This window comes from Arachis hypogaea, chromosome 11 (assembly GCF_003086295.3).
Source record: "Arachis hypogaea cultivar Tifrunner chromosome 11, arahy.Tifrunner.gnm2.J5K5, whole genome shotgun sequence".
Lineage (NCBI taxonomy): Eukaryota > Viridiplantae > Streptophyta > Magnoliopsida > Fabales > Fabaceae > Arachis > Arachis hypogaea.
Window position 1 is genome coordinate 125,548,620 of NC_092046.1, and position 72,089 is coordinate 125,620,708.

The 72,089-nt window shown below is 34.9% G+C and overlaps 4 protein-coding genes and 1 long non-coding RNA gene across 6 annotated transcripts; 2 read left to right on the forward strand and 3 right to left on the reverse strand.

Annotated features, from left to right (window-relative positions):
• Window positions 1-4,036: 4,036 nt before the first annotated feature.
• Window positions 4,037-18,988, reverse strand: LOC112722531 (uncharacterized). The gene is made up of 3 exons (XM_025773590.3): window positions 18,849-18,988; window positions 6,309-6,409; window positions 4,037-4,538 (listed from the first exon to the last, which is right to left on the reverse strand). The coding sequence occupies exons 1-3, from the start codon at window positions 18,915-18,917 to the stop codon at window positions 4,364-4,366; spliced, it is 345 nt and encodes a 114-aa protein (XP_025629375.1). The 5' UTR covers window positions 18,918-18,988; the 3' UTR covers window positions 4,037-4,363.
• A 1,551-nt stretch (window positions 18,989-20,539) lies between these two features.
• Window positions 20,540-24,871, reverse strand: LOC112722530 (protein IMPAIRED IN BABA-INDUCED STERILITY 1). The gene is made up of 9 exons (XM_025773588.3): window positions 24,320-24,871; window positions 23,640-23,924; window positions 23,234-23,554; window positions 22,640-22,867; window positions 22,455-22,552; window positions 22,055-22,142; window positions 21,404-21,946; window positions 20,979-21,111; window positions 20,540-20,854 (listed from the first exon to the last, which is right to left on the reverse strand). The coding sequence occupies exons 1-9, from the start codon at window positions 24,590-24,592 to the stop codon at window positions 20,835-20,837; spliced, it is 1,989 nt and encodes a 662-aa protein (XP_025629373.1). The 5' UTR covers window positions 24,593-24,871; the 3' UTR covers window positions 20,540-20,834.
• Window positions 24,872-52,013: 27,142 nt separating this feature from the next.
• Window positions 52,014-54,438, forward strand: LOC112722533 (uncharacterized). Its single transcript, XM_025773591.3, has 2 exons — window positions 52,014-52,539; window positions 53,091-54,438. Exons 1-2 carry the CDS (start codon window positions 52,285-52,287, stop codon window positions 53,625-53,627), a joined length of 792 nt encoding a protein of 263 aa, XP_025629376.1. The 5' UTR covers window positions 52,014-52,284; the 3' UTR covers window positions 53,628-54,438.
• Window positions 54,439-54,761: 323 nt separating this feature from the next.
• Window positions 54,762-56,855, reverse strand: LOC112722534 (uncharacterized). Of its 2 annotated transcripts, XM_025773592.3 has the most exons (4): window positions 56,501-56,835; window positions 56,042-56,164; window positions 55,441-55,500; window positions 54,762-55,184 (listed from the first exon to the last, which is right to left on the reverse strand). In XM_025773592.3, the coding sequence occupies exons 1-4, from the start codon at window positions 56,739-56,741 to the stop codon at window positions 55,045-55,047; spliced, it is 564 nt and encodes a 187-aa protein (XP_025629377.1). In that variant the 5' UTR covers window positions 56,742-56,835; the 3' UTR covers window positions 54,762-55,044. The 2 variants fall into 2 exon arrangements, with proteins under 2 accessions (XP_025629377.1, XP_025629378.1); XM_025773593.2 differs by lacking the exon at window positions 55,441-55,500 and having other exon boundaries at window positions 56,501-56,855.
• Window positions 56,856-58,506: 1,651 nt separating this feature from the next.
• Window positions 58,507-61,191, forward strand: LOC140176392 (uncharacterized). The gene is made up of 2 exons (XR_011867714.1): window positions 58,507-59,030; window positions 59,778-61,191. It is a non-coding gene; the product is annotated as an uncharacterized lncRNA (long non-coding RNA).
• The last annotated feature ends 10,898 nt before the right edge of the window (window positions 61,192-72,089 follow it).

Consider the following 72,089-nt stretch of genomic DNA (forward strand, 5'->3'; position numbering starts at 1 on the left):
TTTTATTGCCATCACAACGTGGGACTAGAAATTCCTCCAGTGTATTACCTATTAGGAGTAGTTGTTTTATTAAAAAAAAATAATTACTTTTATTAAAAAAAAGAGAAAAGAAATAATAAAACTAACTTTTATGATAAGAATGAGTGTGAAAAAAAATTGTAATTACGAGTTGATTCGTCCGTTGGCTATAAAACTATAAATTAGAATGCGATTAAAACTAAATACACTCATACTATATTAGAAGTATAGAGAGTACATGTTTTACTCTCTTAACAAATTTATCCTATAAAATCAAATAACTACGTGCCAATCCAGATGGGTACAGGATCTCTCCGTAAATCTCTCTAAAGAAGAGCACTAAAGAGTAGTTATCACCCACTCAGTAATAGCTCCACAATATTAGACCAACTAAGTAACCGCCTGTAGCACAACAATTCTATAAATATATCCATTCCTGACATGAAGGAGGTACATTATTCATTTTGAATAACTCATATTTATCTTCTACTCTTACTAACTTGAGCGTTGGAGTCCATTTACAGGTGCCCAACGCCGCCGTCCTTACAAGAAGAAGATGTTCCTTCCTCTCACTCTCAAGGAAAGCAAGTTCAAGCACTAGCAGAACAAGCTATACCTCGGAGACCTCTTTTCACGCAGGAACATTTGGCGCCCACCGTGGGGCCAAAATTAAATAACCCCATGATAACTTTCTGTTATTATTTTTGCGGATCCATGTTGATGAATTGGTGGCAATGAACATCATTCTCCAAGTGGAGGCAACTGCTGGAGGAACAACTACCTAAGGCTGAAAATGACATAGAATAAGTGGAATCTCATGCACACTTTGAGGGAGGTGGTTAACCGGTGCTTAGAGAACTACCGGGAATGCCGATAGACCAAGGGAATGGGTACGTTGGTTACCCTGGGCAGAATAGTGGTAAAAGAAAATGGCCAATCTTCTGACTGATAGGACTACTGGGAGCAAAAACGAGAGAAATAAGAAATGGGCCGAATAAACTAATTTCTGCTCTACCGAAGTTCATAAAATTGGAATTATATTCGACTTTTTAACCAAATTTAACAATCTTTTACAATATTTTTGAATAATTTTTTACAAATTTATCATTTCTTCTATCCTTTTAGTAATAGTGAATCCTTTTTATATTCATTTTAAATTCACGTATTACTTGTGAACGAGTACTCGTTTTATTCCTTATTTTACATTGCTTTGCTAATCATAATATATGTTGTCGACTATAAAAAATTTTAAGCAACTTACCATAGTAATGACACTTTTTTATTGATTTTAGCAAAATAGCATAATACATAACTACTTATTCCTATTGACACGTTAATAAACTATATTTTTTCTTATTCTTTCTTAATTTTTTTCATGTATTATTGAAAACTTCTCTATTTGTTGTTTATATTACTATTATTAGCAATTACTGTTTGTTATTCAACTAATTACTCAATGTTTGTGTTGACTTATTAATGATTTTCAATTATTTGGAATGACGGAGCTTAATTTTAACTTTAGTCAATAAATTCAGAATATGTATTTAACAAAATTTCTTCTTAATGTATTGATGATTGGAACACGACATGTTTAATGTGTCTTCAATTTTTCACCTTCAACTTATGAGAATGGACCTCGATCATACGTGAGCAAATTTCACCTCCTTCTCAAACCGAGTTATAACTTATGAACCTTACCTATAAGTCGCGGTTGACATTTCTACTTCGATAAAATTATGTATATGTATAATCTAATTTGCTCATATAAATCTTTTATGTCAGCTTTCAATACATCATAACTACTTTATATATTCGAATTGCTTCGCATTATGTATGTATTTTATCATTTCATGTATCAAAATCAATCAATCAATTCATCGAAAAATAAAATTGGCTATTAATCAATCCAAAAAGAATGACTTTTACCAATAAAAAACAAACTCAATTAGCAATTATCTCAATTTATTTTTATATTTTACAATAATTTATGCATGTTTAGTTTCAATCCATTTTATTTATGTTACAAATCTTTGTTATTCACTCAATATTCAATAATCAATTGTTTTGGACAAGAAATTCGTCAATAAGTTGCTGTGGGTTGGAAAAATTCTCTCAAGACAATTGATCATTACATCCTCGAATCATACAACCGATTCAGTCAACGAATACATATTTTCGAACTTTTCAATTCGCGTCAATCAAATACTAAATGCAATGCATAAAAAATTGTTCTCAAGCAAAAAAGTATCCCCCATACAATTATATTGATTAAACAACTCTTACCATTCAATTATTTTTAAATAAATATCGACTAACTAGCTAAGTTTTGGGGCTTTATTACCAATTTTTTTTTATGTTTCTATTTTCAATTAAACAGGTTGAGTTTTTCACCTATAAATCGAAATTGTGATTATAGCAGCCATCAAACTCAACTTGCTAGATTGAAAATAGAAAAAAATAAAAAAGTGACAACCGATATTAATTTCATGTTAAGTAGTTAGTGACGAAGTTTATCATGCAGGCAACACGAACAAGTGAGCAACCGTTACATTGTGCCGACATGGCACGGAGAGAATTTTCGTACGTCAGTTGCGGGTCCCACTTCTATGACATTGCACACTCCCTTTAACTGAGAACGGAAGGAGAAGTGTGTGACCCTCTTCTACTCACTCGCCCGACGAGGCATTTCGACTGGAATTAGTGGCTAGTTATAATTTAAAGTCTTTCCCTAATTTCCAGGCTAGTCATACCACATTCTTATTTTGTTATTTGACTTATTTCCATTTAAGTACACTATAATATGGATTAATTGTACATTATTAATTATTTTAATTAAATAATTATATAAAATATTTTAAAAATTAAATAAAAGAATTAAATAACAATTATATTAATGTTTAATTTTAATATATTAATAATATAAATTATTTTACACAATAATTTAATTATAGAAAAAGTATATAGAGCCAACTCCAAATCAGTCAAGAATGGAATAATTTAATTAATTATAAATATAGTAATTAGTTTTATTTATTTATGATTTAAAATATCGGTTATTAAATGTTTCACCACAATCAAATTAGGAGGAGATACGTTCAGTATCATTGCAACGTGAATCACAGAAACTGATTCAATTAGCTTCCGTCTCTTCAGCCTCATTTCCTCTCCAAATGCCTAAAATATGATAAATAAAAAAATAGATTTAGAACCATCCAATTTATAAAGAAAAGAAACATCCTAATGCCTAACATAAACACCATCCACGTAGAGGTTTTGGTTTCACCTATATGTATTTGGCTAGTTTTTGGCTAAAACCATTTTAGTTCTTTAGCATTATTGTTAATTATATAATTATTTTTGTTGATATAATATTATGTAATAAAATGCATGTATTTTATATTGACTCTGCATCAAATTAAATTTATTATATTATATTATTATAAATATTTTTTACTAAAAGATTATAAATTTAATTTTGATGTATCGTCTCTATAAAATATATGCATTCAATTACATAATATTACACACTTATGCTAAAAAAAATAATTATCCTTTATAATAAATGTGGGAACAGTTATCAAAAAATAAATATAATTAAATAATTATGTAAAATTTTTTATAATATATCAAAATTAATAAAAATATTATGTGCATACAAAAATTAGCTATAATGTATTTTTATATTAATATATATATTATTTTATTTATTTTTAATATGTATTTTATTTTATTTTATTTTTTTACTAAAAATAAGAGATTCGAACCCGCAATCTCTTAATTGAGTATGGGGAGACTATGCCATTTGAGCTATTACTCATTGGCTTTAATATGTATTTTATATTTCATATAGAAATGACTAATTTAATAGTTAATTTTTAATATACCACTAACATAATTATAAAATTAAACTCATAAATCATTACATAGAAAAATCTATTCTATTTAATGTTCACAAACACTTTTTAATTATTCTAATTAATTACGGGTAATTTTATATGTAAAAAAATGTATAGGGGCATTTTGGGAATGTGGAAGTATTTTTATAAGGAGCGCACAGAGGCATAGACAGTTCCGTGTATCTAGGAAGTACGACAAAAAAAACACATAAACTCTCTCTTGCTCTCACTCTCTCACTCTCACTGACTGCTTATCTCTTTGCCTTTCTCCTTTCTCCAATGGCCACCAAAAACCACGCCGATGACCCCACCGACACCGAGAAGGCCGCCAACGGAGGAGACCCTCCGTACGAAAGATCCCCCATCGAGGAGGTGGCTCTTGTGTTGCCGGAGACCGACGACCCTTCTCTTCCGGCGACGACTTTCAAAGCCTGGTTTTTTGGATAACCTCATGCGTGCTCCTCATCTTCCTCAACACCTTCTTCACCTTCAGGACTCGGCCTCTCACCATCTCCGCCATCCTCATGCAAATTCTTGTTCTTCTCATAGGAAGGTTCATGGCTGCCACTCTCCCCACAGACCACTACAACTTTCTTGATTGACGCTTCTCCTTGAATCATTGCCCTTCAAAAAATAACATGCCCACGAGATATTTAGATCTGCCTAATATTAATCACCAAAAAAATTTTCAAATAATAAGACTTTTTATTTTGTGAAATAATGAAAAAAAAATTGTAAATTAATCATTCAATTATAAACACAAGCAAATTACAATAAGATTAATAGTTATAATTAAATTGTTAAAATAAAAATTTATTTTTTTATATTCATTTAAATAAAAAATCCTGATAAAAGATACACATAAGTAATTAAATGATATGAAATCATTAAAATAGAATGCAAAAATAGTTTTATTCGTCCAAATTACTAAATTATATTAGGTGTAATAGCTTTATTCTAAAATGCATATTTCTCTAGTTATTCACTAAAAAATTAAAAAAAATATGTTTTTACATTGGTATTAGTTTTTAGTTTTACTTTATGATTATGATATGGAAAAATATAGATAGACAATAAAAATACTAAACAATGTGAATAATGGATATATCGAATATTTATTTTACTAAGTGTACGGATAGTTATTCTAATATTAAAATTTAGGTGGATAATTTGACAATGTAGTGTATTTTAATTTAAATAGTAATTTTTTATGTTGTTAAAGAAAATTATTAGTTATCAAACATAACTTTATGATATTATGATTCTACTAATAATTTTTTTTTGTGAAAGTCATTCCAACCTAACAAAACCATTTAAAAATCTCACACTTGAAAACTCTTTATAATAATAATAGAAATGCATCTAATTTTTATTTTCAATTTTGAGGGCCTGAAATAACAGTTGTTTTTTTTTGCTAGAATCATTGTTTATAATGGTTGGTCTTTTTTTAAGTAACAATAATGATGTGGTCCTTATTTTCTGCTGTTTAGCCCCAAATTTCATTCTTCCAAAAACCCATCCCATGAAAAACAAATTTTAGCATAAATAATTTGGATAAATATAAATTGTACCCCAAACATGGGTACAGTAACCATTTCACTAGAAACGCAGACTCTCCTTTAACGGTGAACTCTTACATCACTTATTGACGGGTATTATTGGTTATTGGCACACATGGGGTGCTACTACAATTCCATTGTATCTTACTCCTAAACGTGAGTATTGATATTTCTTATGTTGCATCTAATGCGTTTTGTTTTTTTTTTTTTTTTTAATTCACTTTCCATAAATGTAGTTACCCACAATATCTTCTCTTTTTTTTCGTTTATCTAAAAGTTTTATTTATTCATATTTTGTTCTAGAGACATAAATGTTTAAAAAAATATGGAAAGCTAATATAATTGGTGTACAATATGTATAATAGGAATATTTTTATAATTAAAATTAAATGATAATTAAATTAATTAATTATTATTTATTTTTAATTTTAAATTCAACTTAAATAAATAGTCCATTGTACATATTGTATAAATATTTTATTGGCTCTCTAACCGAATTTTAAACATTTATATACTTTTGTATATAAAAATTGACCAATGTTAGTTGAATCCAAAAAGTAACCGTTCATCTTTCTTTAAAAAATATCTGTTATACCAGTAATAAATAAATTAGTAACATCTACATAATGACCAAATAGACAAATAGTAGTAATAACAATAAATAGAAGAAATGCAAATTTCTGTGGAGTTTTTCCTCGATCAAAGGGTGGTCCATGGTTTTGTAAATTGGGGAATTCGTAGTGAATATTAAATAGAAAATATTAGCACACTACCAAGGTCCTTATGAAACCGTAACATGGAAGGAAGGAAAAAAGAAAGAGAGCAAGAAATGAACCTAAAGAGAGAGACTTGAGCAAAGTTTGATGGCCACCACATATCAACAGGATCAACCAGATACCTCCTCAAAATCCCAGCCCATCCATACCCCAACAATACCTGCAACCCAATTCAGAACATTTTTCACTTTTTAAAAAGAAAAACTTTCCACAGCAGATTGAGACAAATAAGACCAGAATATTTGCTTCAAAGATATAATAATAATAATAATAATAATAATAATAATAATAATAATAATAATAAATCCAAAAGAGAAGGACTTTTACTGTTGAAAATTCGACTAATCTGTCACACTTTTTGCATCTATTAAAAAAAACCAGCAATTTGAAGATAGGATTGTGTATATAAATAACGACAGATTTTGAAGACAGATTTCATTTATATAAGGGGAAAAGACAAAACAAAACAAAACAAAGAAAAAGAAGAAAAACAATTAGGATTACATCCTGGCATCTCCATTCAAACAAAAATGAGCAAGTAAGAGCTCCAGTGATTGACAATGAAGAACAAGGAAAAGATTAAAAACCTGGGTAGTTAAGACAATCTGAGGAGAGCACAGAGAAAGGTCAATGATTGTTTGTAATAAGCCTTTATAACAGTGATGGCACTAATGGAGTAAGCATCTCCACCACCAGTGGAAACACCACAGTTGGCGAAGATGGTGATGATAACGTATTCCTTCATGTTGAAAGGGCCAGGATTCAAGGAGAAGCGCCAGCCAAAAAAGTTGTAGTGGTCTGTGGGGAGAGTGGCAGCCATGAACCTTCCTATGGGAAGAACAAGGATTTGCATGAGGATGGCGGAGATGGTAAGAGGCTGAGTCCTGAAGGTGAAGAAGGTGTTGAGGAAGATGAGGAGCACGCATGAGGTTATCCAAAAAACCAGGCTCTGAAAGTCATCACCGGAAGAGAAGGGTCGTCGGTCTCCGGCATCACAAGAGCCACCTCCTCGATGGGGCATCTTTAGTACGGAGGGTCTCCTCAGTTGGTGGCCTTCTCGGTGTCCGTGGGGTCATCGGCGTGGTTATTGGTCGCCATTGGAGAGAGGAGGAAGGCAAAGAGATAAGCAGTCAGTGAGAGTCAGAGAGTGAGGGAGAGAATTGATGTGTTTTTTTTGTCGTACTTCCGAGATACATGGAAGTATGGAACTGTCTCTGCCTCTGCGCGCTCCTTATAAAAATACTTTCCCATTCTCAAAATGCATAATTCCCTTTTCCACACTCATTCTTATCACGAAAGTTACTTTTTATTATTCCTTTTCTTTTTCCGCTAAGAAAATCAACTACCTTTTTCCTTTAATAAAATAACTATCCTTAATAGGTAATACACTGATGGAATCTCTAGTTTCATGTTGTGATGGCAACAAAGACATTGATCAAAAAAACAAAAGTTGCAATGCTCTTTTAAATTCCATTTGAGAAACGGAAGAAGTGAATTCACAGATGTATGTTACTTACTATGCAAACAGGGTGGTATACATAGGAAGCCTTGTACTCCACGCTGCATTCTTACACCAAATAAATCATCTCACCATAAAAATAATTAATAACAACATCAAACTATGATAACCATACAAATTCTAAAAATATAGAAGATCTATAATTCTATATAGAAAACAAGATAAAAGTGAGAAATCATGAGAATTCTTACTTAATCTGCTCGTTAATAGCGGATTCAGATTCATCAGCGTAGTTCTGACGAGCCAAAGAAACATTTGATGTTACAGGAACAGCAAAAACATCCTTCTGACAGAGATGACATTGCTCTCAAAGAATTAGCAAAGTAAGTAACATACATCTGTGAATTCACTTCTTCCGTTTCTCAAATGAGATTTAAATTTGAGTGTATTGTATTTTGTTGAAAATTGCAAGTTCTTTAAGGAATCAAGTGAAGAAGAAAGAGAGCATGCTGAGAAGCTTATGAAGTATCAGGTTGGTGTTGGAACTCTTGGCTTTAAGGATGATTATGTTATGTGTGTTATGTTTTAAATACCTTAGTGGTCAAAATTTTATTGAAAGATCTTTAGGAAAAGGGAGAGAAATGATTATAGTAATTGATGTTGTATAGCCATATGTCCAAACCATTTTCCTAATGCTCAATTAATTAATTAAGATCACATACTTAGTGCCTTGAATGAATTGTTTGAGTTTGCTAGTGTTGTTGGTTACTACTTGGCTCTTATGATATATGTGTAATGAGATCTGTGATTCTGATTGGTTCAGAATATTCGCGGCGGTCCAGTGACACTGCATCCCATCACAGGTCCTCCCTCAGAATTTACACATGCTGAAAAGGGTGATGCACTCTATGGTAAGTTCTCAATAGTCATCTACCTTGATTTTTCTCTGTTTTCAGATTGATAAAAATAGTGCTATTAGTTGTGTTCTGCAATATAATTTAATCTTATTTTGTTCAATCCATTATCTTAGTTGGGTGTTAAGCAAAATCTTCCCTAACAAGAATAAACATCCCGGTTATATCTTTTGGCTTTTCAGGGATGCCACCCGCAACTGCCACCAACATTTCAAGCTGGCTAATCACAAACGATGGTGGCAAAAGTACAACTATGTTCTATCTGCAGCACTGGACGCAGGCACTGCTTTCATCTTCTTTGCCCTGCAGAATGCAGGCCATAACCTAAAATGGTGGGGATCTGAGCTTGACTATTGTTCATTGGCTACTTGCCCAACTGCACCAGGAATTGTAGTTGACGGTTGTCCAGTATTCTAATAGATAGGCACAAACAACAAATGGTTAAGCCTTTCCTTTTTATTGCTTCTGTTTGGGGTTGGGTGGGCTTGGGGCTGGGAAGAACCTTGCTAGTTAGGCTTTTAATGACAGGGTGAAGGGAATAACCAATTGCTTAGCAAATTATGTACATGCATGCATGTATAATTTGAATAATTTATGTTTATTATAATTTATAATAAATTAGAATATTATGTTTTTTCAAATAATAAAATCAGATACGTTCCTACCATTTAAGTGATTTAAAATCTTTATACACATTCTAACTTTAATAATATATAAATATTATTTTTTTCAGAATCATGTATTAATATTTATGTTTCTTCTGTAATATTTGTTACTAATATTATATAATATATTAATATATTAATGTATTATGTAAAACATATATTTAAAGTATTTTTTTATACACATTTAGCATTATTAACAAAGAAATACTATTATTATTTTAAAGAATTCATTTTTTAAGTATTGATAGCTTGAAAGTATATTAAAATTATGAATAATGTTACATGTACACTAAAACCAGCCACTAAAGTCAGCCACCAATATAAAATACATGTTGGAATATAAATACACATTGAAAATAAATTAAACTACACATATATTTATACACAAATACATTGGTGGCTGATTTTAGTGTACAAATAGTATTTTTATAAAATTATATGACATACTATCATATTAGCATTATTTTTTAACTTAATTACTTGGATATATTTGAACTTGATGAAAAAAACTCATAAATGGTAAAAAAATAAAATAAATTTTTTTAAAAAACTTAAATATTACATATCTAACTTAAATAGACATAATTTATCATATTCAAATATAATTAGCATCTGAGTTGACGAAAATAATTCGAGATGAAACATATGATGAATATAATGCATTGTAAATAATTGTGTAAAGATAATCCTAACTAGGACAAAAAAAATTGAATAAGAACACTTATTATATAATTAAAAAAAATAAAAGAAAGGTTGGATTCATAAAAGAATATCAAAATTATTATTTATATACCTTAAAAAGGATAAATTTCGATAAATTAAAAAATTTCATTAAATGAAATAATTAAGAAAAAAAAGAAAATTAAAAAACAAAAATAAAATACTTTTGACTCTAGAACTTACGCTTATCATCGGTAAATAAATTTAAAATATTAATACACATTCTAACTTTAATAATATATAAATATTATCTTTGTCATAATCATGTTTAATATTAACGTTTTTTTCATAAAATTTGTTACTAATATTATATAATATACTAATATATGTAAAGTATTACGTAAAACAAGTATTATAATGTCTCTTGTTGTTTATGGTTTTTCTTCTTCATTATAAATGAGAGAGAATTCATATGTTATGTTCTAATCATATGGTTGTTCTTATTCTAATTTGTTAACAATTGACAACATTCAAAGATGTCATGATATTAATGTTAGTACTTTTATAAGATTGAGCATTGCCTTGGTGTTGAATGCATGAAAGTGAGTTGAAGGAATGATATGGCGCCATAGAAAAGAAAGTGTTATGCAAGTGATGACATTTACTTCTATATAGTAATTATTATGTTCAACTTATTGCTTTTGTATAAGGCAGCTTCTAGTCTGGAATTTAATGCTCAAAGTTATTATGTTCAACCAATTAAAAGAGTATGTCAAAAGTTATTTATTTTCCAATTTTCACTTATTTATTTATTTATTTTATGTTGTATCTATGCAAATTCTTCCAGGTTTCTAGAATAACATCATGCTATGATTTTTTAATAGTTCTGTCTAGTTTATCCTTCCAAGTTATATGGAATTAATATTTGTGGTGAGGGAGGGAGGGGAATATGAAACGTTAACTCTTGATTGCCTGCCCCGTGTTCGTTGTAAGTTTAGGAAAGATTTCAACTGCACTGGGAGTACCGGTGTTCCAATAGTTTTAACCGTTAATTTGAATTATAAAAAATATATATAATATATATTATTTAAAATTAACGGTTAAAATAATTGGTGCACCGACACTCTCCGGTGCACTTAAAATGTTTCCGTAAGTTTATACGGTCTCTCTTTTAGAAATGTATTAGTTATTCGAAAATATGATTACATGACAAAGTACCTTCCTCTATCATAAATGCTATTTTAACTTTTAAAATTTACCCAAATTTTTTATCAACATATCATTAGATTTTGTTTTTGATATTGGAGTAGCAACGATGTTTTTTTTAAAATGTGGGTTGATAGGGTGTTATTCTTAAATATAGAACCGTTTAATTAGATAAATAAAAATCGGACCGTCCGATTTGTGAAAAGCACAGAAATCGAACGAAGAATTTGTGAGAATACAGAAATCGGACCGAAGGATTTCTTTTAAAAAAATTTTAAAAAATTTGAAGTATAGAAATCGAACCCTCTGATTTGTGTATCTTCCACACTTTTGAAAAATACCAAAAATTAACAAAATTATAATATTAAGATATATCACTACTCTTACTTCTATATACAAAAAAAAAAAAAGTCACATATCATAGGACATAGGAGACATTCAACTTGCTTGAGAAAATAAAAATATTCCCAATGAAAATAAAATGATGATTTGAGAAAAGAAAAAGGTTGCTTTTTTTTTTTCCTTTCTAGTCAGGGAGTGAATGTTTGCTCAGATTTTGCGCCACTTTTTTCTCAATAGAAAAAACTGAATTTCATTATCAAAGGTCCAAGTACTTTAGGATTTTTTTTAAAATAAAATAAAAAAATTAATTATTTTTTAAAACCTTACTTTTTAATTTTAATTTATCAGATATGATTTTTTTTAGATTTAAGATAAGTTCGCCGTACTTCAGCGGACTCAGACAAACTCCATTAATTTTATAGAGTTTGCTTACTTTTGATGAACTGCACCCGAATTTTTTTCAAAACCAACGAAACTCAAATTTTTAAGTCATTATCATGATTTCCAAAAATACATAGGAGTACAAAAAATACATAAACAACAAACATGACTTTTAGACAATGATAATAGTTGTTATTGTCCGTTGTGAAGTTTCAAAATTTGAGTTAGGTACGGCAAACTTGCCCTACATCCCAAAAAGATCATATTTAAAAAATTAAAGTTAAAAAAAATGAGATTTGGAGAATTAATTATTTTTTTATTTTTTTTCGGTGAAATTAAGGGGCCAAGGCCCAAAAGAACTAACACTAACTACTCTCTAAAGGATAGGAAACTAATTCCCTTTTTTTCTCACTATCTATGACCCTGACGAGATCACTTGGTGGAGAATCTAAGAAGATAAAAGCAGATTGCTTTCCTAGGCTCCTTTTGGCAAGCCAATCAGCACATTCATTGCCTTCACGGAGGGTGTGATTGAAAGCAAGCTCCCATGGTCTATTTATCATGTCCTGTATATTTCTTAAAAGGGCACTGGTCTTTTGCGATTGAAACTTCTGATTCAAAATGTCATAGGCTTAAGTTGAATCCACTTCCACTATAAGCCTTCTCATGCCTAATTCCCACGCCATTCTCATCCCATGGTAGGCTCCCCACAATTCTGCTTCCAAAATCGAACAACATCCGAGATTAGATTGAAATCCCGCCAGCCACTCTCCCTCATGAGTTCTGAGGAGACCTCCACACCTGCTTTTGTCCCGTTGTCTCCTACAGCTCCATCAGTATTCACCTTTACCCATCCCTTGGGAGGTATACTCCAATGAATATACTGTTGAGACTGTGATCTTCTCCCTTTCATCCCTTGCTGTTTTCTTTGATGAGCTTCCTTGAAATTTTGGACTGTGTTCCTAATCACTACATTGGTGTTCTTGGGCCTTATGAACGGTGGTGAGAATATCTCTTGATTTCTCCACTTCCAAATCAACCAGTTAGCTACAAAAAACTCATCCTTCCAATCCAACGGGGAGTGCTTCCCAAGATCATTTTTAAGATTGAAATTGATCCACCCTTCTAAGTCTAAACCAAAGAAGACCGCAACCGCAGCTGGGTTTAAGAGTTGAGTCCAAATTCTTGAGGCTCTCGGACAATCTCTCAAAACATGGAGTGTTGTTTCAGGGTGTCCAGTACAGCAATGGCAATTTGGATTTGTCCTTAGCATTCTGGCTCTTCTACTTGCTGTCAGAATTCTTCCATGAGAAACCTGCCACATGAAAATTTTTATTCTCTCTGGCCCTTCCACTTCCAAATTGACATCCATTTGGACGTGCACTCAATATTTGTTGTCTTGGTAAGTTCTTTATAAGCAGATGCAACAGTGTAACATCCATCAATAGTTAATCCCCAACAAATTGAATCTTGCAAATCTTTCTTTGGGGGAGGGATGGATTTAATGATGTTTATGATGTGCTCAGGCAGAAACTTCTGAATATCCACAATATTTCATTCACCCTTGTCATTCACATAGTCCACAACCAAATCATCTTTTCTAGAACTGGGAATTGGATTGATGGCAGCTCTATCAAGTCTATCATAATTCGGCACCCATTTATCCTTCCAAAAAAGTGCATTTCTCCCGTCTCCAATCACATACCTACAATACTTTTCTACCTGTGGCCATAATCTCACTAATTCTTTCCAGAGGGTGGAATCATTTGCCCTTCTACTCAGCCCTTCTGTTCCTTCCCTTCCTTCTATATACTTGCTAATGAAAACTCTTGCCCATAGTGAGTCTGATTCTGTGATAAGCCTCCAAATGATCTTCATAAGGAATGATTCATTAACAGCCTGAAGGTTCCTCATTCCTATTCCGCCCTGGATCTTCGGCTTGCAAAGTGTACTCCAGCCAATGTAATGGATTCTCTTCTGTCCTTCAGAATCACCCCAGATGAATTTTCTTTGGAATTTTTCTAGTTGGTTGCATATCCCCTTTGGTAGTTTCGAGTGTTGCATATCAAAATTTGCAAGCGGACTCAAAACTGTCTTGGCTAGAGTGATTCTCCCTGCAAGAGACAAGCACTGGGTCTTCCATCCCTTTAATTTGCTCTCCATTCTGTCGAAGACATTTTTAAATTTTTCTTTTCCCTTTCTATGGTTACTAATGAGGGCTCCTAAGTATCTCCCCAAGACCGGTTTCTCTTGAAAATGACAAACATTTAAGATGGCTTCTCTATCTTCCCTTCCCGTATTGTTAGAAAAGGTAACGATGGTTTTAATACTACTTATTTTCAAGCCAGAGACAAAGCAAAATCGATCCATACATCTCTTGATTTCCTCCATTTGGCCTATACAAGCTTCTCCAAAGACAAGCAAGTCGTTGGCAAATAAAAGGTGAGAGATTGATGGTCCCGTGCGCCCAACTTTCATCGGGGTCCATCTTCCTGCCTCCACACTATCCTCTATAATATGTGACAGTCTATCAATTGCTATGACGAAGAGGTATGGTGAGATGGGATCCCCTTATCTTAGCCCTCTGGTTGGATGGAAGTCCTCAGTTTTTCCCCCATTCCATAGAACATTATATTGTACAGAGGAGACACATGCCATGACAAGGTGAATAAATTGCTCTCCCAGGTTGAAATCTAGAAGACAATTTTTGAGGAAATCCCATCTGAGGCGATCGTATGCCTTTTCAAAATCAAACTTTATTGCCATTACTCCCTTTCTGCCTTTTATTTTCTTCATCGAATGAGCTAACTCTTTAGCTATAAGAATGTTATCATATATTTTCCTGCCCGGAACAAAACTAGATTGAAATGGAGCAATTCTATTCAACATAGCAGGCTTGAGTCTTTCTACAATGATCTTCGCGATGCACTTATAACTAACGTTGCATAAGGAGATAGGTCTAAACTGAGTAATAGAATCTGGAAATTTCACCTTGGGAATGAGCGTGATAAGGGTGGAGTTGATATCATTCATCAAGCTAGGATCCGCCCACTTTTGTTTCACCATACTGATAAAACTCTCTTCCACCATCTCCCAATGTTGTTTGAAAAATCTAGCAGGAAAACCGTCTGGGCCTGGAGCTTTCGTAGACCCAATCTTGAAAAGTGCTTCTTTGATCTCTCTTTCTGTAGGCATCTTCCTCAGATTCTTCTTGATGTTCTCGTCTAAAGAGGGATAAGGCCTTACATCATATAAGAAGAGTGGCCCTTCGTTATCATCTGCATACAAGATTTTGAAGAAGGATATAACATGGCTTGCCAACTCCTCGTGGTCCTCAATCCACCTCCCTTCAGAGCTCTTCAATTTTAAGATTTTGTTCCTCCTTCTACGAATGATGGTTCGAGCATGATAATACTTAGTATTTCGGTCACCTTCTATCACCCACTGGTCCCTAGCTTTTTGCATCCACATTATCTCCTCTTTATCAAGGATATCCTCCAGCTCCTTTCTCAAATTGATTTCAAGCTCCTCCAGAAAAGGATTGTTTCCATAGTTACCTGCTCTTTGTATTCCTTATATCCTTCTCATTAGAATTCTCTTCTTCTTTCCAATATGGCCGAATGTATCTCTATTCCACTTGATGATCTCTTTTCTAAATTGGTTCAGAGATTGATTCAGGTTGATGCTATTTTTCCAGTGTCCTCTGACAAAGTCATTGAATTCAAGATGTAATTCCCACATTGCTTCATATCTGAAGGGTTTGTTTTGAATTTTCTGAGTACATGGCAGCATAGTCACATATAAGGGATGATGATCAGAATTAATCCTTGCCAAGACTTCCACTCGAGTCTCTGGGAACCTGGTCCTCCAGGTCACATTCGGCATTGCTCTATCCAAACGCTTGAAAATTCTATCTAAATTCTCCCACTTTGGGCCTCTCCACGTGAAACGGTTTCCAACAGCTCCAAGGTCAAGAAGCGAGCAATCATCAATCCATTTTCTAAATCTTCGACAAGCTCCTATATCCACTCTTCCTCCACCTTTCTTTTCGGAAGGGTCAGCAATGTCATTGAAGTCTCCGATTACTAACCAACCTTGCCTTATGTTCTGTTGAAGATTCCTTAGATCATGCCATAACTCTCTTCTTCTACCTTCTTGTGGGCTTGCATACACTGCCGTAAGAAGCCACTCTTCCTGTATACCTCTTTTAATTCCCAAATGCACATGCTGAGCTTTAGACACTAACACAAAAATATTGATGTCCACATCATTCCACATAATCCATATCCCCCCACTGAAGCTGACAGCCTCCTCAATATGATAGTAATTAAAACCCAGCTTTCTAATCACATTTCTGGCCTTATCACCACTGCATCTAGTCTCCAGCAGAATCACAATGTCCGTTCTATACACCTTCAAATAATCAGTCAGGGTACGGCCAAAAGGCTTCCCAGCCGCCCCTCTACAATTCCAAGCCATAATATTCATAAAGACAAAATAAAACAGGGAGAAACTATTCCGCCATATTCATGGCCTCCTCTTCGTCATAGATGATTGTATCTGATTCATTTCTTTGTGGTATTCCATACCCTTCTCGCACCTGATTCTCTCCAGATTGGTTTTGATGGTGTCTCTGTTCCTCATATAGTTCCATGACTTCAACCATTGTCACTGTGTTGACCGGATTCAGGTCCGGTGACTCTGGTTCAGGCCCTTCAATGTCATCCATATGCTCATCTGACATTATAGTTTCTGGGACAAATTCTTCTACCAATGACCCATCTTGGCCTTTCTCTCCGATGGTAGTTGGGGGTTTGTTGCTCTGCTGGGTGTTTCTAGGTTTGCTACTGTTATTCTTATTTGTGGGGTTCATGTTTTGGTCACTGGGTGCTTCGTTGGATTTGGTCTGTTGGGATTCATTTTGTGTTTTGCTAGCCCCAATTTGGATTTCAGTCTTGTTCAAATTTGGTATCTTAGGGATTGGACTTGGGTTGGGCTGTGGAATACTTGTCTCTACCTGTTTTGGTTGCGGGTTAGTGGGCTGGGTTTTATTAGGCTGGGGAGAACTGGTTTTGTTCTTTGGATTAACCACATTAGTAGCATTTTTCTTTCTGCTTTGTTTTTTATCAATTGATGTGTTGGGCTATTTTCCTTTACTGAAGTTAGTGTCCTTCTCCATAGATTGCTGATGTAGTATAGAACCTTCTTCAATGATATGATTCTCTTCTTCTGCAACACTGAGAATAGCAAACCTAGTACCTTTTTCTTGATTCTGAATCTTCAAAATTGCATTTTGGGCACCTCCACTACCTTCTCCAGGCTGGACTTTTCCTGCTTTTTTGCCACGATTTGTCCTCTGAACCATCATCCATGGTCCGTACGCACTGTCTTCCTCTTCCATTACCTTTTTACCTTTATTATTATTGTTTTTTCCATTATTACCCTCTTCATTTTTGTCATTTTGTGGAACCTGCTTCTCTCCAACATCCGACTCCTTTTCCGCCATGGCTACTGCCCCTGAGGCTTCGTTCGCAACAACTTTCCGGAGCAGCTATTACTATCATGTCCTACTAATCCACATTGAAAACAGATGCTGTGGAGACCTTCATATTCAACCAAATATCTGATTCCATTAATAGAATATTGTAAGACAAGGGGTTCTGTCAGATGAAGTTCAACACAAAGTCTTGCAAATTTGCCTCTGCTCTTATCTGCTGTATTTGTGTCCACTCTCATAGTTTTTCCTAGAATGTTGCCAATTCTTTTCAGCATCTCCTCTTCATAATATTCAATAGCCAAACCTGGAAGCCTAACCCATGCAGCTATACTATCTATGGTTGCTTTCATTGGGTTAAAGTTTGGTTTCCAAAACCTAATGGCTAGATAATGATCAAAGATTTTCCATGGACCACCTGTCAGGGCAAAATCTAAATCCTCTTGTGAGAAGAATTTCATAATAAAAAATTCGTTGCCAAGATCCATCACCTCAATAGAGCCCTGTTTTCCCCACATAGCCTCTAATCGCCTGCTTAGTACTGGCAATGAAATTTTTCTTCCAAGCAATTTGACAATCAATGTATCCCACCATTGATGTCTCAGTGATTTAAGTCCAGCATCATTAATAATAAAATTATAAATACCATTTACCTTCTCTACTCGTATTTCAGGAGAGGGCTCATGGCTTTTCTTTCCATTGCTGCTATCGTTGGTTTGGTCTTTTTCCATCTCTTCTGTCTTCTCTCCAAGTTCTTCGTCTGAAGAGGAAAAGCTATCATCTTCAATCTCTCCCACTGGTCTTCTCCCCCCTTCACTGCATCTCTGAAGGATCTTGTTGTTGCTCGGCCTTCCACTCCACTCTCTAGCTCTCCAATCATCCAATCTTCCTCTCTCGGCACTAAGGATATCTCTCCTGAGAAAGCCTCACTTTCTCCAATCTTGCGGACCTTCTTTCCATATCTCTAACGGAGCTCTGCATCTCGCGGTTCCATATCTCGTGGGTCATGGGACCGTGAATGTCCTCCACGGACAAAGCCACCTCTCATGGTGGTGGAAGAAAGGTACTGGTTGCGAATGAAAGGATGTACGGAGAGGAAAAATAAAAACAAATTTTTGACAACAGTTAAATTATATTTATTTTTTTATTTTTACTTTAGAAAAAAATCCAAGTACTTTTAAGTAGTATGTTAATTACAACATATATTTTAAAAGATAGGATTCAGATTAAACTTCTTGAAATAATATAGAAAATATCCAACAAACTTTTGTTGGGCCAATAATGCCTAAAGTAAAATAATGTCCCTTATGTTTTGGACCGAACATAATATAAAGAGGGCTTAGAGGGGTGTGATGATCCAAGTCCAACTTTCAGGTGTATAATTGTTCAAAGCTAAAACCAGTTCACAATGCAACAACGGAATGCAGCACAGACAAAATACTAAGAGAAGGCAGGAATGGTGAGAGGAAGAGAATTACCTGGAGGCCTCCGTCACACAACAGGTTGAAGGTAAATACAGACGCTGCTTTCCATAGAAAAACAGGCATGGCAGTTTCAGCAATCGTTATTAGAAACTGTCAAGAAAAGATTATCACTGGGACAACATCAGCATTAGCAGCAGAAGCTCAAGTATACATAGAGGCACTCATTCTCATTAAAAATCTACAAATAGTGAATTGCATAATTGAAACAGACGCTTATCTCTGGTTCAAGCTATTAAGACTAGAATGCCAATAGCAGAAGTGGATGCAATCATCAGAGACATTCTCCAAATGCTGGACATTCTCCAAATGCTGGACGAGGCTCCGGACGTGGGAGTTACCTGGACTTCAAGAGAAGGCAACAAATTAGCTCACCAACTGGCAGGGATGGCAGCGGTGAATGGACTAAGGAGACAGTGGACGTTTGATCCTCCTAATCAAGTCAGGAATACAATCAGAATAGAAGCAGGTTTTGCAATACTTCAGCATGATCAATGGACGCCAAATCAAGTCAACGAGGTTTCAGTTTCAACCAACCAGTAAGGATTCCAATCAGATGACCTGGGAGGGTGGAAATGAAAACCCGTGACAGGCAACAAGCTGAAGGGGGAGAGCAGTCACGACCCATAGAGTTGCATCGGCCTACCGAAGACACCCGCAATCACGCTTTCGAAAATTGGAGAATGGAACGAGGTGGGGGCGCCGAGGGACTTAATGCTTCGCGACAGGCTTGGGGGCAAAGGAGCAACAAGGCCGAGAATCCGAACGCTGCTGCAGGAGCTTCAGGGCGGATCCAACACCAGGCGCTTCAAACATCCGGCGTTAGTGGCGAAGTGCGGCAACGGAAGAACCCAGAAGGAAATATTGCAGATTCGGACTGAGGACAACATCGAGGAAGAAGGCTTCAGGCTTCAGATCCATGCATCAAGTCTTTCGCCTGTTGATAGAACTTCCGGCGACAACGGCAAGCGCGGACAGAGTGCAATCGAAGAAGATGAACTTAGGTTCTATTAGGGTCGGGCACCAAGGGGTCGGGTTATGGGGGTGTTTCGGGTTCTGGTTGTTCGGCCGGGTCAGATCTCTGGCCCATGGCCATGTCAAAAAAAAAACCGCTAAAACCAGTTGTTTTTGAAATATATTGATAAAATAAAATAGCGAGAGAAAATCAATTGTGCCTCTGTCATAAATCCTATGAGATGTTTACAATTTTGTCACTTATAATTATAAATTTAGCTTGTATATTAAACTAAAAAGAAAGTAAGTAGTATTTAGAATTTAAAATTGCATGTATTAATTCAAAAAATCTCTAGGCTTATATTTAATGTTGGTTTTTTGAACATTAACTCAATACATAATAAGCTAAGAAAAGAAAACCGAGTTTTAAAAAGCCAACAGTTGTAGCACTCATGGCTTATTAAGTACCTACTGAGTTGGTTAACATTTTAGGTTGCTTAGGGTGCATGGATTGGATATATTGATTATTCAGTAAAAGACATTACCTGGATCTTTGAACTCTGGAACAACAAAAGAAACATTAGGCATTTGGAACCTGCTTAGTAGGAATGCATTTTTCCCTTTTCCGAAAAACTATATCTGATTCCTTTGAAGCCTAAAACACAGTGAAAAAATGACTATACTTACAAATAGACAAGGATTAGTAACTAGTGGAAGGGATGAAATTCAGATCATACATAAATAAATTTAATATATTATGGCCAAAAATAGATGATTCATGTGATAAAAAACTTCTCTCATTCTTTTTTTCACTGGCTTTCTGATTTCTGCACATACAAAGCTGAAAGGGCTACATTCTTCATATTGTTGAGTTTCGCGGTTTATAGGCAAAAACTCATGCTGCTGAATCTTGTAGCTCACAGCATTGTGCTTTAGAGAAAGGAGATGGCCCTCTTGGAAGAACTTCTATCATTTTTGAAGCACTCGAGGGTTTTATATTCTTCATGCATGAATATCGACGCAGTTTCTTTACTTCCCATTCTTCTTATCTGCAACACACTCAACCATTTTATCTTCATTTAATGATTTCAGCAAGTCTAAGCACAACTACACAAAACATACTGCAGTTTTGTATTGTAACTATCAGCTATCAGCTTGAAACTGCTGTAATACCTTTCTGAAACCACGATCGCCGGACAGTACGCCGTATGTGTCGCTCATGTCTTTCTAAGATCTCATCGACGGTGTGCATTTGAGATATTAAGGGTCCTGAAAAATCAACTGTGTCTCCTTGGTCCTGTGAACTCTGTAATGAAGGAAGTAAAATAAAGTCTCAGCAAGGATGCATAAATTGTATAAAGCTAAAACAAAACAATGCTTGATCCATTTATGCTCTTGAGAAAAACAAAATTTCTCTTTGAAGTCAAATAATTTCCTAGCGTCTAGCATTACAAGTTCCAAATTTCATATAGATCAGATAGTACAAATCACCTTATCAATGAAAACAGAACAAGATAATGTAATATCTCAGTCACATAATTCTATGCCTTAGATTGAATAATGTTATCAATGAAGCTGGAAAACTGAAAGTAACTTACCAGGTTACTTCTCTTGGATAATGAGTCTTCTCTGTGATAAAGTGTCATAGATAGTTCTTGTGAATGGTACTCATCAGAAGTATCAAATGAGTCGGGACGATCAAACTTATTCCACTGGTTCTGCATTACAAGCTTAGAAATTTCAAGTAGATCACGGCCCCTAGAGTTGGAGCGTCCTCCACAGAATTCCTTGTTTTCATAGTTTCTGGATTCAGAATTATTCCTTGAAGTTACTGTCGAAGTTTCTAAGGAATTATACAAGTGCCCTCTTGAAATTGATCGAGAATGTGCTCTAATTGAGGTGTCATCTTTACGCCTTTTCGCCCATGCAAAGCCACTTGATTTTGAAACTTGCAATGGTCCTGGAAAGGGAATATCTACTTTTGTTTCATCCTTCATATGGGAACCATCTTGTTCTAGTGGTTTATCACTAGATAGCTTTGGTGCCTCCTCATCTATGTCAATGTTCTCTTCTTTAAGGACTTGGCAAGAGCTATCATCAACTTTTTGTCTTTGGGAAGTTTGAATTTGACTTGTCAAATCCTATGGGAGAAGAATAAGAGCTAAAGTAAGATTCTGATTATGATAATTAAAAGATTGGCATATTCATAAGGAACAAAATGATGCAGAGGTTGAGGAAGCAGGAGAGACCTCAGCTGGGGCTAATTTACTGAGTGCTAGTGGCTTTCTTGATGGTTTTCGTGATTCTGGTCTACAAGCTCGGCCGCTAATCTTTTTCCTGGATGTTCAACACTAAATGAATCCATGAAAACGTTGCAACTAATATTTGAAAAATTGAAACTTAAAAGAATGAATTTGTTATGCTCAGTATTGTAAAAAAAGGTTCCAAATACTTTTTTATACTTCTACAGCCTTCGGAGTCAATTTGGTGTACCGTTAAAAGTTGGAGTGAAAAATCCAGGGATTAACATATCTTAACAACATTTCAAGACACACAAACCTATTTCTAGAGACACCAGATGATGTGTGATAATTTTAGCCTGCCTTTGCCAATAAATCTGCATAAATAGAAAGTTAAAATGATTTTCACCTTTTTGACTCCTCCTGGTGCTTTGCGTCAATCTCCTTGCTAGGTGGGTATATTGGCATGCTTGATGGATCACATGCATATGGTTTTGTTTTGAAGTACTGAAAGTGATACTTTGTTATCAGAAAAACTTGCATAGTCCAAAATCAATGCTTCAACAATGCATAGTGGCACAATAGAAAATTAACCTCTGATGAGAGAGCAGATGTGGCAGTCCCACGTTTGCTCGGTTCGACAGAAAGAAGCGTTTGTAGCACATTTATGCTGGTCGCAGGCAAATCTTTAAATGTCTCCCAGAGGCTACTATCGTATGGTTGTTGTGGCTTGAACAAAGTTGCATGAGGAAGTTTGGTCTTTTTCCAGTAATCATCAGGTGGAGAGCCGCAGAGCTTGAAGATTTTATGCAATTGTTCAACCTGCATAAACAAAAAAAGAAGAAATAGTTTACATGTGTTTCAGAAGCAGTGTCAAGCAAAAAATTTGGAGTTACCATTCCCGGTTAATTCAGTTTATTATTCATAACCTTGTTAAAACTCAACCTATTTCATTTGATTCCACTCACCGAGTACATGGAATTAATTTTGAAATTTAGAAAGCAAATTGGATATAGTAATTTATTCCTTTTGCCTAAACAATGAATAGAGCTCATGACATGTGTTTAGTTTTTCCCCCTTCATTCAACTTTCAGACTAATTCTAATACATCTCACAAAAGGCGAATCCTCAGGCAAAATATTAAACAAGGAAGGAAAAGAATTCCATACTTTTTGAAAAGGTTACTACCTCAGTTCTTCCCTGAAGTATAGGCTTTCCAATAAGTAGCTCTGCAAATACACAGCCAACACTCCAGAGATCCACAGATGGACTATAATCTGTCGAGCCGAGCAAGAGTTCTGGCGGACGGTACCACAAGGTGACAACACGACTTGTGAGGGGCTGCTTGTTGTTTCCTGAATTGCACCAGTTTGCCAATCCAAAATCTGCCACCTTCAATATGCCTTCATCATTCACCAAAAGATTCGATCCCTTGATGTCTCGGTGCATCACACCCTTCGAGTGACAATGCTCAAGACCAGATAACAACTGTTTCATGTAGCATTTAATCTGCACAACAACAAATTGTGTCCTTTCAATAAAGACAAGAAGCAAATTGGAACTCAGTTCCAGAAATTAGCACTAACACAAATACCTGTGATTCATTAAACTTGATTTCTGGTCTAGACAATAGCCCTGTGATGTCATGTTGCATGTACTCAAACACAAGGTAGATGCTACAAGACAACCTGGAAGTAATCAAGCCCTCCAATTTGATGATGTTGGGATGATCAAGCCTTCTTAGAATCATTATCTCCCGCGCCATAAACCGGACGCTCTCTGGCTCGAAATTGTCAAACCTGACCTTCTTCAGAGCCACTATCTTCCCAGTCTCAAGCTCCTTTGCTCTGAAAACACTACTATATGTACCCTGCCCAATCTATCATTACAAAAAGAAAGCCAATTTTCAGAATACTTACAGCATTGGCAGAAAAAGGAGCATTTTCCGAAACAACCCAGATATTCAAAGTTCAAGTGTTAAGATTTTCCCAATGTAATAAACTATTACTATGTGTTAGCTAATAAAATAATCCTATTGATAATTCATGTTTAAGATTTTATTTAAGCAACATAGATCAGATATAAATACTAAGTGCTTTAGTAATTTTCTCTTTCGAACAATAAATTATTTGACACATGAGATGAGAGATTGAATTATGGTTATGCTACTTGCTCCCAGCAATTAAGTCATAAATTCGACAATGCAGCCCAATTAAACAAGTAAAGAAATAAAAAGAATGATAGGCTGAGAGGGATGAAGAAGTAGGAAGGAACCTTCTCAAGCTTCTCAAATGCATCAGCACGGAGGGGAACCCAACCCTGAATGGCCTCAGCGGCGACGGAGCTAAGCCAAGCGGGCCAACCGGCGGCCGCCTGCTCACCTTCAACGTACTTTTGCAAATTGCCGACCAACCTGAAGCTGGAGGAGTCACTCAACTCGCTCTTCCGACTCGCTGAGTCAGTGTTGTTCCTCCTCTTGTCATCCTCCGCCGAGTGGTCCCCCGCCGGTGTGACGGACACCCCTTGCTTGACCACCACGCAGCCCATGAGGAGCTAAAGTTGCTTCATTTTGGAAGTAAAGAGCTTTGCAGCAGCAGTTCATATGCCATTCTTGTTTTTTGTTTGCGCCAATTGCGGCCTTCTTTAACGAGTCCTACATTGCCGAAATCAGCGGAAAATATATCATTGTTTTCTTGCTCTCTCTCTCTCTCTCTCTCTCTTTTAGTCTTCTTTCTTTTGACAAATGCAATGCACAATTCATTGATTTAGTTATAAATGTTATATACTGCTATTCTGGGTTTCCTTTGCTTTATGGTATTGCCTTCTGACTTCGTTTGATATATTTAACTAATTTAAATACATATTTATATTTTAATTATTATTATTTTTGTATACGAATATGTTCCTGTAAATAAATAAATTTTTAGCTTTTCTCATTGTTTATGAATGACTTTTATTATAAAAGTAAAGTGCATATCAATTTTTTTTCCTTCTTATTATTAGTTGGTTTGTGAGTGGCATTGTTGAAAAGTGCATGGAATTGGATTGGGATATGTATATGGAGATTTGTTTCGTTATTTAGTTTTGGTGACATGATCAATCATTATGGCTAAATGGTATTGGATCATTGTTTGTGTGTTGTGATGCTTTATAGTTAATAAGTCTGTCTATCTAGGTAGTATGTGTGTAATTGTGTATATAAAATCTCCACTTTCTTTGTATTTAAGATTTGTTGATAGGAGATATTCTTTCTTTTTCCATACTTCATGCAACACCTCTCCCTTGCGTGGGGACACCTCAATCAGTAGTGGAAGGACTAAGGAGAAAGATGAAATCAATTAAAAAAATAAGTGTTTAAACTTGAGATAAAAAAAAAAAAAAAAACAACAACAAATCTAACTAGAACCTTTTTGGCTATTGAATGTCTCGGTAAATTTTTAAGTTGTGTCAAAAGATCAAAGAATTTTAGCTAAGTTTATCATTCTCGCATGCATTAATAATTTTGTCATGTTTACTTTCATATCTTTTGTAGACTTATAGTCCAAGCATTATTAGCTTGACAGGTAGAGATAGTAATGGGGCAGGCACCTCCATGCTTATAAAATTCTTCATGGTTTGACACTATTTAAATAAAAAAAATCAGATATTATATTATTGGCTATCTTCATATCCTACATTTTGATATATTGACCACAGTTCTCATCTTTTGTGGAGATAATGTTATACAGTTATAGAATGTTGGATATAATATATTTCTGAGTAGATAGATAAGAGTCCCCATTTGAGACCATCATTGAAGACATTAGTTTTAATTTGATTAATCTTGTGAATGGGTATTTCATATTTGTTTGTGTTAGTTGATATAAGAATAAGAAAGGTTGATGTTTAATTAATTAATAATGGTTCTTTCCTGTATTAGTACATTGAAATTTTCTATCAAAGATAGTGCTTTTTTTATAAAAAAAAAAAAGCTTGATGTATTAATTTCTGAGTTGAGTGAAAGAAGCTTCATGATGATGTGTGTGATGCATTAACCCTATCTACCTTATTAATATTGTCTCTACCTTATTTTCGGAATGTTGTTTTCTCACTAACCTCTGAAAAAGGGAAAAGATAATGCAAGTTGCAACCCCACTATCTTGCTTTTTCTTTTCTTTTTTTCCTTTTTTTTGTGGGTTTTTTTGGTCTGTGGGAAAAGGAAATGATAGGGTCTAAAATGCGCCAAGCCTCTAGCAATTGTGCTAAGCATTATCATTGCAATTATGTAAAATATATGCTGTTTATAGGCTCCATGGAATCCTAGAGATAACAAGTTATGATGTTAATTGTTAACATAATAAATTTGTATTTGTTAAGTGTCCCAAAATAAATAAAAATAAAATAAAATAATATTTGTGTTTCTATATATAAAGTATGGTATCTTTTATGTCTCATAGTGTCCTAATAAAAAATAAAAAATTTTTTTCTCGACACACTTAAATACTATTATGTGTCTGTTTGTCTAACTTTAATATATATGTATTGTTGAAATAAGTTTAGAAATAATATATATTATTATTTATTAAAATAAAAAATTATTTTAAATACTTTATATAATTAAAAATATTAAAAACAGTTAAAAAATTAATTAATATTTTAGTACTAATAAATTATTAAAATATCATTACAACTTATCAAAAAAAACTTATATTTTATATATATATTATGTTCTCGTGTCTTATAAAAAATTAAAATTTGTGTATCTATATGTTTTCGTATCGTGTTGTGTTCCGTATTTAAGTCGGTGTCTATAAATCATAGATTTCTATGTTTGTTGTTCTTAGATTTTGGGTTGAATTTTTCTCATCTAAAATTTTAAATATTTTATATGTCATTTTCTCAAAACTCACTATTTTTATGTATTCTTGTCCTAAGTTGATAAACAGTGGTAATGGGAACAAATTTTGAATCTTCCCTGCTTTTGCAAGTCTTTGTTATTATTCACTTAAATCATGTTTTAGTGGAGTTATGCAGTAGGATACTAATCTGGTAATAATTTTGTCACAGTGAACCATTTCCTCAATCCAAAGGAAAGGCCATAGTAAATCTCAAGTGTATTATTAATTGTAAATTTGCAATGCAAGAATCCCCACAAAGCTGAGCAATAGTCTTTTTTTTCCCCTTTCATTTTAAAATTCTTTTTACCCACTTTTGTTATAATGAAATATTAAAGATTTAAAGGTGCAGCATGAGTTCTACTACATGTGGTGTTATGTGGCAGCACTTACAGATTTATTTATAATTTTATATATTATTTTATTATAATTGAAATTCAATTTTCAAAACTTTAATAATAAATCTCTTTCAAACAAGGAAGAACTGAAAAAAGATGAATCTGATAATGATAACAATAATAATAAAAATCCATAGTTGCTTCCTCGAGCCTCCCGTGATCATACTCAATGCATTTTGAAAACAAAGGTATAATTTATGACAAAATAGTTTCGGGTAAAAAAGCTTTAATTTTTTCAATATATTTAGTGCATACAAAATCTTTAAATTAAAACATTTTTAAAAGTATTCTTAAAAGACTTATTAAAAAAAAACATTATTATTATTATGCTCTCCACCATGAATAATTCGAAATTCAAACACTTGACATTTGACAATGATGACAAAATCTATATTAGTGCTACAAATGGACTCATTAATCGAGTTTTCATGCATTATCTGTGCAGCTTGAGAAAATGACAAGAAACAAAAACAATTAAGAAAAAAGCGCGTGCACCAAACCAAGATTTAAAAAAAAATTTTCGCCAAATCAACTATGATGGATGTATATATGTTAGGGCTTGTTTGGATGTAATTTTTTTAAAAAAAATTTTTTAATGATCTTTTTTAAAATTTTTTTACTAAAAGTAAAAATGATTTTATATTTGAATATTTCATATAAAATTTTTTTATCTATTAATTATATTTAGATAAAATAAGATAAAATTATTTTTTATTTGTTTATTATATGAAAAATATATTTACTTTTTAAGAAAAAAAAGATCATTTAAAAAAAATGTAAATTGTAATTTGTCAAAAAAGATATTTTTATTTTATTTTTCTAGTATTTTTATTTTTACTATTAAAAATTTGTCAAACACATTAAAAAATAATAAAAAAAATTTTATTAAAAAAATATTTTTTATCGATTTAATAACGTTCAAGTACTATACATATATATAATTTAATTTATTTTTAATATGTATTTTATACTAATAAAAAAAATATTTTTATATTTTAAGGTATATTTTATATTAGTAGTTGATTTTAGTATACACCTAAAATAGATGATAAAATAATTGTTTAATTAAGCAAACAAAATAAATGATTGAGCAAAATGCAGACCAAAATCGAAAAGAAAAGAAGTAACAACATTCAGTGTGATAGGTTGAACAAAGCATGTGAATTAATGGAGTCTGTAGTGATTAATTTCTCAAATCATTTGATGCTTGGTGGAGGGAATGCTTCACCTTCTAAATCTAATCCACAAAAAGCAGACACCGAAAAGTGAATGGAAAAGCAATGAGTTATGAGTATGTAGTAGTAGTGATTAAAAGGAATAAAGAAGAAAAGATGGTGGTTGTGGTAGGTCAGAAGATTGGTTACAAAAGATGTCACTGTCCCAATTTGTCAACCACAAGTAGGGTTTATATGCTTTATAACTGTTGGTTTAGTTGGTGCTATAATAATGTTGACTCTATTCCGACATAGTGGAGAACATACCTATCTAGCAAAGTGAAATTATAAATAGCCATAGGTGTGTCATGGCTCGAGTTGAGCTAGATTTGAAATTAATAAGATTTTTTAACGTGAATGTTCTAAAATATTTCAGAAGGTTCCAAAAAACTTTAAAAGATTCTAAACATTTTTAAAAAATATAAAACATTTTAAAAGAATATGAATATACGTAAAAGTGTCAAGAGTGATATAGAATGAAGGTCTATACATATTTAAGTGAAAAAATCTGAGGAAAAAATTAGCTTATACCACAACACTAAGTAGATTGATCATTAAGATCAACGAAGAATCTCATGAAGATGTTTCTATTCGATTTTTTGCGTAAAAATGATTTTATGGCAAGATGATAGTTAAAATATGAACACTAATTCATGTATAATTTTGTGAGAATAAATTAATTAAAGAAAGATTAAGAGAAAAAAGGGTAGATAAATTTGTGAAAAAAAATACTTTTATTATTAACAAATAAACAACACAAAAACTAAAGATGTGAAATGATAGTAGAGAATAAGTGTTGAAACCTTCACTAATCTCACAAGAGAATGAATAAGCTCTTTTAAAGTTAACAAAATTTAGGTAGAACTTGATGCGAAGTGTTCTAAACACTCAAGTGCTAATTTTATAAATTCTCTTGTTTAAAGTTGATCAACAAATGAAAAGAACAATGAGAAGAACTAGAGAACAAGAAAAAGAGATAACCTTACCAAATTTTAGGAAAAAAAAAATCCTTTTTGAATAGTTCGTTGAAATCTTTTTTATAGTCTCAAGTCATTTTAAAAAGAGAATACATTGTCCAATAGTTATAATGTCATATCTAGGGGTAATTAGCAAAAAGTGTCTTAGAGTGTTTTCATTATTTTAAGTTGGAAAAGTATAGGGAGCCAATAGAATATTTGTACAATGTGTGTAATGGAGGTTTAGGGAGCATTAGAGATATAAACATTAGTGTTAGCTCTAGATCTGAAAGGTCAATAGTTCGATCCTTGGTGAATTCCAAAATTAGCTTAAGGGTGAATCCCAAAATCAACTTAAGTTTTTGGAATGAGTGGTTTTATGATATGAGATGTTTATTATCCCTAGTACCCGGATGGTTATTCTGGATATTATGGGTGATGTTCATTTTGTAACTCATATAGCCCATTGTACACATTGTACAAATATTCCATTGGCTCCCTAGCAGGACTCTTTTAAGTTTTTTAACAAAATATGAAGATAGGAAGGAAGTTGATCTCCACAAGTTAAGGTAATAGTTCTGACACTGTTTTGAGTGGTTGTACCAAAGAGGTGTCCAGATAAAATAGTATTCATGATATGTGACATTAGTGAATGAACATCTAGTTTGGTTCATTTCTAATTAGATGACATTCTCTATACCAAAATAACATTTATTTCCACCAATTTAGTTCCTAGTTAAAGAGAAATTCAACTCTTTAGAATATTCTTTTTGGGTTTATTTTTTTATCCCAACACCTATAAAAAAAATTTACTCTTTTTTTGTCATGTTTTAAGTCATTTTAAAATTATTTATACATAATTAATTATTATTTTTGGTATACAATCATAATTAATTTATTTTTTAATCTCATATTTTAATCTAATAAATTAATTTAAAAACATATAAAAGGAATAATAATCATATTTATGAAATTCGGCCAGTCGGACCAAAAATCCAGCCACACAGTCGTCAACCTGGGTTAGGTCATTATTTGAATCGATCAAACAATTAATTCGGTCAAATTTAGTCAATCTCGATAAAATTCGGTCAAGTCCATTCAAAATCGGTTTAAAACGACTTGGTCAAATTTGGTTAAACCCGGTTAAACTAAAAAAAATTATTTTTTATAAATTTTTTTTAATTAAATATATTACGTAAATAAAACTAAATTATATTTACAAATCTAAAAAAAATTATTTTATTAGTTACAATATATTTTTTATTTCTATGATTGTTATTTTTTTTTATAAATATTTAAAGAGTATAATAAATATAAACTAATTAATAAGTTATTAAAATTTTAAAAAATAATTAATTAAATACAAAATAAAACTAAAGAAAAAAGGCATTTATTATGAAAATAAAAAAAAATAAAATTTTATATAATTATTTAATTATGACTGGTCAATCGGTTTAATTTGTGATTGACGGACTGAACCAATGATCCAATGATCCGGTAGTCTGACCGAATTGATTATCAGTTTAGTTCTGATAACTATGATAATAACAAATTAAAAATAAAATAGAGAAAAAAAATTAAAAATGATAAATAAAATAAAAAATTGAAAGTGTATTTTATTTTGTTATTGTCAATTAGCATTGTATGTTGATGATTTGTATATGGTTTAACAAAATTGAAATAGGGTAGAAAGAAGAAAAATTTCTCCCCTCCTATCTTAGCGCACAGAGCCCGCCCCTACCCCTACCCCGTTGTCTCGCTCAGTCTCTTTCTGACCTGCCGAATAGCCAGCCAGCAGCTACCATCATTTTCAGAGCCCCCGATTCTCACTCTCAGAGTCGCAAACCCCCCCCCCCCCCCAAAAATTTTCTACTCTCTCTGAGTTGAAAGAAAACCTTAACCTATTGCCACCGTCAAATTTTAGAACGTCACCACTATCGCTGCCGACAGTGACAACTAGTGGTTGCCGTCGTGGCCTCTCGAAGGTCTGCTCGGCTCTCTTCTCTTGGATCCGATTCTCCTCGACGTTGCCAGAAGGTCGATTCGGAGCTATTGGTCACAGTTTTAAAATAGCGTAACCATAGAGTAAACTATGATCATGGTTTAAAACTAGGGTGACCATAGAGTAAGCTATGTTCACAGTTTTAAAATAGTGTGACCATAGATTAGGTTATGGTCACGATTTAAAACTAGGGTGACCATAGAGTAAGTTATGGTTACGATTTTACAAAAGACTCCATGGTCACAGTTTTAAAATAGTGTGATCGTAGAGTAAGCTATGGTCACACTAAAACCTGACCATAGATTAGGTTATGGTGACGGTTTAAAACTAGGGTGACCATAGAGTAAATTATGGTCACGATTTTAAAATAGCATGACCATAGATAAGCTACGGTCACGCTAAAACTGTGACCATAGAGCAAGCTATGGTAGGTCATAGTTTTTACCCATGACCTTAGAGTAATCTATAGTCACGGTGTGGCCTAAAGTGTCAGATAAAAAATACTACAATCATGACCATAGATAAACGTGACCATATATCTATGGCCACACCAGAAAATCGTGACCTAAAATAAAAAATAGTGACCTATGGTCACCCTTTTCACTAGTTTTTACTGTGATCATAGACCAAATTTTTTGTAGTGTATTCTTCAATTTTTAGTTACTAGGATCTTCATAATGTTGGTACTCTTGATTTTTTGTGGTTGAAATTTTGATAATATTAGTACTCTTGTATTTTTTGTTTCTAAAATCTTGATAATGTTGATACTCTTCAATTCTACTGCTAGATTTTGGGATTCATATATTCTAGATATCTATCTCCTTTGTGGTTGTTTTTTTAGGACTTTAGTTTCTAAAACTTGCTACTAAAGTAATGGATAATTGACTCAATTGATAGTTTGGGCACTGATTCTTCTAGGATGGTACATACGGCATTCCCCACGAGTATGCTATTGGATTCTCTTTGCCTCAACCTTGGGTTAAGCCATGAGAAAATAGGGTTACTTTATAGATCCTACGTTATAGATCATCTTCTTACTAAAAAGTCTTTTCTAGAACTTCCTTCTTCTGGATTATTATTAGGCACTAACAAAACTATTAAGCCTACCTTTGATTCTTCTGACCAAGAATTTTAGGTGAATTCATTGAACAACCTTCGTATCATATGGGTCATATTGTTCTCCGTTCTCAGTTGAAGCATCAAGAATTTCTATGGACTTCTTTTAAGTCTGAAGCGACCACTCATGTTAATAAATTTTGGCATAATTGGGTATTTGCAGTATTATTCAAGGAGGGTAGTGATTTTTTTAGGAGATTGAAATTTGTTAGTATTGATGAAGCTATCCAAACTTCTGCAGGTTAGTTATTCTCCACGACCTGTTATCATAATTGATTTTTATCATTTCTTCATTTTGTTGCTATGCATTGAAGAAAGAATAATTGTGTTTTTTCTTGGTTTGGATGTACAATGAAATGGATATGATATGAGTTTGCTTTTGCAGCGATGTTACTCTCATACTCACACCTTAACTTCTTGGGGTGATTCACCTACTTTGAAAGATGTTGTGGTTCTTCTTTAATTGTTGGTGTTTGGCCATGTGGATCTCACCCTTCTTTGCCAAGATTCTGATTTGCTTAAGCTAGCAAGACATCTTCAAAGTAGTTTAAGTGATGTTGGCCGTTATGCAAAAGAGTTATCCAAAAGTAAACATGTTGAGAATCAAAGCATTCTTCCAAAAATAAGCATCCAAAAACTCATTGTGGGTCCTCCAAGAACAAAGGGTAGTGCAGAAGCAGCCTCTAAAATGAAGAAGGTTACCATTAAGTACTCCAATTCTAATTGGTCACACTATTTTTTTGGTGACTTTCTCAATGGTGAATTTGTCCCTACCCCTATTATTCCTTCAAAACTTAGAGAAGCTGCTCTTGTGGCCTACTCGTTAAATAAATATGTATTTTTGGAATCAATTGGTGAGTGTATGAGTCATGGCGTCTTTCTTTTTATCTTGCTAGATCACTCAACAAGAACACCTCCCAGTTGTTTCTCTCTATTTGGCCAGTTTGTTTTCGAGACTTGATCAATTGTCTAAGCAACTCAAAATTACTCATGGTCACTTTCCGGTGTTGACTTTCATTGATGAAATATTTCTTCATGTAATTCCCTACCACACAAAACCTTACGCTATAGTCATAATTCAGAGGTGTTGAGGCATTACGATGGCTAAAAATGAAAATACATACATATATTCGAAGAATAATAACATAACTAGTAGACTGTGAAGAAAGGATAAGAAAACAATAACCGCATCACTCACGACGCGTTAAAGATAAAAGTGTTAGATATATATATATATACAGAAGATTCAAAATAGATACATAATATGTACTAGTCTTGACCTGCAAAGAAAAGGCCGCAGCTAGACAATATTACAACCCAAAGTACACCGGAATACATACATCCTGTTTCTCCTTTCTCAAAAGCTCTAAGAGTGATATACAAATACATATTCAAAAGTGGAGAATAAATATCTAAGTACAAAATGAAATCCAAAAGACAAGTCTTCGCTTTCACCAAAAGGAGTCATGCACACTTAGCGAGGTGCGTTACGTCCTGTATCTGAAAAATCAACAATTTTTACAATGGGTGAGAACCTAAAGGTTCACAATAGGGTAATAATTCAAAATAGAGACTAATAAAACTACATGAACCCGCTAGGCAATCCTAATCTCCAATTGCACAAGGTTCAAGCCTAAGGTCCTTTCTAATCCAAATAGGATAAACAAACTAAATCTCAGCTCTTTCCAACACCTCTCATCATCTCCAATTTTCAATATCACAGTAAACTAGTATTCAGTAATCAATTTAATAATAGCAAACACAAGTAATAAGATTCAAATACATTCAAGAGCAATTACAGCAAATATGGCAATTAACAATTAGACAGAAATATTCACATAGACAAACCAAGTACAATATGCACACTCAAATAATTTCACATAGATGCATATGATGCATGCCTGTCCTACTGGTCATGAGCTCACATGTCGATTAAACTACCAGAACCCGACACATTTGGTAGCTAACTCGAATATCGTCTCTCTGTTATGTATCCACACTCTTGGAATAAAGTGCCCGCTGCACTCTTGGGACATAGTGTCCGCCATACTCTTGGAACATAGTGCCCGCCACACTCTTGGAATATAGTGCCTGATACCTTTCCTGTGACATAGTGCTCTCACACTCTTGGGATATAGTGTCCGCCACACTCTTGGGATATAGTGTCCACCATACTTCTCAAACAAAGAGAAACTGTGTTGCAACAAGAAAGAGAATCCTCAACCTAACTCGCCCACACCACCAACATAAATTAAATAGAAAGGAATTCTCAACCTTCCATCCAATTTCCTGATGTAACAAGAAAGGGAATCATCAACTTCACTTGTCCACCACAACAAGAGAGGGAATCCTCAACCTCAACTTGTCTGCCCATGAGCGACACTGCGCCACCGTCCTCACAACATCACCACAACCACGAACAAGTAGTATTAAACCATGGACCTTGCCCGGAACCACAAACAAGCGGGACGACACCACTTTCCTTGCCCGAAAACAAATATCAACCAATATGCAAGTGGGATAATACCCAGACCTTATCACGAAGAGCAGGAAAAACCTCCGTCCTTGCCAATCTAGCCATTTAGGCCACGATCAATCAATATCAATGTCTTTTAACAATTTCATAAGCTATTAAACTCATTAACCCCAATTCATTATCAATTTATCAAACTTAGGTTCATTAACTCCAATTTGTTACTAATTCATCAATTCCATTATCTTGTGAGCGGGATAAAACCACCGTCCTCACTGCAGGCAGGACGAACCACCATCCTCGTAACAATATCATCCGGTCAACCAAGCATTTATACGGGAATAATTTAATTCAATCCATTTATTTACTTACACTCATTTCAGAGCCTAAAAAATGTTTATCGAACCTCATTTGGGGGCTTCTATGGGTTTACAATCGAAAAAGCTAAACAGTCATAAAAATAGAAATTTTCAAGGAAACAGGACCTGTGCGCACGCATTGATCCGTAAGCATTTCTCCTCGCATGCGTACGCACACCCCTGTGTATGTGCACGACTTGCAAAAATTTTCTTGGTGTGCATATGCACACCCTCGTACGTACACACGAGTCCTTGCAATCGTTCTGAATAGTGCGCACGCATGTCCCTGTGCATGTGCACACAGGCTAAGACTTTAGGTTTTCTACATAATCTCAGATTTTAGTCTTTAGACCACAGTTTTCAATCTTCATAACTTCCTTTACATAATTCCATTTTTCTCCGTTCTTCGACGATTTTAAAGTTCTTTTCACGAGCTTTAATTTAAAATAGCTTTCATGTGATTTCAAGCTTCGAGGGCCAAGTTATGACCCGTCGAAGTTGGTCAAAATTCTGTTTTTACCCAAATTCATACAATTGTCCATTTTTACCAATTCTTAATCCAATTCAGTTCAAAACCAACCCAAAGCCATTTCTAAGCATCCTTAGCACTTATTTATCAACTCCTAACCATTCAACGCCTAATCAACCCAATTTCGATTCAGTAAATCATTTTCCAAAGTTTTTCATTAACAATCAATACCAATAATCCAATTATTCAATCAAATATCACTAATTCAACAACAAATCACAACATGACAATTACCCAACTTACCATAACTTACCAAATAGTAGATACCTCACTCTATCACGGCATTTGCCCCAAATTTTCATTTCGTAGCCCTTCATAGACAATCATACCACATTAATTCAATCAAGCATACATACATACATACATACATACATACATACATACATACATACATACATACATATATATAATTCAAGCTACCATCGAACCACTTAATCACAACAACAATCATTCCTATTCAACCCCATCATAGGAAAAATTAACCTAAGTTTTCACATAATCTTATATAATGTCTACCAGAAACTAAAACCTATACCTCTTTGGTGGCAGTTTCTCAACACTTGAATTCTTTCATTTCGGCCAATCCAAACTTCAACAAAAGCTCCGCAACCATACCAAGCACCCAATCATGCACCAAAATAACCAAACAATCCAAGCTACTCTATATAATCTAATTACATCAATTATTCAACAATTACACTAGGATTTTTACTCAAAATTAGGGATAATGAAGGGATTAAACTTCTTTATCTTATACCACTCAATCTCGGGTCAAAAGCTTGCTAGAGATTGTGCTTGTGCTTTTCCTAAAGTATCAAAATCACAATATTTCAACACCTCCAAATACAAACTCAAAATCAGAGAAGAAATAGGAAATGGGATAAGATTTTCAAAATTCCTTACCAGAATAGCTAGATAGAAATAAAGAGGGAGTCGAGACAAATGCACGCTCGCAAACGAGTCGTCGATCGGAGCTTCGGTTTGAAAGTTATGTGAATTTAAGTGTGATGGATGAATAGTATTTTAGGGCTCCAACTCTCCTTCTCTTCTCTCCATTTGTGGCTCTCTCACTCTCAATGAAGTGGAATAGCTGAATTGTGTTAAGTGAGGGGGTCTTAAGCCTTGGGCTTGGGCTTTAGATCCAAGTAAAGACTCAATACAATTTTTAGCCCGTTTGACCCCACCTTAGGGCTGTCAAACATGCTAGTCTGACCCATTTAGGTCCGACCCGTTAAGTCCGTGTGTTAAATTGGCTGGACCGTTTAAGCCCACGAAAATTTTCAACCCAAACCATTTATGGTCAGCCCGATAGGTTAAACGGGCCAGCCCGTTTATCCTTTTACTTTATTTTTTGAAAATATTTTGACAAAAAATATCACTTTTAGGTAAAAAAAACCTTTAAAAAATAATATTTTTTAGTTGATGGGTCAGATTTTCGGATCGAATCGAGAGAAATAGTGGCTAAAAGTGCTACTTTTTTTTGAAAAATAAATAGGCCACCCGTTTAGCCCGCGGGCTAACCCGTTTAACCCGTCATTTTTTCTGGGTTAATCGGACTTAGCCCAAAATTTAAATAGGCTTAATTTTGGAGGCAAAGCCCACCTATTTAAATGGCTAAACTGGCTGGCTCGATGGGTTTGGCCCATTTTGACGGTCCTACCCCACCCAGTGCCAAAATCTTTAAGATAAGTGTCTAAATTTTCGTTCTAAATATTTTTCTTATTATTTTCACAGAATCACAGTTTTAATTTTCTCACATGCAGTATCGGACAAAGTTAAACCGGTATAATTAATGTTAACGTCAGTATGCATTTGATAGAGAGAATTATGCCAATTCAGAAAACTCGATAAAGTAATTCCGTTGTGAGTATAGTTCAAACCGGCAAAGGATCCTCTCAATCAAAATTCAATTCAAGATATTGTCACAATTCAAACACAATTATAACCGAGAGTATTTAGACTCCCGGATTGTCTTCCCTAGGAACTAATGCCAAAGAGTACACACAATTTTGGTTGCGAGAAAGCAAGGGGTGTTTTCAATAATAAGGAAGCAAACAAATAAAGAGATAAAAGAACTAGACAAAATTGCAATTAACAAAGCAATAAAGGAATAAAAGAACCATGTGTGTAATATAAACAAGTAATGCTATAAAGTGATAGAAAAGTGGTTCAAAACATAAATGAAACCTTGACTTGGGATGATTCATGGAATCCCTTCCTTGCCATAACCATAACTATAATAATTGTGATGGATTAATCTCACTAAGTCAACCCTTAACATCGAAGGATAAGTTAAGTGAGCATAATTGTTATTAATCCACAAGTCCTAGCTAGCTAACTTACTAATTACCTTAGTAAAAAGCTAGCGTTAGTGGAAACAATAACAACTAACGACCCAAGAATTATCACTAAATGTTGGACATTATAGTTCTAGTAATCCATAGACTCATTTTCCCCAAGGCAAGGGGTGAAAATTTACCCCATAGCTAGGGTTGACATTTCATCAAACACCTAGTATGCATATTCACAAAATATGGCAAAATTGGTAAATTAATGAAAGCTATGAACCATAAATGATCAAAATCAATAAAGACAACTCAAACAAACATATAAAAATTATCAAACATCAAATTCAACAACTAGAAATCTAAAATTGTAAACTATGCATACATTGACAAGAGAAATTGAAATAGATGAAAGTGTAGAACAAGTGATGTAATTAAAAGAGAAATTAAAGAAATACTTACAATGCAATTGCTAGAATCCAAAATCAAACTTGAAGTATAAAATTCTACAAAACCCTAATTAAAATCCTAAGAGAGAATTACCTAATCTACACTACTCCTACTCCTACTATGTGTTTCTATCCTACAAGTGAGCTCCCTTTGTTATGTGTTGACATGCCCTTAATATAGCCTCTCAAACCAGCCTTCAGCACTTCGAAAATGGGTCTAGAGACCCCCAAAACCGCGCAGCACGTGACTTTTTAATGGAGGCATGCGCTGGTACCTGTGCGGACGCACAGATGTGTGCGTCCACACACTTCGCCCAATTTCCTCCTTGTGCGCACGCACGCATGGCTGTGTGCTTCCTCCTTATTTTCTTCATGTTTTGCTCCCTTTGTACATGCTTCCTTCCACTTTTGCCTTACCAAACTTGCCTCTAGGACCTAAAATCACTCAATAAATATGTCATGACATCGAATGGCATAAAAGTAAAATTTAATTGCTCAATTTAAGCACGAAAACACATATTTTCACATTTAGGTTCAATTTAGGGATCAAACACAAATGTATGCTATTTTGGTGCTTAAGTATAGGTTTATATAATGAAATCCATCCAATTTGAGTCAAAATATACCATCAAATATGGACTTATCAATTCTCCCACACTTAAACAATAGCATGTCCTCATGCTAAACCAAACAAGGAGAATGATAAAAAGGGCAAGCAACTTATTAAATGTAACTATCTATATGCATGCAAGTATGTATATACTATCTATACCTCTATATACTATAGTATCCTATTGAATTGGTGAAAACAAACAATCAAATTTCTAAGCAAGTATATAGACATATAGGGCTAAGCAAAGAAGTAGCTCAATGCAATCAAAATCTAAAGAATTGATTCAACTCATCAAAAAGAAGCAACTTGCAAGAATGCATGATAAGAAGGTATGGAATCATAGAATTGAGTGATCGAACCCTCACTAGGTGTGTATGCACTCTAATCACTCGGTGTTTAGGGTTTAATCAGTCAAGTATCCTCTAATCATGCTTTCAAGGAATTACTTTTCATCTAACAATCAACAAGTATTTGATGCATGTATGCAAGTATCATGAGGTCTTTAGAAGGTTGTAATGGGGTTGGGGTAAGGGTAAGATGAATATATGGCTAAGTGGACTAAAAGATTGAATCTTTGATTAGCTTAAGTATCCACTCAACCTATATCAATCTAATCACAAAAATTCATTCTAGCCTCCCATTACTTCTTTTCACACACACATTCATGCATTAGTTTCTATTCAAAACACATATGTATTTCTTATTCATTTTTTTTTCTTTTTCTTTGGGATAACTTTTGTCCCATCTTATTACTATATTTTTTTATTTCTTTTTTTTTTCTTTTTCTATGACAAATACATATGGTTAAAACAAATTAATACATGAATGTGCACCCATTTTTCCCAAATTTTCAATAATCACCCAAAATAAAATTTTTCTCTACCAATGCTTCCCAAAATTTTCCCCCACGCTTAAATGAAACACAGTCCTCAACCTAAACTAATCAAGGATACAATCCAAGGTACATCATGGTTTTTCGCTTAAGGTTGTGATGTGCTAATATAAAAAACAATGGGGTAAATAAGGCTCAAAAGGGATTAACAAAGGTAGATGCAAGGGTAAGTCCATATGGGTGAGTGAGTTTAATTCAAAAATGGCCTCAATCATGCTAAATGGATTCAAGACATCAAACATCAGAAATAAAAAATAAGCAAAACCAAGATTACAATCATAGAAGAGATGTAGCACACAATGAACAAAAATTGTGGTTATAATGTGTAACCACTCATTAAAGCTCAAAAACTCACAAGGTATTTTGTTCTTTCTCTCTTCTATGTTCCACAAAAATTCATTCAAGCAAGTTCAAAAGCAATTTTCCAAATCAATTTAATAGAATACCCTTCAAACAAAATTCTTGGAAATCTTTGTTGTTTTTTACCAAAATTATTTCCTATATATATGTATAATGTGATGGATGCAATTTTCAAAATTTTCCTAGTTCTATTCCTAATTTTCAACAAGAAAAAATTAATATGAACAATTAGGACAAAATTGAACTAGGTGCTATACTATTCACAACATCCAATCACAACTTCTATCTATAAAATATATACTAAGAAAAAGATGTAAAATACAATAGATATAACTATGATATATACTAAAAGAAAATGCAATGCAACAATAAAAAAAATACTCCAAATATCTACAAGAAACATAGTAAAAAGAAACAAAAATAAAGTGCAAAGTGTTCGAAAAAGAGAATTTACGCCCCAAAATGACGAATCCTCCCCACACTTAAGCGTTGCACGGTCCTCCGTGCATGAACACAATCCGGGGGGTGTCTCTTAAGAGCTCCACCTTCGGTTGGTGGATGCGGGGCTTGGGTTGTGTGGAAATCGCTAAGTCCAATGCCTTCTCGGCATCTTCGTCCTCGGTGTCCTCCTCCTCTCTCGGCTCTTACCTTGACGTCTCATCCTCAAAAAGAATGGATAAAGTATAATTAAGAATCAAAAGGCAACTGGAACAAAAAGGGTAAAGGAGTAAGCAAATGGGCATCTAATTGAGGAAGTTTGCATAGTTGTGTGGTATGATGAAAAGATGAGCCATGTGTGTATTCCAAGTGTGCACATGGTTGGAATACATACAACGGCCGGTTAAGATGGCATCCACACACTTAAAGGTAATAAAGAGTTCCTCAATTAAATGGACTAAGATGCAACTAAAAGATGAGCATCAATTAAACACAAGCAAGCTTAGGCAATTGCAACAAGAGTGAATTGAATGTAGGACATATTGGATATTGAAATTGTGCAAGTGAGAGCTCAAGATTGATATAAAATAGCACAATAAACAACAACCAATCCATTAATAAAAAGAAAACTACTTATTCATCATGAAACACAAAGAAAAAATCACATGGTATAGGTACTTGTTACAAAAAGTGATACACTTGATAGCAATCAAGTAAAGTCACTCAAACAAATACAAAACATTAACAAGGAACAAGTATCGGTCATGTGATGAATTTAACATGAAAAATCATGATGAACAAGTAATTTCAACTCAATTCACTCAATTCAATGCACTTACATAATTTGTCCTAATGGTACAAGCAAAACATGAGTATTCAAACTCACTAGGTACTAGTAAATTAAGGCATAGTATAAGTGCATTGGTTTAATTCAATTAAAAAACAACCCAATCATCAATAATCAAACACTTGGAACTTATTTAATTAAAAACAATTAAAGTAAAACTAATAAAATTACTAAAACAAAAATGAGATGCACTGAAAATTAATAGAAATAAGTATAAAATAGCGCAAAAGAGAGAAAAGAGAGGGGTGGAGGAGGTGGGAAGTGCGTTAGGGCTTAATTGAAAATGCAATAAAAATTTTGCCCAAAACAGCACCTGTGTCGATGCACAAGCATGTGTGCGCAGGCACAAAAGGTGAAACAGGGGAGGGGTGCACTCGCACAAGGTGTGCGAGTGCTTCAGACAGAACGGGGATATAGAAGTGTGTGCACGCACAAGCGTGTGCGCTCGCACTGAAGACTCTCGTTTTTTTTTTATGAAGGATCATGTGTGCGTGCGCACATAGGTCCGTACGCACGCACAAGAGTGAAAAGGGTATGGGGTTCAGGCGCATAGGCTGTGCTAACGCTCCCACCAGAGGAGCTGCAAGCTCGCGTGCGGACGCACACGCTTGTGCGGCCGCACGGAGGGCACGATAAGGAACATGCGTGCGTACGCACATGATGGTGCGCACGCACAGACTAATAAACAAGGGCGCACCCACGCACAGACCGTGCTGGCGCTGCGAACAGAGAACAATACAAAGAGTGTGCGGGCGCACAGGCTTGTGCGCTCGCACAGGTCGCGAAACTCACAGTTGTGTGCGCACGCACAGCAGCGTGCGTACGCACAGATGTCCTGTTTTGCAAAATTTTTTCTTTCATTTCTAAGGTGTTATGCCTTAGCTCAATCAACATTTCAACCCAAAACATTCAAACCATCACAAAATCATGATCCATTTGCAAATCAACCTACTAAACTCAAAACTTAAACTAATCTTAAGCTAACTAAAACAAGCAAACATGCAATAAACTAAGACTATAAACAAAGATAAAGGATAAGAAAGATGTTACCATGGTGGGGTGTCTCCCACCTAGCACTTTAGTTTATAGTCCTAAGTTGGACTTTTTGAGGAGACTCTAGCTAGGGTGGCTTGTGTTTCCACTCCTCCTTGAACCTCCATCCAAGCTTGCACTTTGAGGCTCCTCCGGGATCCCATATTCTAGGCATTTGGTCAGCTTCTTGTTGATTTCTATGCTCCAAGCTGGATGGACAAGCTCTCATTCTACCCTTGAAGTACCCCAACATTCTCCAAAAATCACCCAATTGTGCTCTACACCATGCTTGAACTCCAAGTCTTGAATTGGTCTTCTTGAAGAACCTTGGATTCAATTGGCAACCAACATCCTTTCCTCCACCATGTACCAACCCAAGAAGAACCTTGAGTTGGTAGTCTGTCCCTAAGATAGCATATTGATGGGGGCCAATGAAGTTCATAAGTAAAATTGCTACCCACTCAATATGCTCTTGGTTGTCAATTCCTTTCGTACCAACCTCTTTCTCCTCTTCCCCATCACTCACATCATAACAAGGAGGTTGTGAAAAGTCTACCTCCATGTCTTTCTCAAGCTCAATAGGAAGGGGCTCATTAGGATCCTTAAGGGGATTGATCAAGGAGGACAAAAAATCATCAATGATGGAATCCTCATCTTGATCAATCTCCCTCAATTCTCCATTTCTCTCCTCTAGTTCACATACTTCCCTTTCTCCCTCTTGTTGCATGTCATGAACCAACTCTTCTTCTTTCCCTTGAGACTCGACATTCTCCTCTTCACTCCATTCTTTAGTTGATCTTTCATATTCTTCAAGAGAAGTATCTTGATCGGATGAGCGTAAGAGGACTAAGCGGTTCACCGTTTCGGCTATAGTTGCCACAAATTTTTCTTGTGTCCTTCGGAATCCTTCTTGCTCTTAGAGAAAGGCTTGAAGGTCTTGTGTTTCTTGAGCCAAGGGTGGAAAAGTTTCACATTGTGATGAAAAAGGGGTTTCATTGTTTGGAAGGAAGGTTGTATATATAGGAGGTGATTCATGTTGGTAGGTATCTTGAAGTGGTGTGTAAGGAGATGGATGATGGTATTGATGTGGTGTTTGTAAATATGGTGATTGAGGGTTATGTTGGGAGTATGGGTCATAGGCATATGGTGGTGGGGGTGTATAATCAAGATGAAATCCACCATATCCTTGGTTTGGGTATGCAAATTGGGAAGGGTATGGCTCATTGTAATATGGAGGAGGTGACTCCTTCCAAAATTGATGTTCCAATCCCATGATGCAATCCAAAGTAGAAATTATCAAACCCTATAAAATGATAACAACCAAACTCCAAACCAAGAGGGTGATAACTCATAGAAGAAATAGAAAATAAAAACTAAAGACATCAAGTAACAAAAGAAACAAAATCCTAATTACCAACAAAAGCAAACAAGCAACCGAAAAGTATAAATTCACACTATGAACATATTTACAACCACCAAAATATAGCACTCATGACGCTAGTTCCCTGGCAACGGCGCCAAAAGTTTTGATAGAGAGAATTATGCCAATTCGAAAAACTAGATAAAGTAATTCCGTTGTGAGTATAGTCCAAACCGGCAATGGATCCTCTCAATCAAAATTCAATTCAAGATATTGTCACAATTCAAACACAATTATAACCGAGAGTATTTAGACTCCCGGATTGTCTTCCGTAGGAACTAATGCCAAAGAGTGCACACAATTTTGGTTGCAAGAAAGCAAGGGGTGTTTTCAATAATAAGAAAGCAAACAAATAAAGAGATACAAGAACTAGACAAAATTGCAATTAACAAAGCAATAAAAGAATAAAAGAACCATGTGTGTAATATAAACAAGTAATGCTATAAAGTGATAGAAAAGTGGTTCAAAACATAAATGAAACCTTGACTTCGGATGATTCATGGAATCCCTTCCTTGCCATAACCATAACTATAATAATTGTAATGGATTAATCTCACTAAGTCAACCCTTAACATCGAAGGATAAGTTAAGTGAGCATAATTGTTATTAATCCACAAGTCCTAGCTAGCTAACTTACTAATTACCTTAGTAAAAAGCTAGCGTTAGTGGAAACAATAACAACTAACGACCCAAGAATTATCACTAAATATTGGACATTATGGCTCTAGTAATCCATAGACTCATTTTCTCCAAGACAAGGAGTGGAAATTTACCCCATAGCTAGGGTTGACATTTCATCAAACACCTAGTATGCATATTTACAAAACATGGCAAAATTAGTAAATTAATGAAAGCTATGAACCATAAATGATCAAAATCAATAAAGACAACTCAAACAAACATATAAAAATCATCAAACGTCAAATTCAACAACTAGAAATTCAAAATTGTAAACTATGCATATATTGACAAGAGAAATTGAAATAGATGAAAGTGTAGAACAAGTGATGTAATTAAAAAAGAAATTAAAGAAATACTTACAATACAATTGCTAGAATCCAAAATCAAACTTGAAGTATAAAATTCTAAAAAACTCTAATTAAAACCCTAAGAGAGAATTACCTAATCTACACTACTCCTACTCCTACTATGTGTTTCTACCCTACAAGTGAGCTCCCTTTGTTATGTGTTGACATGCCCTAATATAGCCTCTCAAACCAGCCTTCAGCACTTCAGAAATGGGCCTAGAGACCCCCCAAACCGCGCAGCACGTGACTTTTTAATGGAGGTATGTGTTGGTACCTGTGCGTCCACACACTTCGCCGAATTTTCTCTTGTGCGTACGCACATATGGTTGTGTGCACGCACGCATGCTAATTTCCTCCTTGTGCGCACGCACGCATGGCTGTGTGCTTCCTCCTGATTTTCTTCATGTTTTCTCCCTTTGTACATGCTTCTTTCCACTTTTGCCTTGCCAAACTTGCCTCTAGGACCTAAAATCACTCAACAAATATGTCATGGCATCAAATGGCATAAAAATAGAATTTAATTGCTCAATTTAAGCACGAAAACACATGTTTTCACATTTAGGTTCAATTTAGGGATCAAACACAAAAGGATGCTATTTTGGTGCTTAAGTATAGGTTTATGTGATGAAATCCATCCAATTTGAGTCAAAATATACCATCAAATATAGACTCATTAGCGTTTTTTCGCAATTAATTATATTTTTGCGCTCAATTCTATTTTCAATGTTAAATTTTCATCGGTAAATTCCCAATTTATAAATCTTTAATTTTTTAACCCTTTTTACTTAAAATTAAATTATTATTAATTACTAATTAATTATTCATCATTTATATGAGTTTTACACTTCAACTCTTTATTTTTGAGCAATTTCCTCAATTTGCTCCCACTCGTAATCTTCCCATAATTCTTCTAGATAAGAAGCAGGGACGGTTCTAGGTGATAGTTGTGGGGGCAAGTACTCCCACTACAATTTAAAATTTTATTGAGTAGTATATGATAATAATATTTATTTGTCCCGATTAACTTATTAAATATGACTCTACAATAATTTTTTACTCAATTTTTAGTACTTAACAGTCATTTTAAGAACTTTATATTAGATATTCATAAAAATAATTGATTCTCAAATTTAAACGAGATTGATATTTTTTATTAGAATTTGATTTAAAAGAGTATTATTTATCTTCTTTTGAAATTAATTTTAGTTTTACATAGTAACTACATTAATCGAAAGAACTTATCTAGTTATGAATATTAATAAGAGTCATTTTCTAATTATATTGGAAAGTAAATTTTTAAATAATTTTTTAGTGATATATATAGAAAGAAAAAATTTCAATTGTATTGTCAAGAAAAAGATTGCTTTATCTTTTTAAAATATAAAACCTAAAGAAATAGAATTTTTAATTATAATTATTATTTAAATTATTATTTTAGTATTTTAATTTATAAATTAGATATTTTGAAGACTAATCATGTTTTACAATAATAAAATATAATCATAACAACAATCATACTAAATGTACATAAAAATAACAATCTATATAAAATATATATTAAAATATAAAATATACATTGAAAATAAGTTAAATAATACATGTATTTATCATATGTTATATAAACTTTTTTTTTACGGTCAAAATTTTTTGGATTCATCACTAATAAAAAGGAAAGTCTTCATGCTTGGACTTGGGATTCTTCTCATCCTTCTAGACTTTTAGAGGATATTATTAACTTAGAGAAAAAAATTTATTTTCACCCATACACAAGCCTTTTTCATCCTAGTGCATCAGATCTTGAGAATGACTGTAATAACATTTTTACTACCAATGAGAGTTCCTATGACTTTTTGCTACTGTGTACTTCTCCTAATCCTCTTTCTAGTTTGGTTGTTATGGATAGAGAATCTTTTTTTGGAGCTTTGATTTGTCCAGTCATTTATCATTTTGATAGAGTAGGTCGCTAACTAGTGTGGGACTAAGATTCAAAAAATGTGGAGCATATCTTTTTCTCTATGAAAAATTAAAGGAACAAGCTAAGGTTTTATATCAAAATGAACTCTCAAAGTACAATCTTTATTTAATTATTCCTTCTGATAAGGTCGGAGGAGTTACAATGAAATATATGAATTATCTTAAGCATATGAAAAAAGCACATTAGAGTATTAAACTATACGAGGGTACCTCTATTGCATATGTCAAATAATTTGTTTTAATTTTGATCAAAGATCCATATTTTATGATTAGTAACCTCTCTCTTTCTACTATTGGAAGTAATATTTTTTAATTGGTTCTTGTTTTTTTTTCTTTCTTTTGTATTTTATGTCTCTGAAGGTTGTGTCTTTCATGATGGTGTTTTGGAGATTTGGATGACAGATGTTACAAACTTTCACCTTCTTCAAAAATGAAATCTAATGATTTTATTGTTATTGCTGAAATAGCCAAGTTGGATAAAGTGTAGGGTTCAAATGTCAAAGTTGTAATGATATCTCCTAAGAAACTACTTAAATCTCCCTTTGATGCAACCATTTTACAAGTTTCTACTGGTTCGAGGGTTTCTCTTTTTTCGGCAACCAAAGCCAAGAGTTCTTCTATTGCTAATTGCTTCATTAAGTCATCACAATCTGCTATTAAGGATGTCTCTAGCTTGCCTGGGGACTATGAATCATAGATCTCATTGTCTTTTGAAAAAGATGAAGACAGTTCCTAATACACTTTCTAATCCAGTAAATGTGAATGATGTGAGTTTCCAAGACGAGATTAGTGGAGACTTTTCTAGTTCATATATTCTTGGGGATGTCTCTGGTGAGGGTACTATCCAAAATGCTCCTTAAAATTGCTCTCAAGTAGTAGTAAGTAGTAAGAACAATATTGGCATTGAACCGTGTGTTACTTGTCAAAGGAAGCTTGCTGGAAGTGATCCTACACCTATCTAGATGGTATTTCCTGGTGCAGGTATTGTTATCTTTCTCTATTCTTTTTCTTTTCAATATTCGAAATATAATATATACATACTCGTGTTCATACTATGTATATATGTATGTTTGTATCCATCACCATTTTTTTAGCTTCTTATGTTGATTCTCGATGCACTTTTCAAGCATCAAGCGCTTCTAATATTACAAAAGAACCTTCAGCTACTGCTTCTTTTGGTGTGTATCATTCTTTTTATGTTTATTTCTCTATTACAACTAGGGGTGTCCATGGATAGGATCATATCCGCAGATCCGCGGTAAATATCCGCATCCGATCCGAAAATTGCGGATCGGATCGCGGATATCTGCTCTACATCCGCGTATCCGATCCGCGGATCCGCAGATCCGCACTATAATAATTAAAAAATAAATGAATATATATATGTTTGGTATTATATTTACTTATTTGTATGTTTTAGTTAGTAATTATTATTCATATATTGTATTATTTTATTTTTGTTATTTAGAGAGTGTTTGATTAAAAATATTTTAGGAATAAATAAGTTTAAAAGTATGAAAGAAATATTTTTATCGAATTCTTTTACATAGAAATATAATTAAAAAGAGAATGTTTAATTATGTGGATATATCCGATATCCGATCCGGCACTAAAAAGTGCGGATATCATATCCGATCTGATCCAATGGAAATTGTGCGGATCGGATCGAATTTTCGGCCATATCCAATCCGATCCGATCCACGGACACCCCTAATTACAACAGAATTTTACAAGTGTTTGACAAGATAAATGTATTTTTTTACTTGTTTGTTTTGCTTATAGCTTCTGCTCATTATGAGTTTGAGTATTTCTATGATGATGTGAATGTATTGTTATTTGAGATTGCATATTGGAACCCTTTCTTCATGCCTCTTAGCAATCTCAACTGTCTTTTCAAAAAATTTTGGTATCAAGCTTTTTTGGACTCATGGACGTTCTTTACTTCGAACACCCTTGCAGACTTGTGCGGTGTTTATTGAGATATGGTAAAAAAAAAAAATCTAAATAACCTTAAGTTATTTAAATGTAGTAGTTTTTGGCTTGAGAATATTTCTTTTAAATTGAAGCCTTCATCTGGGATACTTGACTTTGCAGAATTTTTGTCTAAAAAGTATCATACCCTTTCTTCTGGTGTTTCTACTCTTTAAAAAAAGGTTGACAAACTTATATTTAAATTGGACACCATGAAAGTTAAGTTTGCTACATAAACCTAATTGGCCAAACTTAAGAAGGTTATTTCTTCTGTGATATCTTATAGTGATATTTTGTAGTTGTTATAGTTTTTCATCTCTTTATTTTGTTTAAGAGGTAAGACTTTGACAAAGTGTATACTTTTTGTTTTGGTGCCTCTGACTTTTATTGTTACACATCTTTTTGAGTGTCATGTTTTCTCTTTTGTTTAATACTATGCATACTCTTTCAAGGAGTTTTATTTTCTTTGTTTGCTTATGTGATCAATTTATTTTGGATACATATTTTGCTTTCCCAGGAAATAAGGTATTGTTATGAGAAAAATCTAAATTGTTTATTACTGTTTGTTTTTTTTTTTAGACTTTCTTTTTCAAAGGCAAAAGTTTGAAGATATCCAAATTTTTTTTGTCCTATTATTACTTTTTTTTTTTTTAAAGAAAATCAGAGTGGGACACCTCATTTTCTAAAAATATTTTGTATTGAAAATTTCTTAACATGCATTATTTACAACATTTGGATACATAATTGCTAAGAACATTCGTCCATGCATTGCATGATGTTATCAAAATTATATAGCATAGATATTGGCTCTTGACAAAGAAGTGTTCTAGAAATTGAAATTTAACTCCTAAATCTGAAACTAGGATAGTACTTCTTGATATACATAAAATTGATGGAGCTAATAATTGTTCTATGATTTGGATCCAATACAATGCAATGTTCGTAGGGTGTACTTTAGAAATAATGTAGAAAATTTTTCATTTGGGAGTCCATTTAGACAAAGACATCTTTTTCATTATAATATATACTGATTTTAATAATAGATTTCCTTCTATAAACATCATGAGCTGAACATGTTTGTCATAAACTAATGCTAGACTTCAGTAGTATTCTTCTATTCTACTTCATACGGCTTCTTTTTTTCTTGTAATTCTAGTAACTTAGCTTCACGATTTATTGTAACTTCAATTTTCGTTAGAAGAACAACTTCAGTCCCATATACCAATGAAAAGGTTTTATAAGTCCAAAGAACAAATGATAAGTATTCACTCCAATTTTTATGAGTATTGGTCACCATATTTGTGAGTATTTTTAAAAAGTTCTTATTAGTAGATTTTGCCTGGCCTTTGTCTTGTAGGTAGTAGGAAAAAGAATTGTGATATTTAATTTGGTATTGTTCAAGAATACTCAACACTCTCTAATTAACAAAATGGGTTCATTATTAGACACCAAAATACTGGACAACCAAAATCTGCATGTTATGTTTTCTTTGATGAATCTTACCACTACTTCAACATTTGCTTCTTTGACAACCACAGTTTTTACTCACTTTGTAAAACTTTCTATAGCAAGTAAAATTTACTTTTTTTCCATTGACGGAGAATTGATTAGTTGAGGCCCTTTTTATAATCTTAAGCCATTTTACAGCAAAGGGTGCCTTGAGTGTCCTCATTATTTTAAGTTTGTTCAACTAAAAATGGACATAGGAAGTTGATCTTCACATGTTAAGGTAGTAGTTTTGACATTGTTTCGAATTTTCATGCCAAAGAGATGTTCGCATAAAAGAGTATTTATGACATGTAATATTGGTGAAGGAACATCTAGTTTAATTCATTTCTATCTAAATGACATTTTCTATACTTCAAATACAACCAATCCACTTTCACCAATTTTCTTCTCATTTAAAGAGAAATCCAACTCCTTAGGGTGTTTTTTATTTTTTTGAATTTTATCCTTTTGACACAAAACACTTATAGGAGGAACTTTACTATTTTTTACCATGTTTTGGACTATCTTACAATTATTCATACACAATAAATTTATATGTTTGGTATACAATCAAACACTATTATATTAAACAAATTTAATTAAGAATATCAAATTATCTAATAATTTTTAAAAAAAAATATTTTGAAATTATGTTTTTTTAAGGTTTAATTACTTATTGGTTCTTATAGTTTGATCAAATTTACAATTAAGTCCTTATATTTTTTTCTTTTGATTGGGTCCTTAAACTACTTTTAATTTTGTAATTAAGTCCTTGCTAGTATAAAAAAAAGTTAGAGTTAATAAAATATTTTTTCGCAAATTAAAAATATTAGGAATTAAGAACCTAATTAAATCTTTAATCACATATTTTTTAAAAAGAATATTCGGTTAATTTTAATATTATTAAGACGAAAAAGACCTAATTATAAAATTAATAGTATAAGAATCCAACTAAAAAAAATTATAAAAACTTAATTACAAATTTGATAAAACTATAAGAGAAAAGGACAAATAAGTCCCTGACCTTTTACCCCGTGGACATTTTCGTCCCTGACCATTGAAAAATACATTTAAATCCCTGACCTCCTTGAAAATAGGACGAATCAGTCCCTCCGTCAAAAAGCCACCGTCAGACACAACGGAAAAGTCTGACGTGGCTTCCCTTCGTCTTACCTGGCATGACGGATGCCAACGTGGCACGTTAGTGAGACAGAGCATTTGGAAAGTGGACAAATAAATCCCTGGAGCCCATAACTACGTCGTTCATCCACTGTGCCTCACCACTGCCATCATCATCATCAACAACAACAACCATGCCTATTGGAGGTTTTTCTCTTTATAGATTTTGATTAGATAGGCACAACACTTAAGGTAGGGGACAGTTTTTGTGGGTGAAGAAGAAGGAAGAAAAGGTAAGGTTGGTGGTGGTGCATGTGGGCGTGGAGCTGGATGGTGGTGGTTGAAGGAGGTGTTGGTGGCAGAGGAACCATCTTCAAAGGTTAGGGATTGACGAGAGCATCAATGTTTCCTACTACAGCCTACAATCCGCCTGAAGATTCTCTAAGCCAAGATGTGATTGCAACTGTGGAGAAGAGCATGAAAAAATATGCTGACAACCTCATGCGATTTCTTGAGGGAATTAGTTCAAGGTTATCCCACTTGGAATTATATTGCTACAATCTTGACAAATCTATTGGAGAAATAAGATCTGATTTAAATCGTGACCATGGGGAGCAAGATTTAAAGCTCAAGGCCCTTGAAAAACATCTTCAAGAGGTATGCTGCTTTCATATATATTCTTAGGTTTAACTTCATTTTATATATTACCTAGTACCTATACAGCACTACCCCACATCTGATGGATGAATACTTTGGATCTTGTGTTAATGAAATCCTGAAGTAGTTATACATCAACTGAAGCAATTTTTTCCCCTTCCAATTCAATTGCAGACATTTTTTTTCAATTGGGAAATCCAACCATATTCCTTTCTTGATTTGCAAACCTGTTCAACATAACAAGATAGCTATACTTTGTTTATCTGGTCAATGAAGCACCATTCATCAATCACAAACCGGACATTAATCTCTATTGCTAGATTAACAATTTGTTATTGCTCGAATATTCTGTGTTTTCTTGATACTGTTCCAATATACGCAAAAAATAAATTTTAGCTATGAGCAGTGCAGAGTAAATGAAGCATTTAACTCACAATGTTCTGTATTAGCATGCTTTCATATATCTGTTCACTTTATTAATTGATTATATAGACTTTGAGAAACAAAGATTGTTATTGCATGTATTCATTTTCCTTACGTTGGTTATGTAGGTTCATAGATCTGTACAAATTTTAAGAGACAAGCAAGAGCTAGCTGACACTCAGAAAGAATTAGCCAAGCTTCAACTTGCTCAGAAGGAATCATCTTCCTCAAGCCACTCAGAGGAGAGATCATCGCATTCTACAACAGATCCTAAAAAGATTGATAGTGCATCTAATGCACACAACCAGCAGTTAGCTCTTGCACTTCCTCATCAAATTCCCCCACAGCAGCAGCAGCCGCAATCGGCTGCACCCCATGCTCAAGCTCCAGTAGCAAATGCGTCCCAAGCCACCCAACAACCTACTTATTACATGCAGCAACCCCCCACTCCATTGCCAAACCCTCCAGCTGCTCCCCAGCTCTCTCAGAATCAGTATTTACCATTGACAAATCAACAATACCAAACACCCCAACTTCAACAAGACATGTCGCGGGTGACTCCACAACCAACACCATCTCAGGTAACCCCATCCCCAGTTGTGCAACAGTTCCCTCAGTATCAGCAGCCACAGCAACAACAGCAGCAGCCGCAGCCACCCCAGTAGCAGTGGGCTCAGCAGGTGCCATCTTCACAGCCTCCCTCAATGCCACCCCAGATAAGATGCTCATCTAGCCAAACAAAAAATTTGCAATGACCTTCCTTTCCCTGTCAAAATTCCCAATGATCAGATACTATTTGCAACCATCTAACATCAGACCAAAGCCAAAATTCCTTAACTTACCTTATAGAATGGACAACCCAAAAAGATTCTGTTAGGGTTGCTAACTGTCTTTGACATATACATTATTGCATAAACTCCACAGAAACACCTCGGTGCGACGGCGACGTTTCCATCTCCAGCCTGAAGCGCATATGGAACTGAGTTTGAACCAGACTTCTCTTCTCTAAATCCACTTACGCTTCTTCTTGAGGTTGATGATGCCCCCTGCGTTGCCATTGTTAACATACGCAGAACTCTTCTCCTCACCACCAGCCACCAGCCTGAACGAAGAAGCCAAAGGAATTTCAAGATTAGGGCACCTATCTAAACGACGTAGTTATGGGCTCCAGGGACTTATTTGTCCACTTTCCAAATGCTCCATCTCACTAACGTGCCACGTTGGCATCCGTCATGCCAGGTAAGACGAAGGGAAGCCACGTCAGACTTTTCCGTTGTGTCTGACGGTGGCTTTTTGACGGAGGGACTGATTCGTCCTATTTTCAAGGAGGTCAGGGATTTAAATGTATTTTCCAATAGTCAGGGACGAAAATGTTCGCGGGGTAAAAGGTCAGGGACGTATTTGTCCTTTTCTCAAACTATAAAGACAATCAGAATAATTAAAACTTCTTTAATTAGAACCTTTTTTTTCTCGAAATCCAACACGATAACAATTTTTGAAGAGTCAGATCATTCCAATGTTATTAAGACAACATTTCTTAAGTTGCTGTTTTGCAATGTGATAAAATTTAATTGCTATGTAATTGGCATCCAATCAAATACTTTTATAGTTATATTTATGAGACTTTTAAGTTGATAAATAATTAAATCAAATACTTTTGTCGATAAATTAATACATAATTAAATGTTGTTTAAATGGGATGTGTTTTACATACTTAATATGGTGACAAACCATATCAGTGGGTTTCTCATCTCAACCTATAACATATGCCAAAGAGATAATATAAAAAAAAATACTACTGTCCTTTGAATGACCTTGATCTTTAACACGTTGCTAATGGCAGCATTATGGGTTATAATGTTGATATTACAGTAACTAAAGGGTAACATTTTCCCAGAATTGTGTATAACAAAAACCATTTAAATGTCAAAATCCTAAAACAAGGCCACCTGATAAAAATGGTGGAAGCAACTGTTATTTTTTTTTGTCTGAGTTATGAGAAAAGAGAGTGCCTGTAAGCTTCTCTTTCGAATCCACGAATCTTGAAAAGTTGCTTGCAACAGCTAAGAATCATCCTCCTCTCTATGGCAACTTGCATGCAGTTGTCTCATCTTTAGACTTGTATTTGCCAAGCATCTCGGCAACAGTTCTGCAACGGCACTGGTTTCCTGGCCGGATAACATCGCCATAAACAGCCATCTCGATTATGTCGAGCTCCTTGTCTGGTAATTGGCAAAACAAGAATAATATCCGTCAAAAAACATGACAGAGCTCGTAAAATGAGAGAAATCCGAGCAAACTCACTTTCCTGCCACATTATATCAATTAATGGTTACATCTCATCATTGAACAGAACATGATCCTACAGTTTGGATCTAAATTCTTATGAATGAACAGAGTGAGAACAACATTGTCCTTGCAAAACACCTTCAGGGGCTTGGCTTCTAAGTTCTCATCAAAATTCCATTTAACATTTACCATAAAAGACGCTGCGGCTAATTTTGGATATCCTCGCGAAAAAAGGTTCAACATGCCTTCCTAAATGGGGTCAATTAACAGAAAGCAGTAATATAAATAACATCCATCAGTGGCCATTTTCAATCACAACACATAAATGGAATAAAGAATTTGAGATAAATGGTTTCCTTAATGCGTAGAAATGTTATTGTCAAACAGTCTATCAAACAAAATCGATCTAAATTATAGGGAACAAACAGCACAGGTCAATATCACTTCTAGGATGCAATCGAAAGAATCCACCCGCAGTTAGAGCACATGAATTTAAAACACTTGGTAAATCCACAGTAAGAAAAACAAACATAGATTCCTTTCAAGATCTATAAACTGCAAAAGAAGGCTGCAATTGATACAAAATATGATCCTTATCAACAAATTGTAGCGGCTTCTAATCATATTGGAAATCTCAGTCTTCTATATAGTACACGATACTAGCAATTTGTCCCAACTATGATTGCCAGGGTTGAATAAAGGACCCCATAAAGCAAAATTTAGGTTTAACTAAATTGCATAATAGATAAGAGGAATAGTTCATGCAAATTACAAAGAAGCATATGCGTACCAGTAAAGATAACATCACAAGAGTATCCTTTGAGTTGATCAGCATCAACCTGATATTTATTTGATTTGAATCTGTTCACTCTTGACTGAAGTATCTGACAATTTTCTTCAGTGGATTCACCCCCTAAAACACAACATAGAAATCTCACATGTCAATTTAAATCATTCTTCAAATGAACCAAATAACAATCTACAATTCTATATGGTATATGTTCAACTGATGATAAATCCTTAAAGAAGTCAAAACAAAGAAGCATAAAACTTCATTTTTCACGCATTATCTTCATTTCTATCTCCAACTTTCAACTACTATTACATAAAACATCGGAATTTAGTCAACTTTCGGTATTGACTTCTACATCTATTGCCACATTTTTTTTCCAACCAAAACACAGCAACCCAGAAGAAAATGAAGTGTTATTATGAAATAGAAGCGAAAAGGGTAACAGAAAAATGGAACCTTTGGAGAAGGGGACGATGTGATCGTACTCGTAGCAGAGGCAGCCGAGGCAGTCTTTGAAGCGCTTGCAAACAATGTTGCCAGCGGCGTCTTTGCGCCACCTCTCAGGGTGGCGGCCGGGAACGATTTCGGCGTTGTTCCAGCACTTGATCTTCGTTTTTGCGTCGAAGAATCTCGGCCTATTATCTCCACCGTCTCCGTTCCCGTTGCCGCCGCGAGAACGATGGGGCGAGGAGCTCATCCCTCCTCAGTCCTCACTTATCTTTCCTTTCCTTTTTTTTTTTTTTTCGGTGGAACAGTGTGAGGCAGAGAAGGAAAAAGAGCAATAATGGCCCATTTATTTGAAAAAATAACTATTTTTTTATTATCCACAATCCAACTAGCTAATAATTAATTTGTCTTAAATTTAAACTTTATTTGATAATTTATTGTTAATTAATAAATTAAATAATTACTCAAATTAGTACTAAAAAATTTTAAAAACAAATATTTTAGTTTTTTAAAAAAATTAATACACAAAAATATTTCTAAAATTTAATTCTAATAAACAAATCAGTCTCTAATTTATTTTTTTATAGAATAATTACCAAAAATAATTCTCAAAAATTTTAAAAGTAGATATTTTTTAATCCCCAAAAAAATTTAATATACAAATCACTTTTTAACATTTTTTTTGTAGACACGAGAGTCTCCCGTTCATTAAAAAAAATAAAATAAAATAAAATAATAATTATTATAATTATTAATTACAAAATAATACTATACCATAATTTTTTATTTTTTAGACAAAAATAATAATAAATTTATTTATTAGATTTTTATATATATATTTATAATAAAAAAATATATATATAGTCACTCAATAATAATAATAATAATAATAATAATAATAATAATAATAATAATAATAATAATAATAAAGATTATGCTATAAAAAACTCAACATTAAAATTATTTGATATTTTAAATTTAATATAATTAAAAGATATCCTAAAGTATGTTTGTATTAAAAGAAAATATTTTAATTTATATTTCAAAGTATCATTATTTACCTTATTTATTTCCAACGAAAAGAGTGTATCAATATGCTAGTATCATCATTCACATGCACAAAGTTAAGTTAATAATAATAAAGGTTGACATACAATAAAAATAAAATGAACAGAAAATTGTTATGTCATATCTAACAGAAAAAATATTAGAGATTGATCTGTGTATTAATTTTTCTTAAAACTAAAATATATGATTTTAAAATTTTTGGAGACTGATTTAAATAATTATTCTATTAAAAAATAGACTAAAAATTAATTTATCTGTCAGAATAAAATCTTAAAAATTAATTTGTTTATTAATTTTTTTAAAAATTAAAATATCTACTTTTAAAATTCTTAAAAATTAATTTGAATAATTACTCTAATAAATTATTATATGTAAGCGAGATTCAAATTCTAAATGCCATACAAGGAAGTTGTATTATGGCTTAGTTAGTTCTCCTTTTATGCGCCTGACTAAGCATCAAACATCACACATGCTTAATTATTTCATTGCAATCTTGTTTGTCTTTTTGGTCGTTGAGTAAACTACCAAAATTCATCCTAAAAAATTTAAACACAGATAAATTTAACAACGGAAGAAAGAAAATTAAATTATAATTTTGAATGATTTGTTTTATCCGTTAAAACTAATCATTTGTTTGTCAAAATTAACCAATCATCAAAATTAAATTTTTATTATCTAAAATTTTTAAAATATTTTTATTTCTCTTTTCTTTAAATCTAACTCTAAGTGTATACGATTAGAAAAATATTAAAGTATTTCTAAAAATATTTAGATAAAAATATCTTATTTCTATATTTGTTTCAAAGTTTAAAAATATATTTCAGATAATTTTTATTCTCTGAAATTAAAATACCACTAATTTTATTCTCATCTTCTCAATAGTTATCTTTAATTCCAATGAAAATGAAATGTGTATAATAAAATAAAAAGATTAAATTACGTTTACTAACCTAATCCTAATTCTAACTCTTCCTCTTCGTCTTCAGATTTTTCCTTCTCATTTCATCAGAAAACTAAACCCTAGCAGAATCTCTTCTCCATGAAAACTAAACTCTAGCAGTGTTTTTTTCCAAATTCATGGAAGCTCCACCAGCATCCACTCAACGCCGATTTGGATTTGCACGACCACCGCGCACCGCATTCTAAAAGGAAGATTCACTGCTTCTGCACTAGTTTTGTTTGCGTTCGTCTTTCTTCTTCTGCCACTGCGAAGTTGTGCGTAACGGTGACGAGTTCAATTTCTCTGTTGGATTCGCTTCAACTTCGTTCTCGCTCGATAACTTCTTCGTGTCGCCAAGGTGCGGTTGCAGATTGAACTGCAACGATGAAGACAACAACGAATTCAGAGTGAGGAAGCTTAAGTTGAGCATTTCGTGTCGTCAAAGTGTGGTTGGAAATTTTTTTTATTTTTCAAAATTTTAATTAGGTTTCTCTGTGGATTTTGTGTTGCTTACAGCTGAATAATGTTAAGGTAAATCAATTGCATGTTTTGATTAGCAGTTTGTTTTGTGTGTGTTCTTGCTTGATAATTAGGTAATTATTATGTTAAAATTAAAAGAAAAATTGAGGGATTCTTAGGTACTTCTTTCAGCTATTGTTAAAATTAAATCGAATAAGAAATTTGTTATTCTACTTATTGTCAGTGACATAATCACATAATCCAAAAGAATTTCTCTTAAACAATAGTATAAGGAGTCAGAATTTTTCTTAAACATGTCTATTGAATCAGTTTTGATTGTTCAAATACTAATTTTTTGTATGAATTCAAACATGACGAACTATGTTTTCTGTAACAAAATCTGTATGTTAGTGTGCTATTTGTTTGTTTGTGTATTTAGGCATTGGATTTATTTGCAATAGTAGTCATCAATCCTGAATTGTTCATGTTTAGCTTAGTAGTAACAAGTGCCTTTTCTAATTGGTTGATGAAGCAAATGTAGCATAAGTGTGTTAATTTGGATATTTCAATTTCAATTGTATCAGCACTTTCAATAGCAGCAAAATATCGCCATTTTATTTTTTTCCCATGTTCCTTTTGTTACGATGTTGATATTCTTGTAAATCTAAATCTCACGTACATGTTAAGCTATAATAGTTTTTTTGTCTTCTTTTGATTCTTTCCTTACATGCAATCCTTAAAATGCTCTACCATAGTCCTAGGAGGAACTGAATTAGTGTTGACATGATAAGTACTTTTGTTGTTTTCATTTTTAAACAGAAATACTACTTTGCTACTTCAAAAACAATGATGAGGTTGAATGGCATAACAAAATCATTTGTAGCTAATCATGTAGCAGAAACTAATGCTAGAGCTGTGACAATAAGGGCCTTTCAGGAGGAAGATCGCTTTTTCAAGAAGAATTTAATGCTGGAGCTCTTATGGCATTTCACAGAACAATTCCCTAGTATTTTCAATTCAATTTCAATGCGCTCTAGCAAATTATATAGTATCTGTAGAGCAATGTTTTGAAAACTGGTTCGGATCGGCCGGTCAAACCGATCGAATTGTGAACCAGACACAAAGACGGTTCGGGCAATCAGCAAAACCACGAAATATGAAAATCGGAATTGAACTGGTGAACCGGCCGGTAATCAATTGGTCGAACCGAACCGTGATTCAGCTGATTTTTGGGCTGGGCAGCAAAATGCTGCCGTTTCAACGAATGAAACCCTAAATCAATGTTCTGAATCCCTAACTGCCTTCAGCCCTTCACAATTCTCATCGAGCAAGGTTCTGAGAACGCCATCACAGTCTCACACGGCCAGATGGGTTCGATGTCGAGCAGTCACCTCCGTCGAGCAGTCACCTTGATAAACCCCAATTTTGTCGTTTATCTTGTGCTTATTTTAGGGGATTTTATCACCTTTTCTCATATTTATTCAATGAAATAGCATGGTTTTGTAATTGTCCCTTTAATTATGCTTAAGTGTAAAAACATGTTTTTTAGGCCCTTAAATTGGTGATTTTAACTCACTTTAATTCCATTCGATGTCTTGATGTGTTTGTTGAGTGATTTTAGGTTCATAAGGCAAGTATTGGATGAAAGAAATGAGGAGAAAAGTATACAAAGTGGAGAATGCATGAGGAAACAAGGATTGGGAATGCATCGATGGGCGCACAAGCGTACAAGGCGTGCGCGCAGAAGAGACATCGCATAGTGATGCGCACGCGTACATGACGCGTACGCGCGGATGAAGAAATAGCCAATCGACGCGCACGCGCACATGGCGCGTACGCGCCGATACTCGCACGTGACTCACTTAAAGGCAAAATGCTAGGGGCGATTTCTGAGCTGCCCAGGCCCAAATCCAACTTGTTTCTGAGTGTATTTCATGCAGAATTGAAGTCCAAACAAAGGGGAGCAATTAGTTAGTCAACATGAGCCTTTAGTTTGTTTTCTAGAGAGAGAAGCTCCCTCTTCTCTCTAGAATTAGGTTAGGATTAGGTTAAATTGTATTGGATCTTGAATTAATTACTTGATTTCATCTTGTTTCTTTTACAATTTCTCATTTCTACATCTTGACTTTCTTAGTTGTAATGTTAATTTCTCATTTTGCTCTCTTGTATGTTGATGAACATTGTTGGATCTAATTCCCTTTTAATGCAATTTCATGTTTCCATGTTTCTTTTATGTTGATCTTGCTTGCTCTTATTGATTTCTCACTTATGATAGTTGTGGGTTTTCCTTAATTTTAGCATTTTGTGATGTCTACTTTTATTGCACATTAGGTGTTTGATAGAATGCTTCTTATAGTTTGTGAGTAGTTCTCTTGACCCTTGGCCTAGGCCAAGGGGATTGAGTGATTTTGAGTCCTTGGGCTTCATTGAATTGGTAATTCTAGAGCCCTTGGGGATCAATTCGATAACCATTGACTCTAGCTTACTACTAAGTTAATTAGTAGCTAAGTTGGGACTTATGGATTGATGTTGATCAAGCCATTTGACGTACTCCAAGCCTAGGAGTAGACATTACGTACTTAAGGCTTTAGTGAGTAGACCTAATGAGCTGGGTTCCTCATAATTATCAATAATTGATTTGTTGACAAGGATGGTGATCTCAATTTCCCATATCTAGCCAAGAGTTCTTTATCTTACTTTCTTTAATTAGTTGTTTGATTCACCTCTTTCTTGCTCCCTTTATAAATCAAAACCCCCTTGCCCCTTCATAGCCAATAATTGACCACTTCATTGCAATCTCTTGTGAGACGACCCAGAGTCTAAATACTTCGATTAATTCTTATTTGGGATTTGTACTTGTGACAACCAATATTTTTTATGTGAGAATTATTTGTTGGTTTGGAGCTATGCTTACAACGAAGTTCTCATTTCTATAAGGAAAATTCTAGACCATCGAGCAATTCTCACTTATCAAAATGGCGCCGTTGCCGGGGATTGTAATGGTGCTATGTTATTGGCTATTGTATATATTGTGAATAGCTTGATTTTTTGGTTTGCTTGTTGGTTTTTGCTAGTTGTAGGGCTTATTTTTCTTTATTTCTTGTTAGCTTTTGTTTTTATTTTCTCTTTCACCATGAATTCCACTTTGGCTATGAGTGTGGTTCAAACTATGTTGTAGAAAATGGAAGCTTCAATGAGGATGTGCATCAAAGATTTGGAAATCAAAGATGGGAGGAGCCCTAAGCTTATGGACAACCTTCTTGGCAACAACCTCCTCCGAACTCTTATGGGTACAACCCTAATCCTAATGCATACCAATCCAATGTGTGTAATGACCCTTATTGTGATTGTCAACCACAACCACCACATGCATATGAACCCCCTCCTCAACATAGCCTTCCACCACACTCACAAGCATTCTACTACCATCCACCTCCATATGATCCCAACCCGTATCCACCATTCCAACACCAATACGCCCAAGAACCACAAAGTCCACACACACCACCTCAAGAATTTTACCAATATGAACCACCTTCCAATTACAACAACCTTCCCTCAAACAATGAACCCTCTCTTCCACCATCACCTCCCGATGGAGCCCTCACGTTAGAACTGAGAGATCTTGAATCTCTTATCTTAAGGCGACAAGAGAAGGATGAAAATAAGTTTAAGGAGATAAGAACAAGGATGGCTAGCATGGTAGAAGCCGTGAGTCACCTAACATCCCACCTAAGCTCATGCAGCCTAAGTACTCCCATTGTTGAATGTGGAGAAACAATCAAGGAGCCTAGTAAGGGAGTGAACTTGAAGCTCCATGGTGAGGAAGAGAAGTTAAAGCAAGAAGTGCAACAAGAGGAGGAGGTAGAGATTAGTGAACAAAAGGAAGTAGTGGGTGGATGTTTAGGATATATTGAGCACATAAAGGAATCTCAAGTTGAAGAGCCCTCTTCCACGGAGTTTGGAAGGGATGTTAAAGAGGAGAGTAATGTTGCGGAAGTAGACAGAGAGTTGAGGGAAATTGATCAAGAAGTGGATTCCATCATTAGTGATTTTTTGTCCACATTGATCAATCCCCTTGATGATCTTGTTGAGCCTTCTCCCAGTGGACTAGGAAGCACTGTTGAGGAGGATGTGCAACCTCCAAGGCATATTGTGAGTAAAGAATTGAAAGAAGTGCCCCAAGCAACAAGCCCCCTTATATATGATGATTCCGCATCAACATGTGACCCTTTCGAGTTTGAATAGTCCTTCACCAAAATTCTCGGAATTGATGATGAGGTAGACTTCACTAAACCTCCTATCTATGATGAGAGTGATAGGGAAGAGATAAAAGAAATTGGTGAAGAAGAATGTGAACTTGAGGAAGCTTGGCAAGAGGAGGAACTTGAAAAATCTTGCCAAATGGTGGAAGCCTCTAGAAGAGGATGGACAGGAGTGGAGCATGCTTTGTCAAGATCATTGGGACCTCCTCCACCTAGGTTGTCATCCAATCCTTCATTTGAGTGGGTAAAACTTCTAACTCTTAACTTTATTATCCCACTTGAATTTGGTTTGCTTGAGATGGATGGCCAACTTAGGGCGCTTTGTGGAATTAAGCGAAAGAGGAGGATGTTTAGTGGTTGGCGTTGTAAATCTAGACTCATTATGGTCGGAATCTCAAAATTGAAGAGCATGGATTGGTGTAGTGCTCAATTAAATGGGTCTAGGAGGGTAGTTTGGTGCTTTCATGAGAATTCGGCTTTCTTGTCACCCGGACGGAATCAAGGCGATCAACTAGAAGATGGGTGCGAAGATAAGATATGGGACCCTGAATCACACCATGAAAACCAATTTTGGGAGCTCATATCTTGGAGAGAACCTCACCCAATCTTGGTGAAGATGGTTTGAACTTCTAACGACCGATTGAAGGACAAGCACTTTTGGAGGTTCAAGGATGAATACAAGCGTAAACCACCTTGACAAGGAGCCTCCCAAATGTCCAACTTAAGGACTTAAACTAAAAGTGCTTGGTGGGATGGTAAACTCTTTCCCTTATCTTGTAGATATAATGAATGAATGAATTGGGTTCCATTGTATGTAGCTTCCTTACCCCCTTAGTATACGTTGCCTTGCTTGCTAAGTTGCTTATACACTCTATGCCTTAATTAGGGATGATTCTTTGAATTTGAGTTTTGGCTTGGATTGCAAGTTTTCTCAAATTGTTTGAAAAATTCCCAAAATTCAAAAATATGTTTGATTTTGAATTTTAGCTAGTTTTAGAGTCCTAGAGGAGGTTGGGAGGATTATAAGCTCTTCTTGGTGTTTCTGAAAAAAAAAAGGAGAGAGAGAAGCCACGCGCAAGCGCACAGTGCGCGCGCGCGCCGGTTGTGCATTTCGCACTCTCCGGGCCAAGGACCAGAGAGTTGTGCCACTTTTTGGCCAACTCTGGGCCTTAAGCCACGCGGATGCGTACATGACGCGTCCGCGCCCCTTTGCGTTTCCCTACCTACGCATAGGTGCACCTAGCGCCTCCGCGTCATCCACGCGGACGCGTGCAGTGCGCGCATGCGTCGATGCGTTTTTACATCACCCAGGCCAAAGAGCCGAGAGTTATGCCAACTCTGGGCCACTTTTGTGCCTTTGGCCCAACTCACCTGCGCGGACGCGCACCGTACGCGTCCGCGCCCATGCCCGCATCAACCAACTACGCGCAAGCGCATTTGACGCCCTGATAAACCACTATTTTATGGTTTATCTTGTGTTTAATTGAGTGATTTCACCAAGTCTTTACCCACTTATTCATATGATTTACATGATTTTACAATTCCTTCCTAAGTTTTATTCTATGGTTGAAAACTTGCTTCCTAGAGATCTTTAATTTGTGTATTTTAATTCTCCTTTATACCATTCGATGTCATGATCCGTGTGTTAAGTGTTTCAGGCTTTATAGGGCAGGAATGACTTAGAAGATGGAGATGAAGCTTGCAAAAAAATGGAAGGAACACAAGAAACTAAGGAGATGACCAGCGAGCATCGACGCGCACGCATGGCTCACGCGTGCGCGCGATATGAAGAAATTTGCAGCGACGCGCGCGCGTGCCTGATGCGTAAGCGTAGATTGGAGTTCTGCAAGATGACGCGTGCGCGTGCTTGACACGAACGCGTGACACGCCAAAATGACCAGCGACGCGTACGTGTGACTGACGCATACGCGTGACATGCGTGATCTGCAGAAATAACAGGAAATGCTGGAGGTGATTTCGGGTCGCGTTTTGACCCAGTTTTCGGCTCAGAAACACAGATTAAAGCCAGGGAACGTGCAGAGACTCAAGACACATTCTCATTAGGATAGTTTTTAGGTTTTAGATCTGAATCTAGAGAGAATTTACTCTTCCTCTAGGTTTTCTTTACATTCACGTTTTATTAGTTTATTGCTTTTGCTTTTGGGATATTGAAGAGTCATCACCTCCGTTGAAGATACTATTCTAGTTTGTTTCCTTACTTGCTCTTTTATTTATTCCATATTCTTAATTCTTGTTTAGAGTGGTAATTGGATTATTTTGAATTTATTAATGCAAAGGATTACTTTTATTTTTAATTAATTTTCAATCCCTATTTTATTTAATTTATCATGTCTTCTTATATTTCTATGAGCGTTATATTCATGTCAATGGAGTAGATTCTCTACTTGACATGGGGGTTGATTAAAAGGAGACACTTGAGTTGGAAGGCTTAAGTGATGATTAACTGGAAGTTGTTGGCTAGTTCTGTATTTACTAACGCTAGACCTTCCCAAGGGAGAGGACTAGGATTTGCGAATAAGAGTTAGCTCAATCACTTGACTTTTCTTTATTTAGTAAGGGTTAACTAAGTGAAAACAACAACCTTTTTGATACTACACTTAAGAGATCCCAACAAGGATAGAACTTCCGATTAATCATTCCCCCAGTCAAGGCTTTTTAATTAGGATATATAATTTTCTTTTAATTACGATTATTTATTTTCTGTCATTCAAATCTCAAAATCTCTTGGAAACTCCTAATTAATAAATTAGCACCCTTTTTTGGAAACTCGTTGGGAGACGACCTGGGACTCATACTCCCAGTATTTTTATTCTAAATTTGTGACAACCTTTCTAAATTGATGAGGCAAATTTTAGCTGGTTAGGAGCTATACTCGCAATGCTGTTCTTATATTACAATCTCTTAATTGGCCTAATTTCTGTCACGCATCAATTTTTGGCGCCGTTGCCGGGGAGTTGCAATTGTGTGTTAGATTATTAATTAGTGTACATATTTTATTTTTATTTGCATATTTTATTTTGTTTTATTACCATGAGCTATATGTTTCTTTCATTGAATGACGCGTTCACTACCTGATCCGAACTTAGCCGCGTTTGATCCTGAAATTGAAAGAACTATTTCACGTATTAGGCGAGCTCGACGTCGGTTAGCCTTTGAGGGTGGTGAAGTGGTTGTTATCGATTCACCAATCTCATCTGAGGGTGAATCTGAACCGCCATCTGAGAGCGAAACAAGCTCCTTTACTACTGATTCAGTTGATTCACGTGCAGATAGAATGGCAGTATCTAGGAGGATTACTCTCCAGGAAGCTGGAGCCCCAGATTTTACAATGCAGCCGTATCAAGTGCATCACCCAGCTTTGACTGCAGATTTTGAACTGAAGACTGCACTAATCAACTTGATGCCCAAGTTTTATGGCTTACCTGCTCAGGAGCCCATCAATCACCTCAGGAATTTTTAGACAGCCTGTTCTACTGTTAGGCGTCATGGTGCAAATGAAACTTCTATTCTGTTAACTGCCTTCCCATTTTCTCTTGAGGAAAATGCGAGGGAATGGTACTACTCCCAACCTGAAGCGACTGTTACTAACTGGGATACGCTCAGGAGAGAATTTTTGGAGAAATACTTTCCAACTGAAGTTATAGACAGACTGAGGAAAGAGATCTCCTGCATTGTTCAAGGTGAATCAGAAACTCTCTTTGAGTACTGGGAGTGTTTTAAGAATCTTCTGGATGCATGCCCCATCACATGATTGACAGGCTAGTGTTGATCAGCTATTTCACTCAAGGTATGAAGCCTTGGGATAAAACTACACTAGATGGTGCTAGTAATGGTTCTCTGAAGAAGTACAAGACCGCAGATGAAGCATGGCAACTGATCAGCGATTTAGCTGAGTCCACCAGGAATCACAGGCACAGGAGCAGCCACTCAAAAGCTGTTGCAGAAATTTCTTCTAGCACTGAGACTTCTGCTCTTACACAGAGTATATGTGAAATGACCAACCTACTGAAGCAAATGCAGTTGAACCAACAACAACAAGCTCAGCCTTCTCCACCACAACAAAGCCAACAGTTAGTTCCCTAAAGAGTATGCGAAATATGTGCTGATTATAGTCATTATATGGATAAATGCCCGCAGCTCCAACAAGAAGACAACACTGTGGCAGCTACTCATAACTTCTATGACCGCCCGAATCAAGGATACAATCAACAAGGCGGCAATTACAATCAAGGTGGGAACTATAACCAAGGATGGCAAGACAACTCCAACCAAGGTTGGAGGAATAATTCCAACCATGGCTGGAGGGATAACTATAACAGAGGAGGCAGAGACAACAATGGAAATCAAAGATGGAATAACAACAACAGACAGCAAAATCAGAACCAACCTTACAGAGCTCCTCACCTAAGGCAATCACAAGGACCCCAGCACAACCAACAACAGGTCCCTCAGATCACTTATCCCACTTCCTCATCAAATGACGAGATGCTTCGTTCTCTTGCACAAGGACAACAAGACATGAAGACTACACTGAACTCTACTCTAAATGGTCTGAATGCCACTTTACAAGCTCTCGCCGTCCGGATAGATTCATTACCTACTTCTACTAGCTAACCTTTAAGCTCTAGTGGAATTCCTTCTCAACCCTTACCTAACCCCAAGGGTGGCATCAATGTCATCACTTTGAGGTCCGAAACCACACTGCAAGAGAGGAACCAAGAGGAACCAAGCCCACAGATACACGCCCCAGCTGAGGATGTGGTAGAAGTGGAAGATGCTGAAGAGGAAGAGGAAGAACAAGACGTGGTTGAAGAAGAGATAACTCAGCAAAGGAATGGACCTCTAAAGGATGTAGAAGCTGCAAGTGGTGCCATCCCTATTCCATTTCCACACTTTGCAAGGAAATCCAGAAAGCAGATGGAACTTGATCCCAGAATGGTAGAAATCTTCAAAAAGGTTGAGGTAACTATTCCCCCTTTTGATGTTATTCAGCAAGTACCTAAATATGCAAAATTTCTGAAAGATTTATGCATACACAAGGATAAAATTAATGAATTAGAAACTATTCCTTTAGGTAGTTCTATATCTGCTTTAATGGGAGGTATACCTGAAAAATGTAGTTATCCAGGTCCATGCATGGTTAACTGTACCATTGGAGGTGTAATATTTTCTGATTGCCTGTGTGACTTAGGAGTGTGTGTTAGTATAATGCCATTGTCTATATATGATACTTTAAGGCTCTCTCCCTTAAAAAGGTCGGCAGCTCATTTTGTGTTAGCAGATAAAAGCATTATTACAGTAGTTAGAATTGCTGAAGATGTATTAGTGAGCATTAAGGGGTTCACATTCTCATTGACTTCTATATCCTGGAAATGCCCCCTAATGACTCAGGAGGAGTGGAAGACCATCATCAATCCTGCTTGGAAGACTATTCCTGAAGACCTCGAAGTTCAAGCTGGATGCATTCTCAGGAACTTACTCCTTTGAGATAGATGGCAAAACAGTGAGTTTCAGTTTAAATGAAGCTATGAAGCACCCTCTGGAAGATCATTCTATCTTCTAGTGCGACATCATTGATGAAACTATATCTGAAGTTCACCAAGAAGAAGTATAAGGGAGGCACATGGAGCAAGGTCTAAGTGTGGGGACACCCTTTGAACACAATGAGGACACTTTGCCATTATCACTAGCCCTGGATAATCCAGAGCCTAGCTATGAGCAGAAATTGGAATTGAAGTCCCTTCCTCCACACCTTAAGTATGCTTACCTTAAGGATAATCAGAAGTTCCCAGTTATCATTGCAAGGGAACTCACTTCCCAACGGGAAGAGAAACTGCTCAGTGTGCTGAGAAAGCACAAGAAAGCAATTGGGTGGAGCTTGGCGGATATAGTAGGCATCAGCCCTCAAATTTGTGAGCACAGAATATATTTAGAAGAGGAATCAAATCTTGTCCGTCAACCCCAAAGAAGATTGAATCCCACCATCTTAGAAGTTGTCAAGAAAGAAGTGACCAGGCTACTTGAAGCAGATATCATTTACCCCATCTCAGACAGTAAATGGGTCAGTCCAGTACAAGTGGTGCCCAAGAAGTCTGGAGTCACAACAGTAAAGAATGAGCATGGAGAGCTCCTGACAACTAGAGTGCATAATTCATGGAGGGTTTGCATTGACTATAGGCGTCTCAACCAAGCTACTCGCAAGGATCATTACCCCTTGCCATTTATTGATCAGATGCTTGATCGCCTATCAGGTAAATCCCATTATTGTTTTTTAGATGGTTATACAGGTTACTTTCAAATTCATATAGCTCCTGAAGATCAGGAGAAGACTACTTTTACATGTCTCTTTGGAACGTATGCATATAAGAGAATGCCTTTTAGCTTATGTAATGCACCTGCTAGTTTCCAAAGATGCATGATGAGTATCTTCTTAGATCTTATTGTGAACTGTATGGAAGTATTTATGGATGATTTTAGCGTATATGGTGATTCATTTGACCTCTGCCTGGATAGTTTAGCTCGAGTATTAGACATGTGTGTTAGTTCAAACCTTGTATTGAATTTTGAAAAGTGTCATTTTATGGTAAAACAAGAGATTGTTCTAGGACATGTTGTCTCCAAAATTGGTATTTCTGTAGATCCAGCAAAGGTAGATGTCATTTCTAGTTTACCTTACCCCTCCTCCGTGAGGGAAGTCCGTTCGTTCCTAGGCCATGCAGGTTTTTACAGGAGATTCATTAAGGACTTCAGTAAGGTAGCATTACCTTTATCCAGACTGCTGCAGAAGGATATTGAGTTCGAGTTCAGTGAGGATTGCATGCAAGCGTTTGATAAGCTGAAGATCACCCTGACTCAAACTCCGATTGTGAGAGGACCAGATTAGAGCCAGCCATTTGAAATTATATGTGATGCCTCCAACCATGCAGTTGGAGCGGCGCTGGCTCAGCGCGAAGGTAAGGACCCTTTCGTAATTGCTTATGCGTCTAAGACCTTAGACGCTGCTCAGTCTAATTACACTACTACTGAAAAAGAGCTTCTTGCTATTGTTTTTGTTCTGGATAAATTCTAAGCCTATTTACTTGGTACTAAGGTGGTAGTGTACTCAGACCATGCAGCTCTAAAATATTTATTAGCTAAAAAAGAGTCCAAACCAAGGTTGATACGTTGGATACTGCTGCTGCAAGAATTTGATTTAGAAATTAAGGATAGGAGTGGTAATCAGAATTTAGTGACAGACTACTTGAGTCGCCTTGAGCACATTAATGATGACTCCACTCCTATAAATAATGCTTTTCCATTTGATAGCTTGCATGCAGTATCTGAAGTAGTTTCTTGGTATGCACCTGTAGCTAACTATCTAGTTAGACATACTTTCCCTCCCAATTTTACTAAACATCAAAGGGACAAACTGAAAAGCGAGTCTAAATATTATATATGGGATGACCCATACTTATGGATTTGTGGTGCTGACCGGGTAATTAGAAGGTATGTACCTCAAACAGAATTTCAGTCTATTTTAGAGGCCTGCCACTCTTCTGAGAGTGGAGGACATTTTGGCCTTCAAAGAACAGCTAGGAAAATTTTAGACTGTGGATTCTGGTGGCCTACTCTTTTTAAAGATGCTGCTAATTTTTGTAAATATTGTTCCCCAAGCCAAATGTTTGGTAATATGTCCAAGAGGGATGAAATGCCACAAAAGATTATGCTTTTTTGTGAAATTTTTTATGTTTGGGGCATAGACTTCATGGGTCCATTTCCAAACTCTAATGGTTACCTTTATATACTGTTAGCTGTAGATTATGTTTCTAAATGGGTGGAAGCAATTCCTAGCCGTACTGATGATGCTAACACTGTTGTTTCCTTTGTTAGAAACCATATTATTTGTCGCTTTGGATCACCACGAGCAGTCGTGAGTGATCAAGGCACTCACTTTTGTAACAGGAGACTAACAGGATTACTGAAGAAGCATGGGATAGTCCACAAAGTAGCAATAGCTTATTATCCCCAGACCAATGGGCAAGCAGAAGTGTCTAACAGAGAAATTAAACACATTATGGAGAAGATAGTAAAGCCTCATAGGAAGGACTGGAGTGCCAGGCTATAAGATGCACTCTGGACATATAGAATAGCGTACAAGACACTCATTGGGATGAGCCCCTTCCGCTTAGTGTAAAGAAAGGCTTGCCACCTTCCAGTAGAGGTGGAACACAAGGCTTTCTGGGATGTAAGGGAATGTAACATGAATTTTGAAGAAGCTGGTGCTGAAAGAAAGTTGCAACTAGCAGAATTAGAAAACCTTCGCCTAGAAGGATATGACAACTCCAGGCGATACAAAGAGAAGATGAAGGCTGTCCATGACAAGCACATAAAAAGGAGAGAATTCAAACCAGGGGAGTTGGTTCTTCTTTATAACTCCAGACTAAGGATTATGCCAGGTAAATTAAGATCAAGATGGGAAGGTCCCTATAGAGTAGAGAAGGTAGAGCCATACGGAGTTTTTAACCTGCATCATCCTTCTAGCTCCAAATTCATAAAGGTCAATGGACACCGCCTAAAGCTTTATCATGGAGAAAAGATGAAGGATCACAAAGAGCTAGAGGTTTTCCTCTTGGAAGACCCACCAACAGAAGCAGAATGAGTCTGAAGACCGTCCAACTTAAGGACGTAAAACCAAAGTGCTAGGTGGGAGACAACCCACCATGGTATGATCGTTCCGTTTCAGTCTTAGTTTTATTTTACTTTATTCTATTGTGTTTTTGTTAATGACTCTTCTTATAATCTCTGCATATAGCCTGCATTCGCATTTGCATTCCACATATAATTAAAAAAAAAGCACGCGACGCGC

What these genes read in the sequence shown, in the direction of transcription:
- LOC112722531 (XM_025773590.3), bottom strand. Translation starts at nt 18,917, where the DNA reads ATGCCTGTTTTTCTATGGAAAGCAGCGTCTGTATTTACCTTCAACCTG. An exon ending in TGTGTGACGGAGGCCTCCAG is followed by an intron (nt 6,410 to 18,848) that starts GTAATTCTCTTC and finishes ATTGGGTTGCAG; the next exon opens with GTATTGTTGGGGTATGGATG. An exon ending in GCTCAAGTCTCTCTCTTTAG is followed by an intron (nt 4,539 to 6,308) that starts GTTCATTTCTTG and finishes TATTTTTTGAAG; the next exon opens with GGCAATGATTCAAGGAGAAG.
- LOC112722530 (XM_025773588.3), bottom strand. Translation starts at nt 24,592, where the DNA reads ATGGGCTGCGTGGTGGTCAAGCAAGGGGTGTCCGTCACACCGGCGGGG. An exon ending in TCAAGTTTAATGAATCACAG is followed by an intron (nt 23,555 to 23,639) that starts GTATTTGTGTTA and finishes GTTGTTGTGCAG; the next exon opens with ATTAAATGCTACATGAAACA. An exon ending in TATCCAAGAGAAGTAACCTG is followed by an intron (nt 21,112 to 21,403) that starts GTAAGTTACTTT and finishes CCTTCATTACAG; the next exon opens with AGTTCACAGGACCAAGGAGA.
- LOC112722533 (XM_025773591.3), top strand. Translation starts at nt 52,285, where the DNA reads ATGTTTCCTACTACAGCCTACAATCCGCCTGAAGATTCTCTAAGCCAA. An exon ending in TTGAAAAACATCTTCAAGAG is followed by an intron (nt 52,540 to 53,090) that starts GTATGCTGCTTT and finishes TTGGTTATGTAG; the next exon opens with GTTCATAGATCTGTACAAAT.
- LOC112722534 (XM_025773592.3), bottom strand. Translation starts at nt 56,741, where the DNA reads ATGAGCTCCTCGCCCCATCGTTCTCGCGGCGGCAACGGGAACGGAGAC. An exon ending in CATCGTCCCCTTCTCCAAAG is followed by an intron (nt 56,165 to 56,500) that starts GTTCCATTTTTC and finishes GTTGTGTTTTAG; the next exon opens with GGGGTGAATCCACTGAAGAA. An exon ending in TTGTGATGTTATCTTTACTG is followed by an intron (nt 55,501 to 56,041) that starts GTACGCATATGC and finishes GACCCCATTTAG; the next exon opens with GAAGGCATGTTGAACCTTTT.